Raw genomic sequence first — 72,089 nt, 5'->3', positions numbered from 1 at the left:
GAAATGTATTCAATGATGTTGCCATATATTTCACCTAAGGGTATATATCATTATCATATATATACATATCCTCTGGATATATGAAGCTGTAAGTTTATAACATATATGAAATACCCAAAGTAAAATACATATTTTAAAGATGATATATACATTATCAATATATATTTAATTTGTGATTTAATAATGTGTACATTTATTAAAACAATTTTATAAAAATACTTATGCTTGCACATGATTTCTTCATGATTTTCTTTTTCAATTCACTAAACTGTTACAACGTCCACCAACATAACTAAATATTCCTGCCACTCATTATGATCTCTGCTGTGTTCTCCCCTCAGTCCATGCTGCCACCTCAGCTACAGCTACCTGTGATCTCATCAACCTGCCAGCAGAAAACTGAAGTGCCACCATGGGAGCGGAGAGGTGGGAGGGTGGGGGGTGTGGCTGTCCATCCATATGGCTAACAGAGGGAAATGCAATAATGGTGCATGAGCATTATAGACCAACCAAAAGCCTCTAAGTCAGCGACTCCTAACTCCCAGGTCTGATGAGGACTTCACTATCAGCTCCCTGGCCTTTCCTGCACCTGCATTCCTCTCCCTGTCTCATTAAAGTCAAAGTGATGCAACCACACAGAAACAAAATCTTCCCATTCGATCGTCCCAGGCCAGCAACTGGAGGCTGGGGACACGAAAATCTGCACTTGATTGATACACAGTGTCAGAGCCATTCTGGGCAACTTTTGATCTCTCCTCATATCCAGGTACATGAGTGTGATGTGCCAGAGTGCAGTCCACTTTTCAAACTTTTGTTGCAGGAGTTTAACCTCGCAGAGGCCAATTTCTGTAAATGTAAGGACAGACATGCACAGTAGTGAAAGGAGGATGGCTGAAGGCTGAGAGAGTGCAGGAAGAATATGACTGTGACATTTGCTGACACGCCAGCGCAGAGTGAAAGCTCTGAGAGAATTTCTTAACCCTCTCCCCTGGCCTCCATATCCTCAAGGTCTCATCATGTTGCAGTGCTGACAGCATGTCTCCTTAATTGAAGGTCGAGTTGACTTTGACCTCATGACACTCAGCTTATTCTTAAAGTGAATTCAACAACACCACAGATATTGGAGAAATAAATAAGAGGTAAAATAAAATAAGAATTATATTAAACATTTGTCACACTGGGGGCTCATATCTACCACTACTGCAGATATTCAATCAACTGAACAATAACAAGGCTAAGGATATACTACAATGATAGCAGCTCTGTGAGGCTGTACTTCAGGCCGGTTGTGCTTTGAGCCCAGTGCTAACATCAGCACACTAACATGCCTACAAAGACAATACACCAAGGTTTAATGTTCAACATATTCAATACGCAGTATTAGTGTAGCATGTTAGCATGCTAACATTTTCCAAGTAACACTGAAGACAAACTGCAACTGAGGCTGATGGGAATGGCAGTTTCCAAGTAACTGACTTTTACTAATGGCTCAGTACCTAGACCTGCTATATAATCCAAAAAAACATATGGACATTTCACTTCATATAACATGGGACCTTTAAAACCCAATGGTTTAGTGAAGAGTTGTTAGTTGCTGTGGATTTAGAAGATTTTACTTTAATGTTTCCACCAAACAATGTGCAGCTTTGGAGGAAAATTAATTATCATTGATGAGACTGTGTTAAGATAATTAGATGTGACATTGACTTGATGTTATTGACAGAAATTTTTTGGAAGGGAAACATTCACAGCCTGTCAGTATTTTGAGAAGTTAATTTCATTAAAGACGTGTACTTCACCTGGTTGTGAATTTTTGGAGAAGTTGAGAAAACGACATTTAAGTCACAACAGAGAATAGAAAAGTGAACATGAAATGGAATTGACTTGTAATAGAAAAAATGCACAGCTTAAAGGTCCCATATTGTATAAAGTGAGATTTCCATGTCTGATTATCAAGAAGGTCAAGGTTCTATATTAATACTGTGAAAGTATCAAAGCCTCAGTCCACAGAGAAATGCACACAGCCTGTATTCAGAAACTGAGCCTTAAAACCAGCCGTCAGGACTTCTGGAACTTTGTGATGTCACAACAAAGCAGTCTCCTCTCTCAGCCATGCTCCAAGCACAGCCCACCAGGATCCACCATCCAGCCTTACATAATTTAGTTTCTCTGAGTGTTCACCTGAACTTTTTTCTATATTTTTATATGTATGTATATATATATATATATATATATATATATATATATATATATATATACATACACACACACACACACACACACACACACACACACACACACACACACACACACATATATATATATATACATATATATATATTTTTTTTTGATCAGCCAATCAGAAGAGAGCCTCAGAGCCTCTCTTCTGATTGGCTCTCCAACCTGTCATTACTAGAAACCCAGACAGAGGGCTGAGAGAGGAGATGTAAAACTACACTGAGATGGTTTTTGGTTTTTTAAACACAAATACATATTCTTATGAATATCAACACTTGAGAGTAAAACACAGTAGAAGAGCAAAAAATTCACCTGTGTGCCTTCTCTCTGCGTCCACACTTCAAATAGATTTGAAATTCTTTCCACACATTCAAACCACCAGTGACCCATTTCATAGGCATCCTGGAGTGTAACAGTACAGGGCAGGCAGTGCAGTGTATAACCTGGTTTCTCTGCCTGTTCTCTCCATTCAGCAGGTGTCAGCTGTCCTGTCCTTGCATGGCACACTGCTGTGTCCTAAAGCTGTTCACTACATGCTTAGATACTTTCCCTACCTCCCACACTGACAGAAACACAAGAGAAGATATGACATCATTCAAATGTGAGCTGGGAAGCGAATCCTGTGCAATAATACATTTGAACTGATATCAGTTTATTAGAAATAATAGATTCCAGGCACAGCAGCAGCTTTACGAGAACATTTCATTTAGAAAGGCCACAGTAGTTAGAAATTGTCTAGATGTTGTCCTGTCTGTCACACAAACTGCCCATGTTTTATGGCGAGATTGATGTGGAAAGTTTCTCGCTGACAGGAGATACAGGTTGTTGTTTTCTGGTCAAATTGCATTTGCCACAAAGATGTCATTGGTGAGAGATGAGGGGCAGCGACCTCCGGGATGATTAGAAAACATCATTATATCCCAGCTGTGGGACACTAACTATTTATGACTGCTGGTGATTCATTCCATCACCGTGGTGCGTAACCTTTTCCTGTATTATTTTCTCTGTAGCTGCAGAACAAGGTGTCATCCGTGTGGAAAAATCTGTTTTGCTCATTCGCTGTCCTCCGGTCCTCAACTTCAGCTTTGATCTAGCACTGGGGCGGCTGATGGGAGCAAAGTGCTGCAACCGGAGCCTCCGCCTGTGCAGATGCTGGAATATCTGTCAGATAGCAAAATGATTTGTTATGCAAACCATTATTCATATCTGACAACATGCGGAGTGGCTACTTTGGTATTAATGGCCCCTCACACTGCAAGGCCCTTATTGATGTTGACAGCCACACCTTCTGAATAGCACGCTCATCTCAAGGGCCTGTTGTGTGTCTAATAAATGGAAGAGTGATGGGAATTTAATGTATGTGTGTATGTTTTGTGCATGCTATGTGTCTGCATATGTGTAAAAAGGTTGAAAACCTTGATGTACTTAACAAACATCCTCAGAATTATTATTACTCATTGAATTCATTGGCTTCATTTTGTTGAATTAATAAAAAAAATACAGTTTAGTTTTTGATAAAGTTGCAAACATTTCTAGGATGTGTGGTGTAGATTGATGAAAATGGCAATTTTATTCATTTGAAGGTCCATATTTTACACTTTTCCAGTGTTTTATTTGAAGTGTTGATATCCAGAAGAAGATACATGAAGAGATACATAACAAAAACCATCTCAGTGTAGTTTTACATCTCCTCTCTCAGACTTCTCTCTGGAGCTCTAGTAACAACAGGCCAGTGAGGCTCTGAGCCTCTCTTCTGATTGGCTGACTGTTTTCCACATACTGAGTGCTACATTCACAGTATTAGTGTAGAACCTAGACCTGCTTTATAATCACAAAAGACATGGAAATCTCACTTTATACAATATAGGACCTTTAAAATTTTGTCTAAATACTTCCTGAAATCACTATAAACTGCATATAATCTGCATCTGTGCACTTAAGGCACAAGTGGGTCTTGGGTCTATGTGTCAATATGTCTAATCTAATGGATTAAACTTTCTAATTAATTGTTTGATCATTATTCAGTCCTGTCAATCTACAAACATCTACTTCCATTCCCTCCATGACCAACAGCTGTCTCCCCCTCACTCCCCTAATCAGCCACTCAGTATACACAGGCCTATGTTCTTTGCCACATTGTCTTACATACAGCATGTGCCTTTGCAGCCACAGACCTACAGCTTTCATCCTGTCTGCAAGCTTCACCTCTGCCTTTGCTGTTGGATTTCTGCTTACCCGACTTCACCCACTCTGCTTCTGTGTCCTGCTTTTCAGTGCACACAACACACAACTTTGATCAGAACAGGCTAATATCTAGGTGGATGCAATTGGCTCTGATTATGAGGTGCACTGTAATTGTCCCAGAAGAAACACTGCTATTTGAACCATCAGGAAAATGAGGCAAACCAGGCGAATGCTTGGGGCGCCCAGCGGCTCCTCATATTAGCACATTTTGCAATGAGAAATATAAACCACCTTCAATCTCTCATATAGACACTATAGAGTGTCCTGCTGCTCAATCTGGATATGTTCATCAACACCACAATTTTGATGGGCCCCCCTTTGGATAAGGTCTTAAAAATGTATCTATGCATGTTGGGTTTGGGTACGTTTTATGTATTATAAACATTACAGAGCAACATAGCTGTACTGATCTGCTGCTGAAAATAATCCCAAAGAAAAAGTTTTCTTGTATCTGGGTGAGGTTTACTGAAAGGTTCCAGTTGTTTTAAGAAATTACTGAGACAGCCTTTTTTTTAATTAACTAATATTTATGACCCTTTCATAAAGGTTTATGTCCTCTGCATTGGTTTTCGACTGATGCTACATTAACATTATATTGAAGTTATCATGAAAGTATGACGGGGAAGCTGTGATGTATCCAAACTTGATAATATTGAAGCGTCTCAAAAGCAAACAAATACGATCACCTCACATCAGCCATCATTGTTCAGTGGAATGATGTACTTAACATTATGATGTTATGTTGTCAATACACAATATTTCCGTCCTCATTAGTTTGAATTTCTGAGATAGTTTTGCCGCTTTGTTTAGATTTTTTTTCTGATTCCCACCTGCACATCTCCCATAACTGAAGAAATACAAGAACACACACACTCTTACATTTCCATGCACACACTCACATTTGGGCGTGTACACATCCTGATGCTGGTGGAGGTGGATACATCTCAAAACTGCATATAAGATCCCCTCTACGCAATACTGTCGTCTTTAGGAAACAAATTCAAGTGAGATATAAAGACTCTGACTCTGGCAGAGCTTTGCTGATGGTTAAATCACAAGGTTAGCATGCTAGTTATGAAAACAAGAAACAGCCCAGTGTCTTCTCACTTAGTGATTTCAGTTTCTGAAAGGAACAGATATAGCCTCCCTCTTTCTCTTAATCTTTTGCCTCTCCCTCCAGGCAAATGTGCAGTGCAGGAATAAGCGAGAAAAAGTCATTTCTATTTCCCTCTGCTCAACCAAGGTCAGTCAAAGCAGTCTGCAGAGCTTTAGAAAAAATTAATCCCTTACCTCTGGGGTTCGGGTACCATCTATCTGAGCTGTAATGTGATAAGGGGACAGGGTGGAGAACAGGGAACCAGCAGGTGCTCGGCACGGCTAACATGTGCTCATCTCATCACCTGACACTGTTCCTTTTCCTATTACCCCCCCCCCCCCCCCCCCCCCCCCCCCCCAAAAAGCCTCCAAGGTGACTACACTGCAGTTACAGGAAATGGGGAAAATAGCTTATTCTTCCCGCTTATCAAAATCACTCCAAAATAAGCAGATGTCTTGTAAATCCCTGTAGCTGATGCGAGCTAGAACTGCATTCAGACTGATACACCTATGGCAGCCTGGATCTCCCTCAGGGCGTGTGGATCTGAGGAGAAAGCACAGCCACGTCAGAGTGGAAATCCTTCACTTACATGCAGACCCAGGGCGGCGGTGCTTTTGTCGCGTGTGTAGATTATGGCAGTTTCATATCTGAAGATGTAGGAATTAATGGGGGTGGTTTGTTGTGTGCATCTGGGTAATGTGGTGGTTCTGAGCAGACAGTATAGGCTCACTCTGCATTGTGACAGGGTAAGGGATGGGGGGGGGGGGGATGGGGGGCAAGGAAAATGAAAGCTCAGCAGAAGGAGGGAGTGAATAGGGTGATGTATGGTCATTTCAATGCCCTTATGACATTTCCATCAACCTATGAAGACTTAATGGAGGATGCATTGTCACATGTGAAATGGAAGGAGAGAGGGGAGGCAGAAAAAGCCACACGAAAACGGCACCACGGAGGCTAAATGAAAGAAAAAAAAGGGGTCAGGAAGGGGAGGCATTTAATGGGAGCCGGCATATTGTCAGGTAAAGTGGAATAACATGTCATCTGTAAAACTCTGAGAGGATGATATCACTCCTCACGTCTGCTCACTTCCCTCCCTTCCTCCCCCATCTTCTCCATCCTCTCCCACCGTCCCAGAATTAACTGGCAAGTCTCACACAGAGACACAGACTGCCGTCCGCCGACTGGCGATGTCGTCTAGTGCCTTTCATGCTCGCTGCCGTGGCCACTCGTCAGCTGTGGGGAAAAACATCAAGCGGAGCAGGGTGCGAGGATGTCTCAGAGCCCGCTGATGAATGGCAGACAGCTTGAGGGAGCGTCACTCTTGCTCACTCGCGTCTGCTGAGTCTGCTACGCAGTCCCTCAGAGGGATTATTATTCTACTGCTTTTTTCCTTTGTTTGTCGTTGTTGTTTTTGTAAAGATCACAATGCAACATATGGGAAGAGGGGGCTGAGCTTGTATTGACAGTTTGCAGACTGAGGAGTTGCGAATTTGTGTTGTTTTGCGTGTGAAAATGAAAGCGTGGTGAGATGTGAAATGAAATTCACTTCTCTGCGCAGCAGATGGAACGATTCATCTTCCTGCGTTTGAAGTGACAAAATCAAACCTAATGAGGAAACTACATCTGCATGTACAAATTGACTCAAAAGAATTTGACGAGGAGAGCGAATGAAGGAGCAGTCATTGTGCGTTTAGTCACTTTAGTCAAACGCAGCTTAATGTGTGTGCATCAGCTTGTGAGTGTGCCTCGTGTACTCCCACACACGTGACGTGCATGCCCCTGTCTATACATGCAGACATGTGCTAACACATCGCTGCTCATCACACCGTCTTCTCCAGGAAGTGATAATGAGCACAGTGAGACTCTGAGGAATGGAGATGTTGTCTGTGTTGGAGCAGTGACATATTGAACATAAAGAGGTGTGGGATATTCAGGCCCTCAGAGTCATGTGGAAGCCATCATTGTCCTCTCCACAGTCACTGTAGACATAAATCTCTTGCCTCCGGGGTTTGGAAGAGATGTCACCTGGAAAAATGCAGTGTCAAAACAATGTAATTTCAGCCCTTACCCACAAAACTTTCCATCGACATACACTGGGGAGACGAGAGGAGATGTAAAGGGAGGAAAACAATGCTGAATGACAAGGTAAACACCATTTTATTTTATTTTTTTTGTAGTTTACATAGTCCTGTGTATTCATATTCTGCCAAGCAAACAGTTTCTCTTTCCACTGAAACATTAGGTTAAACTTTTCTTTTTTCTCTTTATCCTAAAATGCATATTTATATGCTTTTAATTTGCAATATTTTAAGAGAATCATGAAGCCACTTTGATTTCTAACTACTTACTATCACTACCTAGTTGGTGCTGTAGATCAGTTTATATTTATGCAACTCTGCATGCACTTCTTTGCAGAATAGACAGACACTTCACTGCCTGCTTATTGTACTTACTGAATTTTGAATTTTGTTTTCCTAAAATATGACACTTATGACAACAAAGGCATGACCAGCATGGTGGAGGTTGATGGTAGGCCTTTTAAAGCTGCACAAATGAATATTCTCATATTAACAATGGATCACATGATTATGTGTAATGTGGAAGTTGTGAAAAGCTATGTTGTACCCACAGAGAATTGTAATTTGAGTCTTGAGCTTGTGTTAACCACTGACCTTATTTCTGTCATTGCACCAAAAAAACATTCAAAAAACCAAAGCCTTGGATGGTGCTAAGATTGCTAAAATGCCAACAAATTTCTGGGTTTTAGGACTCATTCTTCTTTTCCTTCATGTTCTTTGTGCTTCCTGGACTGGAAAACATGTTGCTAGTGAACAAAAATAGTGTTGGGAAAGCAACTTTACTGTCCCTTCTTCTTCATTGGAAAAAATTGAACGACAGTAACACTGCACTATTTTGATATCTTTGGAAATATCCTGTTACACTAAATACGACATGAGAATGTAGTTAAAATGTTAGCCATCCTACATGTAGCACTGCCAATCCCAAAAAGAGAACATGTCCTTCAAAGGTTACTATGCAAAAACAATTGGTGGTACATAAAAGCAATTAGAAAAATCAAACAGGCTCCACCGATATAAAAGGAAAGAACTCAATTAATTCTCCTGATTGTGCCTCATCTCTAATTATCACTGCATCAGCAATAATAAAGTATACATGGCAGGCTTACTGTGCAGGTGTGACCTCTGTCTATACTGTCTCTGTTTAATTACCACCACCGTAGAAAGAGGTGTGACTTCTCATGTATTCTTGCACCTCTTCATCACTGCTCCTCTTCACTGGTTTTGGCAGGAGCTTGACTGCAAAGTGCCATGGGGTGAAGCAGGGCAGATGAGTGTTTCTACACAAATAGCATATGGACATGCTGACTACACACAAAGAAGGCATAATTACTCTGGTGTGAACTTCCTGCACATCTGTTGACGCACTGAGTGGAGGTAAAGCGATGCAACACTGATGCTGCCTCCTGATTAGATCCCTGCAGGAAACAAGTGTCTCTGAGATTCTCTCTGGCATGTGGTCTCATTATTTACCAGGAAAAAAACTTAAAAAATAATAGTTGTTTAGTTGAGAGTGGAACCTGCTGTATTGATGAAACAATCACATAAAAGACTGACAATCATCAGACGCCAAAGAGTTTAGAATCTGCAAAGATCAGAAACTACAAAAGCTCATTGAGTCCATTTGTGACAGGAAAAGTGGGGCGATCCTGTTTTTTTCAAGCTCTCCTCAGACTCTTAATCTCCACCTCTGAAACTTTGCAAAAGTACCTTAAGTAACTGTAATCACATCATTTGCATTTGTCCAGTTATCAGTAGTCAGTAGTTCAATCTCTGCAGAGATTGTGGCTACCAGAGGTGCAGCATCAGGAGAGAGAGGAAAATGGGGCCCCCGATGGCTATGAACTATGAACCTCCTTAAACCACCCAGTTTTTACCTGAATAGATATAAATCACACTCTGTTTATCATTTAACGAGTAGTGTCAACATCCTACTGGCACTTCTTAGGCAAATGTAGAAAGAAGCAGGGTGTTTAAATCACTTTGAAAGAACAAATTACAACTTGAGCAACAAAATAATCTCAATTGAAAGTCCACTTAATAGCTTTGAGGCGCTTGTGGCTAAGGTTTTATCATGTGACCCAAATTACAATCACCTCACCACCACATAAATGCAGCCATTAACTGAGAGAACAGTAACATGCATCTGACATTTTTTGAGAAGGTGGTGCGTGAACTTTCAGTCAAGAGTGTTTTGTCTCAGTCCTGAGTTCTTATTGTAGCTTCACCCTTCTTTTCAGGGTTACAATAACAGATGATTTCTGAGACCTGGAAACACAAACTTTGCAAACTAGAAGTCAGACAGGGCGAGAAACTGGCAGCTGGACAACCCCGCAGGCTGTAAACAAACTCTCAGGTTACCCCAGCTCCAGTTTTACCTTCACTCACTTTGATTCTTCTAACCAGCTAGATGAAAAGATAATCCTTTGTCTGTGCAAAAAGAAATAGATTTAAAACACAGATTTATCTCATTTCCTGTTACCATCTTTGTTTGGGTTAGCAAATTTTTTTTTTCTTTTTTATCTCTTTTTTTGTTTTTGTTTTTTTTTTTCATTCACGAGATAATTTTTCTTTTTTTTTCTTTTTTATGCAGATAGTTACAACACCTTAGCAGTTCAAAGTGTTGTTATACATGGTTGTTTAGCTGGTCATAAATGAGGGGAGGGAGGAAAACTTGGGCTGAGGTTTAAAGAGAAAACTAATGCAACCCTTGAAGTCATCACCCAAACACAATGATATCCATCCATCACCAAGTGATCACGCATCAGACCACCAGCATCTCAGGCCAAACAAAAGCTTCGGCCACCCTCTGGCCTCTGTTGCTGTGATATGCTCCACAGCACTGCTGACAGTTAGCCAGCTAGTGATAGCAACGTCCGCCGGACAAATCTGTACTATTTGTAGCAGAATAAAGATTTGTTTAGGATCTTTCTGTTAGACCACTCGGTAATTATTGGCCAATCACCATAACAGGACGCACTATAAAAGCAGGTGACTCTCGGGTGCTCTTCCGTTCCTGCTGAGAGCGCGTGCCTCGTTTCCAGTGCCCCTTGCTTCCGCTTTGCCGCAGGTAGGAGAGAATCTCTGTTATTGTTTGCAGTTTGGCATGTCTTTGTTGTGAGGCTGCTTATATTGGTTGCTTATGACTTTATAGATCTCCTGGCTGTTGCTTCCCGTGTTCTGAGCAGTGACCTTTCTGCTGATCACCGCTGGTAGGTTCCTCCCCAGTTTTGCTTTAGGTAATGGCTGCTGTATCAGACTAGCGCCTGCAGATTCCCTTGTCTTCCTGCGGGTGAGAGCTCACACTGCCCGATTGGTATGTAGCCTACTCTAACATTAGTTTTCTATTTTATTTATCATTTTGGTTTAATTTGATTGGTATGCATTGTAGGAACTGGCTGCTGTTGGCGTTCGCAGCCTTATTGGAGCGAAGGCTGGGGTCATGGCGCACACAGCAGGGATGCTGCTGCTTTACCTCTGGCTGTTTTCCCCTTAGTAGTTTGGCCTGTAATCGTTTAATGTTTTTTTGCGTTTACTTTAATCTGGGCCCGTTTTTAAGTGTGAATGGGAAGAAATGTGATCGTGCAGGATTCTATTTGCGGTGTTCTGATTTATTTGTAATTTTGTATCTACGTTTCCGCCTGGTTGTTTATTTTTCTTGTTTGTATTATTTGTGATTTATTATTTGTTCCAGTAATACAGCTGCCATCCAAGCAGCCTTATTCAGGTATGGTTTATGTTGTGTGAGTGCAGTCACACAGCTGTTTATTCACAAATAGTTTTGTGTAGTTTATTTTGTTATACATATGATTTGTAAGATGGGATTACTCTTCATTTCACTTTAATTTGTGTATCGTTAAATATGTGCTGATTTATTAATTGAGTTGACTATTTAGGACTAATTAGTTTCTTGTTTTCTTTAGTCTATTTTCTTGGTTTATTTTCCTTTTTCTCCCTTGGTTACATCACTGGCAGGAGGCCATTTTGAGAGCTGCTGATAACCAGTGTCAAGGTTTCAGCACTTGGCTACTGAATGGTTTATATTTTATGTTGGAAGTTGTAATCCCCTAATCTTGTTTGTTTTAGGAGCTGGGGACCTGTGGTGGTGGGTCTGGTGTCCTTCTTTGGTGGTGGTCTCCCAGTATTGACTTCACTTGTGTGGGTGTGTATGTACGTGTGCTTTGGGGTGACTTCTCCTGGGATCCTTCTTCCGTGGACCTACCCTGCCACTAGTAAGCCCCTAAGCTCCAGTTACTTTCAGTTACCCTGCTGCTGAGTGAATTGTGTTTTAATGAGCATCCTTATGTTACTAAATTGTTAATAAATATTATTGATGGATGGAACCATGTCTCTGGCTTCCTGAGTATAACGAACCTGTATGCCTTTTTAAAATATCTGGTACCAATTGAGGGTTCACAATTCCTTGGGTGAAATTCCCAGGGTGGCGTTGTCGGATTACCGTATTTGTTGTAATGTATAAAACCTAGAGGTGTGTGTATCCTCCTCCCCCTAGCACTCGCGTCACCACATATTGGTAACAGCAAGTTAGCTGATGTTATCATGCTAATGAAAACGGACATGTAACATTACTTAGCATCAAGGTACTTCCACATGGAGAAGAAAACCAGTTCTGAGTCAAGGTGGATCCTTCAGTAGCTTGTAGCCAGAAGAGTGCTGGCTCCACGGTCAGACTGGGAAAGAAATTCAGCCTTGGACTCCTGCAAGAATGACACTAACAGAGCTGGTAAAAACTTTAAAAACTTTATGGGTGTTTTGATGATCCTGGTCACCCAGGATTTGAGCCGGTATTCCCCATGGCCAGTCCACCTGAGCTCTGATCCCATCTCTGTCTTTGTTGGAGGCCTTTCAGCTGAAAAGTCGTTTCTTCAGTGGAGGAAAGTCTGGACGGTCACTATCACTGTGTCATTTCACCTGTGGGCGGTGCATATGTGTTTATGAATTTTGGGCAGACCAATAGTTTAACAAGGAGGAACTCACATGCACTAACATGCACGCGTTGCCAGACCGGCTACCAAAACAATGAACACAGAAAATCAGATTATAACACACACAGAGGGGGTGTGGCTTCGTTCTCTGCTCTGGACACCATTACTCCATTATATCTTTACATAGAAAATATTTGTTTGCTGCTGTATTATTGTTTAAAACCTCCTTCACAGAACCTTTAAATAAACAGCTAATCAACTATTTCTACACGTTATCACACACAAACGTGCTATGGGACTGCACTGAATCTGTGCTTTTCATCAGATTACCAGAAACCCATGAGACGTGCGGTGCTCCTACTTTACATTTACTGAGTAAGGTGATGACAGTGGTGCTGAGCACATGTTTTGCACCATGATACAGAAACAGTTGCACAGCAGAATGCTTTTCCTCCATCCACGACCCTTTGTCTGGCTCTTTTAGAGACATATACCAGTGAGCCTGCCCCATCACCTGCTGCCACTTCAGAGTCCATTTAGAGACACAGGCTGCTTACACTGAACATTTAGTCTGAGCTGTTTTGATATTTTTTTCTATTATTTTTGTCTGTTTTTTTCTCTATTAAGTAGCTGTTAGCAGTGGTTGCTATTGGAAACTGTATATTCAGGCTATTTCTGTGGAGGGATGAGAAGAAAGGGCAGTGTGTGTGTGTGTGTGTGTGTGTGTGTGTGTGTGTGTGTGTGTGTGTGCGCGTGCGTGCGTGTGTATGTATGTGTTTGTGATTTGATAGCTTTCTGCTCATGTAGGTCTGGATCTCCTATTTGATTCCGTGTCATTTAACAGAATGGAGGCAAGAGACATCAAATAATCAAATATAATGTATAATAGATCACTGGAAAATGTATATATATACATATATATATATATATATATATACACACTACAAAACAGCACAAGTTGCTGATACAAAGAAACCACACAGCAGAGTTATGTTTTGCATGCATGGCCAATTGTATGTGATATCCATGATGAACTGTACAGATGTCAGCCTTTTCAACTTCTGCACCCTGATAAACCAGCATGGCTTGAAATAAAATCAGCTCAGCACCCATGCCGTCTGACTGTCTCCCTGTGAAGGGATGAAAACAACAGCGAAAGACAAAGAGAGGAAAGAGGGAGAGGAGACAGAAAAACTGAATTCTAATCAGATTAGATTGGAGAGCAGAAGTGGTAATCAGCAACAAAGGCAGCGGAGTGAATGCGGCACAGCATGTTAACACACATGAACACACACACACGCACAGACACACCCACACACACGTGTGCACACACACACACACACACACACACACATACACACACACAAAAACATGCACAAGTTCAAATGAATGGGAAAGTTCAAAGTGGTCCCAGAGTTTTGGAGCATACATACATACAGTAACTGCAGTGTCTTCATGACATATTCAGAAATACTGTTAAATAAATAAAATTACCCCTGAACTGAAATTTCTTATTTATAAAAATATTCAGGCCCTTCGCTGTGGCTCCAAACTGTGGTTCAATTAGATTCAGTCATGTGCAGGATGGACATGTCAGAATCTAATTCTATGTGAAACACTGCTATGTTATAATAGCAGTCCACCTTGGTGCAAAGTGCGCGGCAATGGGAACTTGCACTCTGATTGGTTTAATGCATGTTACACCCAAAACACTCCCATATGTAATTAAGAGTAAGTACAACCCTTGTGTTTTTCCTGCCATTGAAATACATTGTAGCAAAAGTGATGTGAACATGTGCTAAATGCATTTGCGCTGCGTGCTTTAGATGGTGCCAGGTCGGCCTGTTAGAGCCCTCTGAGCATGCACCAGGAGCTCAGAGACCTCAATAACTGCCAGTCTTCAAGAGCCCAGCTAAGCTTAATAACTGGGCAAGAGGGGTTTGACCATCTCAGCAGCACGCCGTCAACCAGGCCACAAAGATCTCTCACATGTCAGTGGTCAAGTTGCATTGTGGGCAATGTAGATGGCAAGGTGGTTTTGGCAAGGAAGATGAATGTGTGGAATAAAAAGACAATGTCTCTGGTTCTCGGGCATCAAATTTGATCCCTTTTTTAAACTTTACATCATGAGTCTGACCGATGGATCACTCATTCATTATACAGGCATGAGGTTGATGTTGGTCCTATGGGCAGGGGCCTCAGAATTAAAGAGGACAATTGCATGTACAAATACAACCCTTACCATCACATTTCCACAGAACAGAAAACGAGTACTTTCATAAAAGTGTTTTTGTTTTACATTATTATCGCAGATCTAACGATAAAGATGTCCTAATAAACTGTCCAGTTTTTCTGTGGTTTCCTTTCATTTGTTGCCTCACCACAAGTTTTTCTCACTAATTAACTCTGTGTGTGTTTGTGCGTCACTGCGACACATCCAGACTTGGAGGATTATAACCAAATCCAAGCTAAACTGGCCTCAGCCAGTCAGCCCAGTGAGTGGGGAAGAACTCAGGTGTTTGAGTTGGCTGGTTAGTTGCTGTGGGACACTGAGGCATCTGCAGATCAAAGGGGGATCTGGGGTGGGGATCTGGGGAGGGAGGGGGGCAGCAGTGTCCTGTGGTCTGCTCTCACCAGGTGGGGAGAACAGGGAGCATCTGGTCCAGGGAGTCAGGAGTATCCTCCCTTGCTTGGTTGGGGTCATTGATATGGGAGGTCTTTGTATTCAGCGGTGACGTGATCAAACAGCTCTCTGTTCCCTCTCAGCTGTGTTGGTTATAAAGTTTAGAAACGTGCCACTGATCAGCTCATCAGTGACACGTTTCCTGCTTTCATTTCTAAACCTTCATGAAGAATGAATTACAGTTTTCTGCTGTTGATCTAACAACATTTATTAGCAATTATTTATTCAGGGATCAACAACAGCTTTGACAGCTATCAGTTAATATATAAATCCATGTCCTCATCACAAATTAAGATTATGAAATCAATAAAATAATGTAATTAATCTATAAAGTTTCCATTAGGCTGAACTGTATTTTGTTCAATTTAGAACTATTTTGAGAATGAATAAGTAAGTTAAATGCTTATTTGACTTGCATAAATACAGTATATTGAAGGAAAATGTCAGTCAAGCTGTCAAATGTGTGGCTCTGTGAGCATCATTCTTATCCAGTTTTGGTAGAGAATAAATCTAGCCTGAGGTTTGGTTGGTGTAAATACTTGCAGAAGGCACAAAACATGTTCATAGCACACATTTATCCTCTTCCATTAATAAGTGAATCCATGTTAAAGCTTTAATTCATGAATTCATGATTTGATGGTGTAAAGCTGCACTTTTGTATATTTGATATTATCATTGAATCCAATATCTGTGTAATGAATAAGGGGTCACCCACAGTGATGAACCCACAGATAGTTAGCACAAGCTATGGAGTTCTTTTCATCTCCACAGAGTGATTTAGCATCTTAAGCTCCTTTTTATTTCCTCTCCTTTTTTCTTTTTTTTTTTGGTTTTACTGTCTACAGCTTGATTGTTTTGGTTTAGATAAAACAAATCTTATCGACTTCATTTCCAGGAAGAGTGGGCAGCTCTTTACAGAGTTAGCAACGAGCCCAAACTAAAGAGCCAGATATTTTTCTCACGAGTTGGAGAACAAAGGAGAGCTAAAAGCAGAGTGGATATTAGACTACATTCCTATAGTTGTCAGAAATGTGACTCCACATGACGGTTAATGTTACTTTGCATCTGCTGGATGTGTAAAGAGGCAAATCAATTCAACCAAACATTATATATGACATACTGTTTATGCCCCTGTATCAGCAGTTGTTGCCTTATATGTCACCTATCAGGGGATGTTATCCTCACATATGTACATCCTCTGGATATATGAAGATGTAAGTTTATAACATATGAAATACCTATAGTAAAATTTGTATATGCAAATATTTTTTAAAAATCTATATGATGAATTTTCATAGGGTATAGCATGTTGCAACCATAAGTCTTAACAATATACATATGTAATTTATATCTGCAGCTTTATTATTATTATAAAATTCTACATCCTTATATGTTTTTTTGTTTGTTTGTTTTTGTTTTATTAAGTTCTTATACATTTCAAACATAACTATCTTCCCATTATGGCAAAACTGGTCTCTAGGTCTCTGGATTTTTGGACTCTACTGTTTATAAGATCAAAATACATGTATATTGAAAGGCTATATATTTCTGTTTACAATATAAGTACATACATAACATATATATTTGAATGTGCTAGACATATATGTCAATATATGAAACTGAATATTGTGTCATATGGTTTTTATTCTATGTGTACATATATTATTATTATGTTTGTGTCTGGGAGTACTACATGTCAGTTTGCTGCACACAGTTACTGCAGCTTTAAATGCCAAAAGTTTAACTCCAAAAAAAAAAAAAAAAAAACACTTAACATGCAACTCTAATTTACTTATTATGGAAGCATTAGTCATCCACTTTACCCACCCAGGCTACCAACAATGTGCCACTCACAAACAAATATCACACACAATGCCACCCTCAGGCTACCGCAAAGGCCTCAAGCTTGTTTTAGTCTTTGACTCTCATGTTAATCAAACACAAAAATGTAGTTAGTTAATGGTTTAAAGCTGTCTCATCATTACAACGATGTGTTTTCAGGAGTAGGAGGATATCCCATGAGCCTTTAGTACAACCACAGCACCATATGCTGAGATTTCATCTCACTTAGCTTGCTTCACACTCTTCAGGATCCAGGAGGAGGCTTTTAACTCTATAAAGTGTGTTATGACTCCAACTCTTCCTGCAATAACAGTGAAGCACTGCTATGAATTTATATGGTTCTGTGGAGGAACATTTTACCTTTGTCCTCCAAATCTGTTAACAGCTCCATGAGAATATCAATTAGACCCACAATCTGTAGCTATTAAAAGCTGACACTGCTGTTCATGGTGTTCTGATGAGAATCAGCCATTCCTTCAAAGGCATCAGTCACACATTCCTCCCAGTTTTAATTATTGTCTCCCTGTTAGTAGGTGAAAACAAGCTCATTTGATCGTGGTCCAGCCATTTCTCAAACTCAGCACCAGGAAACCGTTCACAGTCCTCATGCATAAATTGCCTCTGCCATGTTCACCATTGTTTGCAGGCATCATGACTTGCTATGCGGTTTCCATGGTAACAATTAATTATTTCTATCATTCTGGTGAACTTGGCAGCAGAAAAAGAATAATTCATCGCTGTCCAAAAATTGTGAAACATGCATATTTGTCCGTGTGTGAATAAAAGAGACTGATGATGAGCTGTTCTGATGAATATGTTTTTGAAGCACGGGCTTATTTGGTTTTGCATCCATCCGTCAGTACATATAACGGTCCGTGTTGATGAGAGTCGATCCATCACTCACACAGACAGCACTGAACGATGTTGCGTATTGACTGATGCTGTTGTTGAAGCCATATTGCCTGTGTTAACCACACATCGAGGGGAGGCTGTATCGGGTTTTCTCACCAGACTCCAACAGCACTTTGATGAGCACTTACTGTTGAGTCTATATGGAGTCAATAGAGCAGTGGATAAATCTCGGAGGCGTTGTTTTCTCTCCGATTAAAACATTTGCTCTGTGGTGACAGACAGACCTATTCCAGGCCCTCCTCAAACACAGCGCTGACGGGCCTGCTGTCTGCTGGGTTTGTTCAGTCTCTGCATGGATCTCCGCAGTGTCTTAACACGGCATAGATCTCGGGGGGGCTCTCCTGGGGGCATTCAAACAACAACAATAGCAGGGGGGATAAATCTCCCTATATAGACCTTGACTTTGACAGTAAGACCTGACAGGGCTTATTTAGCCAGCTGTTGCTTCAGGGACTTTGCTGACATTGGCCTCTTTAGTCAAACACAGGCAGTGTTTTCACGGCACAAATTGGTGTGACTTTGGATCATCTATTAAAATGGCCCCCTCCCACAAAGGAGTTGGACGTTGGAGGACCTTTTTATATTTTTCACCGGGATGCTGTTTACCTTCTACATTAATCTGTTAGTCTCTTTGGTTCACTGGTTATATACATCTTGCATCAGGGTGTAAATCAAAGTACACAGGACGAGACTTTTTGTTTAACTGCCAGAACCTTGAAAGAAATAGTGACTGAGCACAGAGAGGAAGGGAGGAGGGTGGAAAACAAGTGACTCTGACCTCTGCATCTCTTAGAGCATCTTACAGTTTGTTTTTCTTTTATTTACCGTCCCTTTTCCTCTGCTGCTAGTTCTTTTAAATTTCACTGCATGTTAAGTAAAACTTTCATGAACCACTACACTCCTGCATAATTATTTTTTTAAAACATATTTATTTTGTTTTGTTCAAAGGTTATATTATCTCACATTTTGTGTTTTGAAGGACAAACATGTATGCATGTATATAATGTTTTTTTTTTGTCTGCACAACTTTCAGTTTGTTTGTACATTTCATGTTCCTGTACATGTACAGACATTTTACATTATTTTCATGACAGAAATAATTTCATTTTAGTGGCTCCTGCATGTCTGCTCTACAATAATGGTTTCAAATCCAACAGAAAATATGTTTAGATAAGCTTTAGCTCACCATTGTTTCATTTAACACATTTTCCCAGCAGAGCCACCTTTATCTATCACAAAAAGCCCTCAGCTATGTACATACAGTCTGATTTTAGTTCTTTTGGCAGACTCAGGTTCTGAAGGTGTGAAGAAAACCATGGTGCATTACTATGACAACCAGCAACCATGAGCTGTGATGGCACTAATCTAAACAATGGCATGTTTCAGAGGGTTTTAATGTGGTTTTGATGTTTAATGTCTATTCTTATATTTTCTAGAATGTTGAAAATGTAAATGAAAATGTAGGTTAATAGGCTAATTTTTTTTTACATTAAATATTGTGATGTACTGTAAGGGGAAAAAAAAGACGTACTGCAATGGTTCTGTTTACATGAATTGCTTCTGACCAAAACTTACCATGGAGGTTTGGTAAACATCAAAAGTAAAAAAAAAAAAAACCAAACAAAAAAAACAAAACAATTCCAGAACCAATTTTTGGAATAAATTACAACCTACATAGTCTTCTTTTCCCTTCACTTTGTTGGCACTTCACTACATTTCTTATCCACTATTGTTTCTCCATAAGAGGAGCATTCCATTGGTTGTGTAAATGTGAGATGCATGCATACCTAACAGTTGGGTAAATAAACAGAATCTGATTTTGTTTTTTCTGCTGAGCTTTTCATTGATCTACTTTATGTTTGTGTTTATTTAATTTTTACTTAATTTAATTGTTACTCTCTCTTTGGTTCCCTTTTCCCTCGTCTTGAGTCCCTTTTTAAATTCTATTTTTATTCTATTTTCTTTTTCTTTTCTTGTTTGTTTTTCTTGAGGGTACGCTATATGATATGCTCCCATACAAAGATTGGTGACATTTATATTGATGATTTTATTGTTTACCTGAAGTTAAGTCTGACGTGCACACATGGGAACCGTTATTAATAAGTGCACGAAATGCTGCACTCTCTCATTTAAGCCCTTGGCTTATTGTATGTTTGCAATAGGCCAGATGAGGTGCTGATGGCAGTGTGTTACTCAAGAGTTATTAAAAGATTCTTGATCACATCTGTGAACTCAGTGTTAATATATTCCCTCTCTAGTGAATGGAACATACCCAGGTTTAATTACATGAATATGGAATCATTTGATAACAGGTCAAACATGTTAAGGTTCCTATATTTTACACTTTTCCAGTGTTTCATTTGAAGTGTTGATATCCATATGATGTATTTGTGGTTTTAAGAACTAAAAACCATCTTGGTGTAGTTTTACATCTCCTCTCTCAGTCTTCTCTCTGGAGCTCTAGTAAAGAACATGTCAGTGAGACAATCAGAAGAGAAGCTCTGAGCCACTCCCCTTATTGGCAGACTGTTTTCTGAGTGATCAAAAAAATATAGCAGATTTCAGGTGAACACTCAGAGAAACCAAATCCTGCAAGGTTGGATGGTGGGTTAAGGTGGGCGGGGCTTGGGGCGTGGTTGTGGGCAGTGACTGCTTTGTTGTGACATCACAAAGTTCCAGAAGTCCTGACGGCTGGTTTTAAGGCTCAGTTTCTGAATACAGGCTGTGTGCATTTCTCTGTGGACTGAGGCTTTGATACTTTCACAGTATTAATGTAGAACCTAGACCTGCTTTATAATCAAAAAAGACACGGACATCTCACTTTATACAATATGGGACCTTTAACAGATCATAGCCTGTCTCTGTTCAAGGATAGTCTTTAGCAGTGGAGACCTTCCTTGACAGCTGAGCAAGTCCTATTTGCTGGAGGCAGTGTGATACTGTCTAAAGCCCCAGAAAAGTGATGTTTAAGCTTCTTTATCTGACTGTTATCTTTTCTTTGTGACCCAGTCACACCCCATTCAAGTCAAAAAGTTAACTTCTTTTTGCCAAGTTTTCTCCTGTACAGCCTTCTGGGTAATATATTAGGATAGGTTATTATTCTGCTTTTCAAAACACATTCTGTTTTCAATGATCACCCAGGCCCTCATCTCCAGTGCATCAACCTTGGATGAAATCATCTCACTGATGGAATATAAAACACACGAACTGGAAGATACACTATCTTCGCTCCCACCTACTGGGAAGCAGCAAAGCACCTATCCCCCTGCTTCTCCCAGGCTCTCATCCAGAAGCGACTTCTTCAGCCTATACACCATTGTTCTTTCCCTACCCATAAGCCTAATTAGATGCCTTTGATACAGTATGAACAGAGAGAGGGACCCAGTTGTTGTGAATCCTCTAATGCACCCTCCAGTAGCTCTCACATTGATCCCTTTTTCTGTGAAGCTGCCATGAAGACTGTTCGTTGGCTCAGCATGGGCTATTATAAAAGACAACGGAGAACAAGTGGAAAACAAGCTCAAAAAGAAATGGGGTGGATTTATTTTAGTATAGGCTGCAAAGGTTGCCCAAGTCTTTTGGACCCCACTGTACATGGCTGGCATGCTAATGTGATGCTAATTGTAACTCAAACAGATCAGCGCAGTTAAACAGGAGCCCTCCTGGGAGATGTTTATATAATATACAATATTTATATGCTTACGACATTGTTAACCTGCTACAGTGACATGTACAACTGTTTGAGATGGGGCTTGGGAGGTACATGCATCAGAAGTTTGAATTCCCTGAGTCATTCGCAGCCTGTGCAGTGGTGAGGCTGACAGCACTGTATTTGTTTTTCATCAGTGAGTGTTTGGCTTGGCAGCAGCTTTCTATGGGCTGACCTGGGTGGGAGAGGCAGGCAGGCAGGAGGGGAGATTGTGGATTTCGTCGAATGAGCCAACAGGCTCCAGTGGCTCAGCAGACAGTGATTGGGCTGTGGCCGTTGTAGCCTCTCCAGGGGAGAAGGTGCCAAGTGCTTGTCCATTATAACAGGTTCTGTACTCTCTCAAGACACCCCCCACCCCCACCAAACCCCCTCACAGAGAACTCCTGCTTGAGTGCAGTAGGGGTACAAGCATGGTGCAGAGAGTGTTGTTGACATTTTCTGAAATTGCCTGAAAGCATTCTTGGTCAGCAGGAGCTGGCAGAAGGAAGACTTCAACTGTTGGATAGCCTGAAATGAGACATGCACAGAAAAACACTTGAACTCTTACGACTCGTGCAGAACTTTGGCTGATTATCATATTCAATTTCTTACAGAGAGAGAGATGAAAAAAAACTGACACCAAGCTCTAGGTAAGGGTGTGATTAGTGCCAGGATGTAGTTAGCCAAGCTTAGCATAAAAAGCAGGGAGAAATAGCTAGCTTAGCTCTGTCTAAAGTTCAAGAATGTGCTTACCAGCACCTTTACAGTTCAATAAATACCTTGTATCCGATTCATTTGAAATTTGCTCATAAATGTAAAAATGACTATTTGTGGAGGACGGTATAGTGCTGGAACTACAAAGGGGGATTAGCATATTTCTAAAATGTTGAACTATCACTAGCTAACTGACATTAGCAGTGGTGTTGCTTATTAATCAAACTGCGGTGCAGGTGTGTACATATGGAGATACTTGCTACAAAACTATTGTTAGCTGTGGTTTAAACTCTGGCTTTTTTTGTGTTGTCTCACTGTTGGTGAGTATCAGCTACAGCCAATGCAACAGCAATAGAGTGGCTACTTTATGCAAATACACCCTAAAAATGAGCAAGTTGCATTTTACTCAATGAAATAGTAATGCCCTGCTAATTACGCATTAGAGTAATTAGCTAGTTACATCATTCAACAACTGCAAATCCTCCACATCCACACGTCACAGCTTCTGTATTTAATATGAATAGACATAAAAAATAGACACTGTGGTTTAACAAGCAGTCAGTCTAAGCCTTGGGGGTACAGCCAGCTTAATGTTAGCCCTATCAAAGCCAACTATGTACTGCTACCGAGTTTCCTGCATAGTAGGCACTAGCTGGCAAGTTAGTGGGAGACACATTTCTCCTCTTTTGATGGACGCTTGTTGTCTCTTGCGGCAAGCTAATATGTCTTGGTCAGTTCTTCAAAGGTGCGCGCTGTATAAAATTTGCTCCAATTAATGGACAGACAAGGATCAATGTAATTACTGACTTTAACATTTTAAATGTCATACTATTAGTTCCTGGGAAAAGTAAGCACATTGCTAAGTAGCGCATGCTACCCAACATTACATGTCGACGTTTTCCATGAACAGAATGTACACTGAGAGTCAACCAGATTCTGACTGATTCAAGTGACAATAGATGGTACTGATGTCAGAACCGAAAAGTTGAACAACTGTCACAGGGAGGCACAGGACACGTTAAACACAGGGCTGATCTTTATGTTGATGCAGAAAAACATTTGGACTTTAAGTTTGGCCCGCACACAAATCAAGTATAGCCTACCTTTATAGATGATGTATTAAGTATACTGTATTTCTCAAAACTGCAAAAACACAAACACTACACAAATCTCATTGGCAAAATGAAAATCGTGTCACTTTAATCAACCCCACACAGTCCTTTTGGGGACATCATCCTCAGGTTATTAAATATCAAATGCACACACAGTGTGTATGTAATCCTCTCCTTAATTAGTACCAACAAGTCATCAGCAGTATAATGTATATCTCCCCAACACACACACACACGCACAATGTCCAAACCTAGCCGTATAGGTTGGCAGGCAAGTACAGAAGAACATCAGGCCATCATTTGTCAACCTGTCAAGGTGAATAACATCACATCCATCCCTCATCCAAGCTCCTGAGCACAGTGCTCACTGATGATACTGGTTAACAGTGGTGTCAAACTGAGCTCCACTGACCCTCAGGAGAAACTGTGTTTAGTAGTTAAAATATAAAATATCAGTAGAAAGAGTTAGTAGTACCATATTTTATCTTTTTCTCTACCTCCTGGAGCTCATATTTTTTTTTCTCTCTGTCTATAGAGAGCTGGTCCCACTGAGGTGCTTCAGGTTCACTCCAGCTGAAAAGGAAAATATCTATGCACCTTTTAAGGGTGGTGGATATAGTTTGGTTTGCACTATATGTCATATTCCACAGAAAGAAGTGGTTTAGATTACTAATTACGCACTACTTTTATTTGTTTGACAATAACTTTTTTTACATTCTGCTATTTTAGTAATTTAAGAAAAAAAATTTTTTTTTATTGATTTTGTCAACGAGAAAGACAAACTCAAACATCAATCTCTCCTGACTTTGATATACACTGAATCACTGTCTGTCATTAACCTACATAACGTCCACTGAGCCCTGGTAACAAGTCCTCTTCATCGGTGATGGGGTGGATCCAGGTGTGGCACAGAAGGACCTGACTGACTGCTGCAGTGATGCAGAACAAAAAAACCCCAAACATCTACAGCCTGTTTTAACAGGAGACAGGTAAGAGGACAACAGTGTCACATCTGCACAGAGGTATAACACATGGAGATGCTGTGGTAGAGCCAGAGACACAACACATTCAGAAATCCACCAACACTTTATTTAATATTAGTGTGTTTCTGTTCTCAGCCCTAGATGGTGGGACCCTCCTGAAGGACTCAGGTTAGAAACTCATCACCAGAAGCAGGGAGCAAATTATGTCAGGCTGTGACATGAGTCCACAGAGGGCTCTTTACAATGAATTAGGCTTGGACCAATATTTGATAATATTGAATATCACCGTATTTCCTGCCATATAACATCATAATATCCAGTTTTTGAGTTTTTGCTATTTTGAATTGGTTAGTGGCAGCACTTTTTCTTTCCTTACAATCTCAGGCTTTGGGTTCAGTCATAATTAAACAGTAGTTCATTATTTTACTTGTGTCTGTCTGTCTTTATGTGAATGTCACTCCATGCTATCTAACAGCAGACATCTGTCATTATCATTCTGTGCAGTCCAAAGGTAGACCATACTCTCCATAGTGTTTATGAACTTTATCTTTCATTATACAGAACACACACACGCACACACACACACCCTCTACCCACCCTCGACTATCATTGCTCCAGTTTCCTCCCTCGCATTTCTCCCTGTTGCATTTCAGATCCTGTGTCTCTTTCTCTTATGAATGTGTCAGAAACAGCTTTATTACCTGGGTCAAGCCAGAGGGTGCAGCTTAAGTGATAAGCAAACAAATGAATTCACGTTAATTCTGTTTTGTGTAGCACACGGGGCAACCACAGCCTAACCTCAATTACCATCACAGGATTCAGACAACAAAGCACAGACGGGAGGCAACGGATGATGTGTGAAGTAGATGATTAGTGTAAAGACGTGATTACTTGAGCTTTTATGTGTGAGGAATGTTACAGATATTTGGACACAAAGAAAGAGAAAAGCCTGTGAGGGCAGCAGAAGACACATTTAGAAGGCTAGTGGCATAACATAGTTCCCTCTGGCCCTGGACCTGGTCTGAGCTGTGATAAGACCTGGCTAAGAGGAGAGCCTCTCTGGCTGAACCCAGGCCAGCTATGATGAACACCAAGGTCCATCTGGACAGCCGTTGACCACAGCTCTCCACTGAGGCTCTGGCTGAGGACAGAGCTCGCTAGCCAGATGTGCCCCTCAGTCCCCAGAGCTGAGCTGGGTAACATGTACAGTGCAGTCTATGCATTAAAAAAAAAAAGAAAACAGAAAAAAAAAGTACATGAACAGATTGAGAACCAGGTCACATGTGCAGACAAATATGCACAGTCTGGAACACACACTAAGTATCTACATGTGCATCCCCACACACACAGTTACACAACCACACAATGTGTCATGGGGCTACTTTCGGCCTCCAGCGAAGGTTTATTAGACACACCACAGATGGACTATCTGTATTCTGTCCAACTGAAATCACTGTCACTGTCAGTCAAAGCTAAAAGCAGAATGAATCAGTAGGAGGCAGATTGCAGATCGGCACACACAGTCCTCGCCTGGAATGTCTAATTTTCTAGTGATGCTAATAGCCTCACTTAATTCATTTTAGCATTACAAAGTAATTATTACCATTTCACAGCCTGCTGACAGTGGAGGCAGCCAAATTCAGAAAGTGACATTGACTACTATTGTGGCATGGGGACAAAAACACCAGTGACACTTCAGGGAAAAAAGAGAACTGGTGAATGTTTCCACAGCTACACTGTTGTGTTATGGTTTGTTCAGTGTATTAAGAGGGTGGGAATAGACAGACAACATTGGTTTTGTAACCTGATTGCAGGGATTTGATCCTACTCACCCACAAGAGCGTTAGTTAAGACCAACACTGCTGTTGGGTAATAAGGTCAGTCAGTCAGTGTTTCAGTTCATCCCAGAGGTGTTGATGTTAAGGCTCTGCAGGTCAGTCAGGTTCTTCTCAAACAAACAAACAAAAAAAAAAACAGTGAAAACTATTTTTGTTTTCTTCTTTGTGCACAGGTAAAAAACACAAACTGGTGATACAAAGTTAGAAACAGACAGTTGTCAAAGTAGCATTTTAGGCTGTAGTATTCAGAATCTGTGTCATTGGCCTAGCCTCTTTTTCACTGACTCTTATTAACCAATGAAACATTAGATAGATGTAGTAGCAGCTGCTGAGCTTTGTAAACAAAATGATCAGTTCTTGAAGATGTAGATGTAAAGGTGTTTTCCAACTTGATAACATGCTTATCAAAAAAAACAACACAAAGATATTTTAAATCCACCCACTGCTCATTTAATTAACTTGTCTCTTAAAGACAATATATTCTCTAATAATTGGAAGCACACCATTGTCGCCATCACCTGCTTTTAAATCTGGAGACTGCCACCAAGCCATATGCGTATTGGCAGGTAGGGTTGTCACGATACCAGAATTTCAGTAGTCGATACCAATACCTGTGATTTTCCACGATTCTCGATACTAATTCGATACCACAATTAAAAAATAAAAAACAAATAAACACAGGGCGGCCCGATGGCAGAGTGGTTAGGGCACTTACCACATGAGCGGATGCTCTCAGCAGCTGACCGCCGGTTCGACTCCCGACTGGCCCGACCTGTCCTGCGTGTCATTCCCCCTCTCTCTCTGCCACTGTCCTGTCACTCACTACTGTCCTGTCAATAAAGGCAAAAAAATGCCCAAAGAAAATCTTTAAAAAAAAAAAAAAAAAAAAAAAAAGCAGAACCCATCTACTTTTAAATTCACTAATTTATTGAAAACTGCTTTAAACTGTCAAGTATTTAACACCACTATAAGAACAAGCAATACTGTGCTTTATGGTAATAAATAACAATATTCAGCTATTTACACTCAAAAAAGAACAGCAGTGGCATGGAGCCTTCAAATATATAAAACAAACAATATTCTTCTTCTTATAAATATGCAGATAAATAACTAAACAACAGTGGTGTGGAGCCTGATGTCACATAACTAAAACCTCTAACACCAGGCACTGTTTGCATGTCGGCTTGTTTGTGTCTAGAATTGCTCCGTATTCATCCGCCTCCAATGCAAAATATTTCCACTCGTGACTCTTCGTACCTGTTTTGTCAACGAGCCGACGTGTTGTGCTTCCACTCCCACCTGCTGAAGCCATTGTTATTATCTCAGGTATTTCTTCTTCAGCGCCGCTGACTGCTCTGTGCTGCTCACACGCGGACACTGCCCCCGTCACTTCCGCCAAGAATCGACACGGCTCGCAGAGGGAAAAGTTGAATATTCGGTTCTGACGGTACCAGAAAAAGCAGGTATCGATGTATTTTTTGCGTGTTGGTATCGAATTGGTACCGAAAGTATTGGTTCTTGTGACAACCCTATTGGCAGGACTTTCAAAGGTTGCTGAGAGAGTTGTCACTGAACAACTGACAACTTATCATATGGACTCCCTCTGATAAAAATCATGTTTTTAACCTTGTCTCTAATGTTGACACTGTCATCAAGGTGAAAAACACTGATAAAGTTATTGGCCCTGGGTCAGGAAGTGACATCATTATTTAAGCTGTGTCGCCAGTGCACACACATGCATCCTTGTGCATGTGCGAGCATCATTTTTTTCTCCCCTGAACAGACTAACTGTGAGCAGGAACACCTCTAAGTGCCTTTTCAGTCCAGCTTTGCTGCTTTTTCATCTGTCACTCTTTCTCATCTCTTCCTCTCTTCATCCCACTGTGGGGAAGATGAAAGGAGACACTAGCACTGGCTATGAACCTCACCAGCCATCTTTTGTGTGTGTATGTGCGCGCGCGTGTGTGTGTATGTGTGTGTCTCTATTGATTCTTACAAATACTGCTCGAATCATTTTTGTTGGTACCTCTTAAAAAGTACTGAAAGTACATTTTGTGGAGGACAATCATTGCTACTTCTGTAAGGTTCACAATCAGTGACCGACAAGGACACACAGCTGCTATTATGTTTTAAATTATTTTGTATCTGAGGATTTTCAGTGAACATGAGAGTGTTCAATAGCGTTTACTTTCCATTTGTCACAGCACTCAGCAGGACGTGCCAAAGTCCACAAGTTTGCAACAGCAAATCCATTTTGGGAGAAGCATTAAGGCAGCTGGATTACATTTTTCCATCAACCTAATGATAAGTAATACTGAATATATCTACAGCACATTTCACTGCCAAAATATTTCATTTGTTTTCCTACAACATTTACTCATAGTAGCAAGGGTATGATTAAAATATTCTGGTCCTGTTTAGGCAAGTTAAAGCAGTTTGTTTAGAGGAGTAGTTGGACATTGTGGGATATGCTCTCATTTCTCAGGCAAAGAGTTACACGAGAAGATTTATATTTGTGCGTTACAGATGCAACCAGCAGCCCGTAAGCTTAGCGCCACATAACGACTGGAAGCAAGGGGAAACAGCTAGCCTAGCACTGTCTAAGGGTAACGGACCAATCTCTCTTCAACTCATTATATTTAAGTTCATTTAATCAATGCCATCTGCTTTTTTTAGTGATTTATTTGTTTATTATTTCCCACAAAAAAAGAGTTAAAAAAAAAACACGATTTGCTGGTTCATGGGAGGTGGGCTTCCTGGAGTATCCACTTGTTGCTGGTTGAGTACTGGCTGAAATGATTTTTATTCAGAAGTTATCTACAGAAAATATTTGTGGATATACTCCTGGTTACACAGTAACATGACCTTTGACCATTGGGCCTCTAGGATTCTCAATGTCTTGTCGTCTTTTAAAAAAAAAAAAAAAAAAAAAATACATTATGCAGCATTGTAGGCTGTATTTGTATGTTACACACAAAGTCTTTTTTATATTTTTCTTCTGTCTCTGGCTCAGTGGCATCAGGGGATGTTCAGGTTTCTGATTGTCTGTAGAGACATGTCTTTGACCACTCAATGTCCCAGTCTCTATTATTTCTGAAAGAACTTTTCAGGAGTTATTACCAGACTTTAACTTGGGGATGGTTTCACCAAGCTTTACAACTCATCAGGATTTAGACAGTTATTCTGCTTCTTGCATTAACAAAATAAATTCAATTCAGTTGCCGTTTTTCTACTGGATCTTGGGTTAAATGCATAAAACTCTGTATAAATTCATGACCAAAACTATGTGTACACACAAAACCAGAAACATGTAGATGCATTCTTTGGGTCAGAATTATAAATTTGTACGCATGATCTCATTTAAAAAATCTCAATCATTGAGAAATTGGGCGCACGTGCACAAGCCTCATTTCTCCTCCCACCATCAGCCATAAAGGGATGAAGAAACTTCTTTTAATCCATCAGTTTGCAGACAAAAACACTGTATGTGCCACAAGTTGTCAGGCATGGCACAGAAAAGAACGACTAAAAAGAAACACAACTTTAAAGATTGTTGGTCAGATCACAAACGGGAGCTCATCAGTAAACTTCAGGACAGTAACTCCAACTGTAAAGTTCTGTTTGACTCTGAACTTGAACTGTCAGGACCAGAGACGTCTTCATCAGGCTCCGGACAGGCATCAAACTGTGATTAGTAAATTACAATAGCCTGGTAACAGTTGACAGAATGACTCATGACAAATGATGAGGATATAATATAAAACAATGCTAAAGGAAAGAGCACACAAACACAGTTGTTTTGTGTATGAATTGTCAGATTACTTTTGAATGAAAGGTCAGTAAAGTCGTCTGTTTTGTTTTATGTTAAACTCTGTGTCTCCTCTTTAATTTGCATTTTCACTTCCTTGTATCTAACTTGGCTCGCTCTAAAAAAGTCAGCTCCAGCCAGTCTGACCAACCTCCCCTGACCTCTGTGATCAACAAAGTGTTTCCACCACAAAGCTGCCGCTCACTGGATGTTTAGTTTTAGTTTTTAACACCATTTGGACTAAAATCTAGAGACTGTTGTGTGTGAAAATCCCAGGAGATCAGCGGTTTCAGAAACACACAAACCAGCCGGTCTGACACCAACAATCATGTCATGGTCAAAGTCACTGAGATCACATTTCTTTGTCCCACATTCTGATGTTTGATGTGAACATTACCTGGAGCTCCTGACCTGCATCCACATGTTTGTATGCATTGCACTGTTGCCACATGATTTGCTGACTGGATAACTGCATGAATAAGCAGGTTTTTGGCTTCAGAGTGGACCATAACGCCACATCTAGCCAAAAGTGCTACCTCAGAAACTCAGGAATAGGTAAATGCTGACTTTGCATGCCAGCATCTGTGTATGAGACACTGATGTTGTCATTCATTTTCACAGCATAAGTTACACAGAGACCTTAAGTACACTACAAGGCCCATAATACTATTTCCACATGAATAGGACTATCGTAATGAATTATTAGACACAGAGTAAGTCTTTTCTTCAGATGTCAGCCCTTCAGGGTCAGTGTTTTTCCACACCAAAAAGTGCAGAGGCCCTAAGATTATCCCTTGTTGCATGGGTCTTTGCCAATCAAAATCGTTTTACTGATTATTTTCCAGGGATTAGGGGTATTTTTCCAGTAGAATGTAATAACCACCGTATATTTCAACCTCCTTTTAATCAGTGGGGAAAAGGAACAATCAGTTACATCACTGAGAGGGAGAGAGTCGGTTTTCCCCCCAAAGCTAAAGTGTACTGCTTATTTATCCAGCATCTAAGGCTTCCCTGGTTTATTTTATCTGAGTGAAATTCCAGCATCAGCCCAAATTTCTATGGGGTGGTGGGCCTCGTCAGGGCCTTCTCTGTCTTAGCAGATGTGGAGGAGTGGATCGGAGGTAGTGCTGCTGGTGTGAGGGTGTAGTGAGGGGGGAGAAAACCAACCTACTTTTGTCTTAATAGTGGAAATGTTTCAGACTCCCAGTAATTGGATCATTTAAAGGCCTGGTGAGAGACATGTGCCCGCACAGCCAAACATTTTGGAGAGAGACGCGGCTGAGAATGAACGGAACTATGTAATAAGTGTATGTAATATTATTGAGAAAAGCCTCTTTAATACCTCTTTATACTATGACAGAGTTATTTAGTTTCATGCGTTTGTCTTCATGCATTTCATCAGCGTCATTAGCTGATGAAATGATTGGCTGAAAGGAATAAAACTGCTCAAAGGGAAATGTGTTGCAATAAGGGTTTTATATTTATGTTAAAATGTACACATAGGCTTTCACACAAACAGGCAGTGAATGCACAGTGAGACATGTGCGTGTGTCTTACTTCAGTCCGTACACTCACATGTAGTACACTGTGTTCACAGTATACTCACTGAACATGGGAATTCCACCCCCATCAGTGCTGGGTCCTCCTTCTTTGGTTGAAGTCTGAAAATATGTTGTTGGTCCTTCCCCTTCTGCTATGTAGCCAAGATGGCTACCGCTGAGGGTGAGAAGTGTCCATCATTTAACACTCATTTTTTTTTGACTATTCTGAGTGCACCATCCAGGTGCTCACAGTGCACTGCATGTTGCCCTACTTGTCGATGTGAATGCACTTATTCACTCAAAACAGCAAGTAAAAGTATGCTGTGTCTGAGAGGAGCGGATGCCACTGTTAACGTCATGTCACACAAGGAAAAGTAGCTTCAATAAGTTTTTCCAAGAAGTGCCAATAAACAGTGTTTGGTCTTTTCTCAAAGAAAAATGTCGCTTTAAACAACTGCAACTGTCATGGAAATGAAAAACTAGTGAAATGCTCAGCTCAGTTTTCCTCAATAGAAAAACTGCTATAATACTGTCAAGTCCCTGTTGTGACCTGGTTTCTGGAGAACCCCAGTTACATGTTCTGCATGTAAACATCATATTCTGGTTTCAGAAACCTGGATAAGTGATTATTCCTGATTTGAGCACCACAGATTTTCTATCTGGAGTAATGTGATGGAAACTGGGACACTGTGGTGTGGAAACAGTCAAGGTTTCAGATCACTTTCTGTTGGTGCAGACATTAGTGGTTGACATGTTAAGGATTCAAGACACAACTGCAAGCACATGATCACAAACCTGTATAGTGTTGTGTTCGTGTAGACAGGGATGTGATAAACCAGGTTCCTCATGTTCCATGTAAACATCATACTATGAATAAGATAAAGACTTATTTGGAATAATAATGTGCATGTAAATGTACTCACTGCTTCCTTGGAAAGTAAGGTTCTGTTATTTCACAAACCCAAAAAAACAAACTAATACGTCTAGGTGCTACTAACAGGAAGGCAAAAGTCAGAAAATCCACTAACAGGCAAAACTCAGGAAAAATCACAGGAGCACAAGGAAACATCAAAGGAAACTGAAGAGAGAAAGACAGAGGCTGAAATACACGAGGGAGGCTGGGTAATTAGGAACAGGCGAAACACATTGAGGGGAAGACGATCACAAGAAAAAATGGATACAGACAGAAAGTAAATATACACAATATAAGTAATTTCAAAAGTAAAACAACCAAGGCATTTCAGGGGCAGATCGAGACAGAAAACTCAGAATCAGAATCAGAATCAGAATTGGTTTTATTGCCAAGTATGTTTCCACATACAAGGAATTTGTGCTGGTGATTGGTGCAATTGGGGATCAGGGGGATCAGTGACAGTGGGGCTCTCTAGCCTCGTTGATAAGGCTGATAGCAGACAGGAAGAAGCTGTTTTTGTGGCGAGAGGTTTTGGTCCTGAAGGACCGCAGCCTCCTGCCAGAGGGGAGTGACTCAAAGAGTTTGTGTCCAGGGTGGGAGGAGTCAGCTACAATCTTCCCTGCACGCCTCAGAGTCCTTGAGGCGTGCAGGTCCTGGAGGGATGGAAGATTGCAGCCAATCACCTTCTCCGCAGAGTGGATGATACGCTGCAGTCTGTTATTGTCCCTCTCCGTGGCAGCAGCGTACCAGATGGTGATGGAGGAGGTGAGGATGGACTCAATGATGGAGGTGTAGAAGTTCACCATCATAGTCCTTGGCAGGTTGAACTTCTTCAACTGCCTCAGGAAATACATCCTCTGCTGAGCTTTCTTGATGAGGGAGCTGATGTTCAGCTCCCACTTAATGTCCTGTGTAATGGTGGTTCCCAAGAAGTGGAAATGCTCCACGGTGGCCACGGGGGAGTCACACAGGGTGATGGGGGTGGGTGGGGCTGGGTTTTTCCTGAAGTCCACTATCATCTCCACTGTCTTCAGAGCGTGAAGCTCTAGGTTGTTCTTCCTCCACCAAGTCACCAGACGGTCAGTCTCCCACCTGTAGGCAGACTCATCACCATCAGAGATGAGTCCAATGAGAGTGGTGTCGTCTGCAAACTTCAGGAGCTTGACAGACTGATGGCTGGAGGTGCAGGTGTTGGTGTACAGGGAGAAGAGCAGAGGAGAAAGAACGCAGCCTTGCGGGGATCCAGTGCTGATGGTCTGGGAGTCAGACACATGCTTTCCTAGCTTCACGTGCTGCCTCCTGTCAGACAGGAAGTCGGTGATCCACCTGCAGGTGGAGTCAGGCACGCTCAGCTGGGAGAGCTTGTCCTGCAGCAGAGCCGGGATGATGGTGTTGAAGGCAGAGCTGAAGTCCACAAACAGGATCCTGGCATAGGTCCCTGAGGAGTCCGGGTGCTGGAGGATGAAATGGAGAGCCATGTTGACGGCGTCATCTACAGACCTGTTGGCTCTGTAGGCGAACTGCAGGTCTCCAGTGAGGTGTTGAAGATGTCCGTGAACACCAGAGTCAGCTGATCAGCACAGTGCTTCAGGGATGATGGAGAGACAGAGTCAGGACCGGCTGCTTTGCGGGGGTTCTGCTTCTTAAAAAGCCTGTTGACATCTCTCTCCAGGATAGAGAGAGACGTTCCTTTGGTAGGGGAGGAGGGTGTTCTGATGTGGCTAGTTGTTGAGTGCCAGGGTCCCTGCTAAAGTGGGGGAGGAGAAGCTGGTGGTCTGGAGGTGGTGGCTGGACTCGTGGGGGTTGGTGACAGGCCTGTCCCATTGTCTTTCAAAGCGGCAGTAGAACTCATTCAGATCGTTGGCCAGGCGGAAGTCGTTAATGGAGTGGGGGGGGGGGTTTAGGTTTGTAGTTAGTGATCTGTCTGAGCCCTTTCCAGAAGCAGAGTCATTGGCTGAGAACTGGAGCTGAAGTTTCTCAGAGTACAGTCGTTTAGCTTCTCTCACCGCCTTGCTAAACCTGTACTTGGACTCTTTAAACTTGTCCCTGTCCCCACTCCTGAAAGCTTCCTCCTTTTGCCTCCTGAGCTGACTGAGCTTAGCTGTGAACCAGGGTTTGTCATTGTTATAACTCACCCTGGTGCGTGATGGGATACAGCAGTCCTCACAGAAGCTGATGTATGATGTCACAGCCTCTGTGAACTCATCCAGACTGTTGGAAGCAGTCCTGAACACTTCCCAGTTAGTGCAGTCCAAACATGCCGCAGATCCTCTATGGCTTCACTGCTCCACTGCTTCGATGTCTTCACAACAGGTTTACACAGTTTTAGTTTCTGCCTGTATGTGGGAATCAGGTGGACCATGACATGGTCAGAGTGGCCCAGTGCAGCCCGGGGGACGGCGGGATAAGCACCACTGATTGTGGTGTAACAGTGGTCCAGAGTGTTCCCCTCTCTGGTCGGGCAATTAACAAACTGTCTGTATTTGGGCGGTTCGTGGCTGAGGTTACCTTTGTTAAAGTCACCAAGGACAATAACTACGGAGTACGGGTTGGTCCGCTCCACACACAGTATCTGCTGTGGCCTGTGGTGGGATGTAAACACCGACCAGGATGAATGAAGTGAACTCACGGGGGGAGTAGAAGGGCCTGCAGTTTATGATGAAAGTTTCCAGGTCAGGAGAACAGTGCTGCAGGATCACTGTCACGTCTCTGCACCAGCCACTGTTAGCAGAAAAACTGATTCCTCCACCTTTCGTTTTGCCGGACAGCTCTGTGTCGCGATCCGCTCTGAAGAGCTGGAAGCCGGCCAGCTCCAGCGCAGAGTCCGTAATCGATCCACACAGCCACGTATCCATGAAGCACAGGACGGAAGATGAAGAAAAGTCTCTGTTCTTCCTCACCAGCAGCTGAAGTTCATCCAGTTTGTTGGGCAGTGAATGCACCTTGGAGAGAAAGATACCTGGGAGCGGTGTGCGGAGTCCGCACACGCGCCGGCGTTTCACTGCGAGAGCAACGGTCAGTGCACCTCTGACCAAAATGTCCAATAATTCCACAGGTGAGTCGAGAAAGGTGGAAAAAAATCCACTGGAGTTGTTTCTCTGATGTTAATGAGCTCTTCTCTGGTGAAAGAGCTCCGGAAACCAAGGCAGAAAACTGAATTTACAAAGAAAATAAGGCAAAAGAGTGCGCACCAAAACACCAAGGCAGCCAGAATTTCATTGTCATATATTCAAAAAGCTTTGCTTTGAATAATTAATTATATGTAGACTTATTTGGTCAAAACTGCAATTACTTAAGATAAGAAATGTACATTTTACTTATTTTTTCTGCAGTGGCAGTGCAGCTTATATTAATGCTCTCCAGGTGACATGGCAGAGACACTACAGTTTCAGCAGCATAGGTCTGAAACAGCCACATTGGGATCCATTGTTCAACCACAGTGATGACCTCAACTCCATATCTTACTCTCTTAATCTGGACATTACTCTCTGTGTGGACTGCTGGCTGTTGTGAGTTTTCACTGTCTGGTTATTTGCATTACTGCATCTGCTAACTAGACCCTCTCCTTACTAAAATGTGATACGAACACAAGCGCACAAATTTGTGCTGTAGTTTGTACTGAGTTTGCGACTCCAGTGAATGTATTCAGCATCTGATTTACTAAAACTGCAGCTTGTTTCATGATCAGCTGGACTGAACCTCTAAGAGAAGGCCACTTCAGATGTGGGATTTCTATATGATCACTTCACTCGGGATGTAAGTAATGACGACCTGAGGCAAACTGTTACCATCCCTCTAAATATTATAAGTTATTATGATTACAATATTTAGAATACTTCTAATTCTTACTAGATTAGAATGAAAGAAAGACACAGATAATTTACACAAGGTGCACACAGAGGAGAGAGAGAGAGAGAGAGAGACTGATGGTGCAGGTCCAGCACCATCAGGGTGGAGGTGGTCTTGACATGGATCCTGAGGCAAATGCAGCCAAAGTCTTATGTAAATGTTTTAACACAACAAAGAAAAGTTTAGCTGCAGTCTGTAGTGATCAAGTTTGATGAACACAAACCACAGTTCCTCCACCGCTACTCTTTTGAGTTCCAGTGATCACACATTGTGTTCATTAATAACTTCATTTTTGTTTCTAATGTTTCATGACAAGCTTACTTGTGGCTCTTGTGAATCCTGTCTGTGCTGTGTTTATGCTTCATTTTCAGAGGCACCAAGTTTTCCTCGTAACCAGTGTGACCTTGCATAATCATGCTCTGTTAGCGTGTCTCCTCCTGTCACTTGCATAATCCTGCTTCAAATGCATATGCACTGAGGAGTGAGCTGTACGGTGCCCCAGATGGGTCAACACAATGCAAAAACCACAACACAAATACAAAAGCCACAACACGAATGCAAAAGCAACAACATAAACATGAAAGCAGCAACATGAGTGCAAATTAAGCCACCACGTAAAAAAAGGCACAACAAATATGCAACAACACTGTTGTAGCTTAATTCACATTCATGTGTGGCTTTTGTCTTTGTGTTGTGGCTTTTGAATTGTGTTGACTTGTCTGGTCCACCGTAGAGATACATGTTGAAGACACAAATGACATGCAAACTGCGACTCCAGTCTTCTGTGACTGTTTGATACATGGTATAATACTTGATAACGTTAGCAAGCTAAGCTAAGTAGCTCCCAGTTTCTAATAGCTTCAAGATTAATACAAATATTATATGTTTTGCACTGCACCAGTTTTACTCACTGAGTTCAATTTGTTCTCAGATGAACTCAGACTGTGAAAGCAGTTATATAATGTAACCATGGTTGTGGAGGGAGATTTCTAAAGTAAAAAATAAATAAATAAATAAATGAAAATAATAACTCTGACTCAAAAAGGTTGCCTCAGCTTGGCTTGACTTCATTTTTTTATCAGAAAGAATTACAAAATGGAAGTGTGGAGTTTGAAAGAAATTGTTATTTAGGAAGCACCAAGCATCTTATTAAAAGATCAAGTTGCAATATGGGACATGTAGAAACCAGTGTTTTCAATCCCTGAGCATAAAAATTAGGATGTGTCAGATTCTGCTGCTTCGATTTTTACAACTGTTGTTTTAATCTGTCAAACTTTATGGAGATGCTAAAAAAAACCAAACAAAAACAAAGTAGCTTTCAGTGTTCATAGTCTACACAGCCAGCTCTCATGGGGAAATGCCCACCTGGAGACTCAAGGCTTAGATGCTCCATCCATAAATATGGCCAAAAGATTTTATCCTTTTTTGGTGAAAAAAAAAAAAAAAAGGAAAAGTATACACTTTATCTGCAGGATCATTATAGTTCGTATTTCCTCACACAGAAACTGAGGGGAATTCAGATCTCACTTGGACTGGTTTGATTGGGTGTAGTTCTTTTTACATTCAAGTCTGCTTTACCTGTTGATTGCAGGAGCAGTAAAGGTTGATGAAGGGTTCAGGCTCCAACATCGTGATTGGTATCGAAGCCATGGGGACCAAACACAAACACACACACACACACACACACACACACACACACATACAAACACCACTGCTGGGGGGGGGGTGGAGGCAAACAGTGTTGGATGAACGGTTCAAATATATTGGCATGATAACTAATTCAGCACCTCTTCCACTGCCATTCAGAAATATCAAAGCAGTTCCCTGAATAGACCAAAAACAAATGATAAATAATGACTGCTTTCCCATCGCTCTGTCACATTTCATTTTCTTTTTATTTCTTCACATGGATGCATCAAACTATAATCAGCTCATTGTTCCTGTGCCTGTTCACACTGGGTTCCCAATTAATTTCTCTATACTCCCCATGCCTAATATGGGCTGGTAAGTCTTTGATCTGTGTTAGCAAAGTGTTAAATCTGTTTGATCTCTTCGATTAGCCCCCAACGTGGTGTCTAGACACCAAGGCCAGCGGGTGAGGAGCTCCCCTTCTCTTTGTTTTCCTATGCTCTGTAGGTCTTGGCTCTGGTAACTCCTGAGGGATGCACTGCATACAAAACACTTTCAGCAAAGGTACACAGATTAATTGCACTGGTAATTATTCTGAATGATATTATCACTTGACCTTCTAATATCTGCTTGGGGAAAAAAATAAAAGGAAGAGTCACTCAGTAAATACAGACATCCTTGAGCATGAAGATATCAAATTCAGCCATTTAATAATGAGCTTTTACTTTTCTCTATAACACATTTTGCACCAGTGCAGCCAAAATGCCTGTGAGCAAGACATTTCACCTGGAATTACTTATTTTATGTTTCCCCCAATTTTCACATTTTCAACAGCTCAAAATTAGCACAGTGAAATAATGTTGCCAAAACAGACTTAAGCATTCAGTGTTGTATGGATTATGTGGTTCTGAGAGTATAAAGAACATGTCTTTGTGTTTCCAGATGTTCAGCCGTTGTGTGGCAGGATTCATGTGGAAAACAGGGGTTGTTGTTGGTGATCTGAGAACACATGTGCATATACTGTTTAATAGTGCTGCAATAAGAACAAATCTGAATTAGTTTGGCTTCATTTAACAATGACTGCACTGTTGAAGAAGTTGCAGGTTGTGAACATAGACTGTTTTACCCACAGGTTTCCGAAGAGTGGTTTGAAGCTCAGAGTGGGCTGCTTCGCCATCACCATCTTGGCACTGTGTGACTCCGCTTAACTCCCAGCTAATCAAAAAGTGGGCAAAGAGGTGGGGCATGTGTGGAGCTGAGACTTTGGTGCATGCTGGTATGTGACAAGCATACTGCTGTCCCTCAAAGCAGCACGCCCTAAATTACATGTAACTTTAAGTCTTAATCAAATTTAAACAGGTGAGTTATATAAACATTTTCCTGCGTACAGTTTTCATGACAGGGTAAATTAGTCATAGGGACTGAAACGGTTTGTTGTACCAGCTGTACAAGCTGTGCAACATGTTCATTTCTGCTGTCGAGTCTACTGGGATTGACTCACTTTTGGAGCCAGCATCAACTGGTCATTCGAGGAATTGCAGTTTTTGGCATTTTTCAGGTTGCCATTTGTGACACACTCACAGAGAATTATAACCGGTGGGCAGCTGTTTTTTTAAGGAAAACACTGGATACTACAATGCCAGCACAGAACAGGAGACATATAAAGTTAGCGACTATTTGGTGAACAAAATGAAGCATTTAGCAGCCAGATATTTTTTCTCTACAGTCAGTGGACACTAAAACATAGCCAAAAGGGCAGTGAACATTGAACTTAAATTTATTAACTGCCCTTAAACAAAATTCCAAATAATTGGTAGCATTGCACGGTGTGTCTCAGATATGAAAATAGGCAACTGTTTGCTAACACAGCCAAAACAACTTCACAAGCTGATAAAATGTCATTGTTTGTTTTCCAGCTTGTTGCACAAAATTCAAATAGCACTGGTTTAATCATGGATAAAATGATAGGAGGTAATATTAAAGGTGTTGCTTGTAAGTCCTTTTAAAATTTGCACCAATTCTACAATAGTCCCCCATCTCAGTGGAACCTTTTAGGTTCTTTCAACTAATTGTTTTGGCCCACACAAGTCCAGGCTCAGCACCCTCAATCACAGCTGTAGCAAAGAGCTGTTCTGGGGAAAAAATCTTCTGAGAAACCAACGGTATGCTGCCTGCCCAGCATCAGAGAGCAGGCAGAAAGTTAGCAGCTAGTTGGTTCACATAAAGGAGCATTTAGCTGCGAAAGAATCAGATGTTTGCTTCAGGAGTTGGTGGAGACCAAAACCAGAGGAACAAGCAGGTGAATATCAGACTTACTCTCAACTTGTGGACACACACACACAGCAATGACACATTCAGCTTAACATATGTCAGATACTGTGTTTTCTATGCTTGTCTTATCTTAGCTTCCCCAAATGGAAATAAATAAATGAATACAGCACTAAGTGTCTTAATTTAATTCAATTGCTTCTTTGCCTCTTTTCTGATTACGAAAGCATGAGTCATCCACTTCACCCACCAAGGAACCAACAATGCCACTCACAAACAAAATAACACCTTCAGGCTTCCACCAAAGCCTGGATCTTTTCATATTAATTATACAGAAAAATAAGTCACGTAATGGGTTTAAAACATCAGGGAGAAACGAGTGTTCTCAGTCAAGAGTGAAAGGATGGCCCATGAGCTATTAGCAGTTTGGCCACAGCTCCATATGTTGAGATCTTGTCTCTAGTGAGCTCTGTGAAGCATTTTACTCACACTCTTCCTTCATGGTGATCATGTGTTAGTGTTGTGTTTTGAGCTGTTTACGTTGTCTTTTTACCGAGCAGTGAACCTTAATCACTTTACTTAATCATAATGGTGGTAGGTCAGTGAATGAAAGCAATGGCAAACAGCTTTGGTTGTTTAATGCTTGAGCCTTTGTTGACTCCACTGACAGAAAATGTCATTTTGACTCTGTGGCATGATAATACTGAACCCTACATTTTTGAGAGTGAGCGCTGGCAGCGATGGTTGGACGTTGGACAGGGGATAGCATGTCACAGCTGGAGGTCTTTGCTGTATTCAGTCAGGGCTAAAAGTACACAGGGGGAGAAGAAACAAAGTGTCAAACACTAGACGACCGTCGACTCAATACTTTATGAGTCGCAGAAAGAGGAGCAGCAGGTGCCCACCGCCATAGTAACAACTGTGAAAAATTCAATTCCTCCTGCCTTTCCCACTCAGACTGTGGAGGATTAAGACCCTGAGAGGCACACCCGGCTACCTGCTGGTCCCGTTCAGCTCTCTCACAGGACCCAACATACAGGAGCCATTCAGAGGGTGGCCATTCTTAATGCCTGACTTATACCCATGCTGCCATTTTAGTGACATCTGCACAGCATCCAGCAATCCTCTTTAAAGTGCCTTTCCATCACTTTCCTGCGCTGTTGTTTTCATCCCTGTCTCTTTTATTAAATCTAATCGGGATGACATGGCTCACCTTTTTCATCCCCCTTTTGTGCTACACTTTCTTCTCTGGCGTCAGCCGTGGGAAGCAAAACGAGGTCGACCTGTGTGTTTACATTAGTGTGGTGCCTCCTCCCTACTGCGGTATTGATGTGGTATTATCGGGACTGGGGCTGAAGAGGCACAGGGAGGTGGACAGAGGAGGGAGAGGCTAAAAAGATGAGTTTTTCAGAGTGCTTAACAGAGCCCAGGGTCCACGGGGGCGCAGTTTGTCCCCCTCTGAGCTTTTTTTCTGCCTTATACCTAATGGGACAGAACTGGATAAGAGTAAAAAAAAAACAAAAAGAGATTAAAGAGGGGTGTGTGTGTGAGTGTGTGTCTTTGTACTCTGATACAGTGTGTGTGTGTGTGTGTCTGCTGGATTTCGCAGACAACAGCATCCCTACTGGTCATTCCCAGAGCTGAGCTTTGCAGCAGCTGATCAAAGATGCATTTTTTTTCTGATACAGTTTCCACTCTCGTTCCCATGATGCAAATACTATTGGGTAAAAGTGATGTGTCCCAGTTACTCCAGTTAGACTGCCCTAGTGTTTATTCACAGACTGATTGACAACTTCCAGACTCGACAGGACCCATGAGGCCACTGAGACACTTTGATAATTTTCCATCACACTGTTATTTGTTGGAGTCATGTCTGATTTGGGTTATAGATTTTTTTTTTTTTTTTTTGCTATTTTGGTGACTTTTCTATTCATCTGTGGTTTATGTACAAATGCTATTTCTTTGATTTGCACTCATCAGTTTTCACGCCTGAATATAACAGAAAAAAACAAAAAAAACAAAAACACTAGAAGGCAGCTCAGCAGAGAATGTGTGAAAAAAATAAAAAAATAAATAGAAGGTCGCTCAGTAGAGCATGTGTAAAGGGCAGAGAGGGCATCTCTTTGCACATGTACAGGAATATTCTATTCATGGCCTGACTGGGTTCAAAGTACTAACAAAATGAAATCATCCCATTTTAGTGTCTTTTGAACCATTTAAAAGGATGCATGAGCGATGTTTCATGGTATTAAGTATTAACACAGAGTCTGAGTGCAGCCAGTCAGAGAGCAGATGGAGGCATCACAACAAAGATCTGAAATAAATGATAGAAACAGATGGAAAAATACACAACATTGGCAGGAGAAAGCCTTCTGCCTGTGGTGAGGAGCACGTGTGTTACAAATGGAAGGGATATAGATGTGATCTCAAAGCATTTTGTGCTATATAAGTTCCTCTAATAGCTGCCGACAGGGCCGGATTCCCATGCAGTAAATAATGTGTGGAAATAAAAGCTGGCTAAAAATACAGTCGTAGAAATGCCCTAAAAGAATCATTCCATTTGTCTGATTGCACTGATTTATTATTGATATCAAGGACAACTGTAAGCAGAGAGAGTAGTAGTGGATGCAGCAGGGACATATTTGGACTGTTAATCTCACTTCAGGGCACTTATATATATATATTTTTTTTTTCTTTTAGTCTTGAAAACATCTTTACATTTGCACAGATGTCAGAGCCTCTTAACTGGGACAATAATACAAGTTCTATTAAAGGTCCCATATTGTATAAACTGAGATTTCCATGTCTTCGTATGCCTCTGCACTGGCCACAGCCAGGACCAGATCATTATTTATTTTATTTTTATTTTCAGGTTATGGATTCGTCCTTCCGTACGTCCCAGTCATGTGAAAGCGATATCTCAGTAACGCATGAAGAGAACTTCCTCAAATTTTACACAAAGATGAATTTGATCTCAAGGATGAGCTGATTAGTTTGGTGATGATTGTCAAAGGTCAAAGTTCAAGGTCACTGTGACCTCAAAAAACAAGTTTTTGGCCATAACTCATGAATTCATATGCCATTTATGACACAATTTAACTAAAATCTCTATAAGGATAAAATAAAGTGATGACGTTTTATGTTTTTTTTTATGTCACAACAAAGCAGTCACCACTTTCAGCCATGAGCCACCATCCAGTCTTGTAGGATTTGGTTTCCCTGAATGTTTACCTGAAATCTGCTATATATTTTGTGTAAAATATGGGGCCTTTAAGAGTTTGTGGATCACAAAGAGAAAAAAAAATAAATGTATTGCTAGCTTTTAAACTTCTAAGATTTACCCAGTTAATTCAAATAAATATTCTTCTTTTTTAAGCTTGCAGTCAGATCTGTATATCGTCCAAAATGACAAGTGAAATTAACTATGTTAAGTTTAAAAAAAATTCTGAACTACTATAAAAAGTTCAACAGTTTCTAAAACCTTTCTGTTCATGGCAACCTCTTAACATTTTCAAAAACAACAATATTTTCATCGTTTTATAGTTTTAATTTACTTATAGTTTTACAGTAGCAGTTTTGCATTTTGATTTGTGCCCCAAACTTATTATTTTCCTTTTCCTAACTTACCAACACTTTAAGGTTCACACCTCTCCTAATTACAGCCCCTGTACAGCTCTGTAAGTAATAAAGCCCGCAGCCACATGTGCCCGACTCTTGAATGTTTTTGTAGGTTTACACACATGCAGTCTACTGTTCTCTCATGTTTCATGCGTCGAGTCCACAGTTTCCCACCCAGCAACAGTACTGAATTCCAGTGAAATTTGGCTCTGGCAGATAACAAAAGAAGAGCCATTTACCAATCTGACACAGTTATATTATTTTAAAATTTGAAATCCTGATGAAATATAAACTTGATCCATTTTATCCAAATAAATGAGGAACATTCTATAGCAATGAAAAAAGCTACAGGTGACATATTGTATATACATATATTATGCATTAATTATTAGTCAAACTTATTCTTTGAAGGTAATTTTAGTTATATAAGTCATATTAGATGCTCACTGCACAAGTTCATACTGTGCTTATTTTATATCAGTATATTCTTGCTTGGGACTGTGTGGCAATTAATTATGAAATGGCAAAATGATAAATCATAATAATAATAATCATAATAATAGATAATGATAGAAGTAATTAAAAACTGAAACAAAATTGGAGAGAATTTTATAACACAATTATGTTTATTAAGTTTAATCATTGCAATATATGATATTTACTGTACATACAATTATATAACAATGGCGTTTTATATTGTTTTACATATAAGTACTTACGGGTGTAATTATGGTGTCACAAAGTTCAGTTTAATTACTTTAATAATTAACATAGGGATTCAATGATTCACAAACTGAAAAAGAAAACTGTACATATGTCACAAGTGCAAACAGATTTGTGCAGAACATATTTATTGAAAGTGTAAACTCAGAATCCATGGAAGGAAAAGAAAAAGATACACAGAAATGGTTGAGTTTTTTAAGGGAAAACTTCCAGGACCAAACACAAAGATTGTTGTAGCCAAGTGACAAGTTGTGGAAGCTTTAGGCAGCTTTATCCCACAACGCTGCTGTAATTTCTTGTGCTCAATCCCCGCTGTCGACCACAACTGTGCCTGGAGGCTTCATTCAATGGTCAGGGTGTTGGGATTATCTGAGGAAGAAAAAAAAAAAGAAGGGGGAAAAACTGACCCCCACCCTCCTTTCCCTTCTAACCAACGGCCTCCATCCACAAACTTGTGCCAGCTGTTGCCTTGTGCTAAACCCAGCTTAAGAGAAACAGACCTAAAAGGCCCAATCAAGAGCACAGCTCCATTGTGAGGTTATTGCGCCACCACTGACTCTGGCTGAGGCCGACAGTGCAGCGGCTCAACACTAACTAAACTGTACACAAGGGCCACAAGTTTAATTTCAAATGTAAGCAGGGAGGAAGGGTCACTGTGGATCCGGCTCTGGGCACCAAATCGCTCTGACATACAGTGAATAGTCTACACACAACTCAATTTTCTCTGACAAGATCCACAAAAAGAGAGTATGAGAGACAGTGCTTGTGAAATGGAGGATTATATTTATGAAATATTTATTATATATCTATTTTTTCATTACAGAAGTATAAGATTGTCTGATCAATAGCAGTGCAATTCTATATTTATAATACTACTACTAATAATAATACAATATAATAGTAAATAATGATAAATCATAAAATGTTAGAGAAATGTATGCTGTAACCCACTATTAACATTCCTTTATTCTCAACTTGTCACTCCAAGGGAAATGAACTAATAGTGAGGAAAGAAAAGGTGAAAGGACAAAAAGAAAGGGAATCACTACATCCATTGTAAATGCAAACACAGTGGTGGGGAGGGTGGACAGCTGCGGGGGCCGAAAGCTTGGTGGGACTGACGATCAAAAAGCATGTGACAGTTTGGGGATGAGGAAAAGGCCCATGGGACAGAGACATCACAAGTTCAGGCAGGGGTTAGTGTGGCATGAGGAGGGAGCTGCTGCTTCCACCCCGACTGTTCCGCCTCCACCACATCATCATCACCACCATCATCATCATCATCATCATCATCATCGCCAGCGCAGTCGCCAATTCTATCACGGAAATCTGCATCAGCATCGTTCAACTCCCAGTGAACCCTGACGAGTCTGTTAATTTGGACACGAGGTCACGAGGTTTTTAGGATAAGTTGTTTGTATTTTAATCCATAAAACACGGGGTGAATCAGAGGCCATGGTGACCTGGGATAACTTCAGCATGTGGTTTGTAGAGAGAGAGAGTTGGAGCGCTCGGTAGACTATGATTTGGATAAAGCTACACTATCTATTAGAGTACCCAATCAATATATATATTATATATATGTGATAATATATATATATATATATATATATATATATATATATATATATATATATATATTACCACATATTTGTTAGATTTTAAAATTTAAATATATATTTATGTTAATTTGTGTCTATGTAATTTATTGCCATCTACTATGACTGCATTAACTTTATATCATATTGTAATAAAGTATTTTTACACAGTATGCATATATCATAATATATTATTATTATTATTATTATTATTATTAGTAATAGTAGTAGTAGTAGTAGTATATAATAATAATAATAATAATAATAATAATAATAATAATGATAATAACATCTGTGTGTTTTATTTATAGTTTATAAATCTGAATATACTTTATATGCAATTATAATTTAATAATAATAATTCAATTGTAAAATATGACAAATGTTTGATTAATTATATTTTACATTATTAAATGAAATTTATAAATCAGTCATTTGAATACTATAAATAATAAATAAATGTATAAACTTAAACTTTATTTGAATTAAATTAATATTTTTAAAATGATGTATAAACTGACTAAAAGAATCTAAAAGTAATAAAGTGTGAAAGTACCTATTATGTTTCTTAAATACAATTAAATAAATCAGCAGGAACATTTTTTTTTTTATTAATTTGATTATTTATTAGTTCCTGTGAAACTGATTGAGTCATTTATTAAACACTGTTGTTACCTTTATCACAATTGTATTTATAATTATAATTTAATTATAATGGAGTTATATTGCTCAACAGTTCCCAGCCTGAGTACATATGAATAGTCAGATAATATACTAATACTCATGTCCAAACAATTTTATTGCATACACTTGATTATTGTTATCTATTTATCACACATGGATTTTTTTTGGTTTGGAATTTTGAGAATTTGAGAATTAGCTTGGACGCAGAAGAACAACCAGTGATACACAATTTTTGAATCATATTTCATATCTCATTTATTGTCCCAGGTTAGATTCTCACATGATTCCTTTGCCCAACATGACTCAAATAGCATAATTAAACACAATTTACAGTAATATTAAAGAAAAATAAAAAAAATACAGTCCAGTAAGAAGCCCCCTGGTTTCTGGGCCTTTCATCTCCCAGACCCTGGCAGTGAGACACAACAGATATTATGAGATAATTAAAAAGCCTGTGGAGCGATTAGGTTATTCTCACAGGTGGGGGGCAGTGATGGCAACTCAAACATGGCTTCAGTAACCTCCCAAATATGGAGTACTGGCGTCGTCCAATCACATAGCCTGATCTGCCCAGCTCCCACAGATACAAGTGGGTTCGTCTGGAGTTCATAATGGCGGCCACGGCGGAGGATCTACCGAATGTGACGGCACAATGTCAGCTGCACCGAAGTTGGTTTCGCTCCTGAACTCATCCTGCTGCCATGGAGAGCCAGTCGAGAGGAAGGCTGTCATGAGGCTTTCAAATCAATTCTTATCTGATTCACTGATTTCTTCATGTTGTATACTTATTTCATTACCATGATGTTTAAGCCTCTTCAAACATAAGCAGGCAGTACTTGTGCTGTACATTCCTCCAATCCTGATCTCATAAAAATACTTGTCCATGCCATGAGCCACCGCAAACACAAACCTAGTTACTGAAATCCCCAATGGAGTAATCTGTGTTTGCCCTGCTTTTGCTTGCGGTGTTTGACTGGGACACTGCTGCCATCAGCAGGGTTGTGAGTCCCACGCTTCAAATCAGGCCCATCAGTCGGGACACACAGTCCTACATTAGATGCCACTGATTACCCACCAAGGGACTATTTCCTTTCCACAATAATTCCCCCTCCCCATGATGTAGGAATATGTGAAGTGGCAGCAGAACAGAGGACGTGTGCCCGTCTGCCTCGTGTGAAAACTGTCCTGGTTCCCTTGCACGTTCTTCATCTCCCCTGAGAGCATTAAAAGCGTAATACCTCGGAGGCCACAGCCCCGGCTTTGAAACAGGCTGTGAACCTTTTACCCTCTCCATGTTGTCAAGCAAGGGCTGCAGAAAAGTAACTAAACCAGGCCACAACGTGTTGTCATGAAATCATTATGGGCAGATTTCCTCTCACTTAAAGCTGTCTGATTGAATTTAGAAGAAATATTTCTAACTGATTGTCTTCAGCGCTTTTATGCTGTTAACACATTCTGTTATACATAGTTCAATGAGCAACATGTATATACAGTATGTGTGTATGTGTCTCTGAATACATCTGTGCATTTGTGTATGTAAAAGTAGTATCGCCACACTTAATAGAAATACTCCATGACAAGTGAAAAACCATGTATTCAGCAGCATAATCAGTCATATTCAGATGAAAGTAGTTACACCATAATTTGAAAATACTCCAATAAACATATTGCATGAAGGTGAAGGTACAAAAAATATTATTGGCAAAATGTGCTCAGAATATTAAAAGTATGATCAACAGCCTGTGTATTAGCATATAGCACAGTGTAGAATTAACATCACTGATGACTTCATGTGGAAGCAACTTTGTGATGTATGTTGTAGATGGCTGAGGTGGAGGTCATTTTCACATTATACTCTATAGGAGTGTGTGGTTTCATTTATAGCAATGCAACATATTTTATCATCTGATGATATGTTTTTGTGTCCATTTTGCAAACTCATCTTTCATAATGTAGCTCTCATATAGTCTGCACCCAGGGGGACGAAGGTGGCCAGGACTGCGACTGCCCCAGCCGTTTCCGATTAATGGCAAAGTGACCCTCAGACATACTGATATATAGACATGTATAGGCATATCTTGTATCTTGTATCTATCTTGTATTATATAATATTGTATATAAAATACAAGAAATATTATCGGCAAAATGTACTCTTGTATTATATAAATATATACATAATACAAGAGTACATTTTGCCAAGTTTAAACAAATCTTTTAAAAGATAATACAATCTTGCTTGAGCAGGAGTCTAGGATATGCATACACAGGATACAAATTATAAATAAAAGGAAAATGAATACACATTTCTGAAATATTTGAAGAAGATGATGAAAAAAGGTTTTGGGAACATTAGGAGCAACTTAGGTGCTACACACCTTATGCAAAAAAAAAAAAAAACACCTGAAATTATTGCATTTATTTACTTTATTTACTACACGCACGTACACATACACATACTGCGTATTACACCATTACAGATTAACACAACTGCTGATTCTATAAAAACCAAAAGAGAATGACAAGATGTTTCAGCAGCATTTAGAACAATTCTATATGATGAAGCTGTACTTTATTAAGGTCAAATTTTATTTTTTTTATTTTACAAAATTACAAAATCATATTTTATCATTTTACTTTTGTTTTATCGTGATTCTAGAGGAAATTTCTACAGACGTTGACTTGACAATCAATCAAAACTAATTTCAGGCACAGATATAAGAACATCAGATTAATTTTCACCGGCAACTAACTGGCACTGCATCTGACTACAATTGTAAATTTGTGAATAATGTCATTTCTACAGACCTGTAGAAGTGTACCTTCATTTAAATCCACAGGACTGTAAATGTATATTAAGTCCTTACATGTGTCAAAAATACATCTACAAGCAGACATTATTACCCCATGAATTACATATATTAATATATAAGTGCAAGAGTACCTCAAGTTCAGTTCACACTAGTTCATGTTCATAGTTTACAATTTTGAATTTTGAACTAAGTTCACAGTCCCAAAAAATGAACTAGTTTACGTTGAATTCTTCCATTTTTTTTGTAATAAGCAGATCTGTGCTATTCCTTTTCAGTGGAGCCTCCTCCAGCCCATCCGTCGCCAGTCCCCAGTCTCTGTCGCTTCCCAGTCTAAATGAATTACAGTGCACTACTATAGAATCACAGACAGCTTTGTTTTACTCAAACAGTCAGATTCCCCTGTTCAGCAGTTCTAAGTCAGCTGCTGGGTGCCAGCAAAGGCCACCCGCCAGGGGCCCACACGACCCAACGAGCACCGTAGCTAGGGGCCCGGCGCGCATCCAGAGTGGCTGCCACCAACAGCGGTACCCCATCCCATCACCGGACCTCCTTTCCACACAGGATACATGCCAGGTTTTTTTGATGGTTGACAAACAGCTTCGTTGGTGCTTTACCACTACCCTCTGGTGAGCATCCTCATATTGTTCTTTCTTTAGAAACAGATATGTTTAATTCACCGTGTCGTCAACGAACACGCGTTTTTTAGCACATTCCTGCACAACGTCCACATGCGCCAAAGAAAGGGTTGAGGTGTAATCAACATATGACAACCTGACTGACCGCTTAATATAAACTAACCAGCAGAATGAAGAATCCTGTCTCTGGCAGTCCAAGCTTATAATATGGAAATGATTTCGTTTTGATTAAGCCACCAAGTTATTCAATATAGCATGATGTGCTTCAGTGGCTAAACTCAATACAGCTCAATCAAGGGTCTGTGTGATATTTCAGTAATGATCTGGGCCAATGGGACTGATTGAGCATCTATTGTCTTCATTTTCTAAGCACCCTCATCATATCTGTATCAAGGAGCCTGAGCTTGCCACTGCACCAAGCTGTTATGTAGGTTAGCTCCACAAAAGCGCTTTAATCCAAGCACGGAAATAAATAAATAAAGTGTTTAGAGAGAGGTGAGTGCTCGGTCAGCGCGTCTGCAGAGCCCACACACTGCCACAGTTGTGTCACATCCAAGAGCAGCCATTAGGTCTCTGCTGATCTAATGTGGAACGAGTGTGCCGTCTACCGTACAAACTGGGCACCGATGGAAGACCGCTAGCTGAACCCACACACTGCAGCATATACCTCCAGCAAGGCCACACATCCAGTCATTCTATCAGTCAGACTAATTGACCCCGTCATCATTAATCCATGACATGGGGTGTCTGCACTGCATGGTTTACGTGAAATCCCTGATATTTTGACATATTTGCTTTGATAAAACAGCCGTAAAAAAAATAAAAACAAACAAGCTTGAATGCGGGCCATGATTTCATGTACAGGAACAAGTTATCCACTTATCTGTTGTCAAACAGCCCACTAACGTTGATAACACAAGCCATTTATCACTTATCTAATATACTTAAAACTTAAACTAAAATAGAATTACATACATTTGTCAAAATTTTTGTTGCAATAAAACTTAATTTTGAAAGTATCCAAATATGAAATTTAAACTGTTTTGTGTGATATGGAGTTTGATAAAGGTTGTGTCAACACATTATTTTAACGCTACTGAAACATTAAACTTTATATGATTTTTCTTTTTTTAAAACTTAATTTTGACAGAATGTAAATGTATACAGTTCCACTCTGAAGTTACATTTAGTTAATTCCATTTTACAGATGGTAAAGTTTTTCTTTCTTTATTTTCACCATAAAACAAAAACAAATTATAAACATATTTAACAATTCACGTTTTTTTTTAAACTCAGTTCTTATATTGTGTTTTCACAATAAAGAAAATAAATGATTATATTTAATCATTTAAATTAATACGCAGTTGAAATTTTTAATTGATCTGATTAAATTGACAGATTTATTCATTTGAAATGTTTGTATAATAGACAGAATAAACAATCAGTTTTACATTTCAGTGTCACTTTCTTTTGTTTCCCTTTTTTTGTAGTTTCAACAAACTTAGATTATCTCTCATGTGGAATATTATATAATATAAACTGAGCTGAATTGACTGGCTTTACTAAACATGAACAAGTATTGTATTTTTTAAAGTTATCTTCCTAAAGTGACAAACCACTGAATGTATATGTAGATCCACTGGATGGAAAATGTAACTGTTCCATTCCTTTCCACACGACATTCCACACAAGTTCAGGTCAGTACTAATCTGAAACTTCACTTCTTCCTCACTGGGGAAAAAATGAATACCAAAAGCAAATTAAAGGAGTCCAAGGTGTTCACCTGTTGAATCTCTGCTCTGAACAAGGCTAAGAGCCTGGGGCTGTCATTGGTATAAAGTGTGAACTTTTCTGCGCAAGAGGCCAGGACATGGAAAAGCACCGGGGGGCACCGTGTCAGAGAAAATACTACTGCAGCCCTGTGATTGAAGTGTGGACTTAAAGCTGTGATGGAAATAGGCAGACCGGCTCTCTGGCAATTGCCGGTTGAAATGCCATATACACATGGCACTGTGAAAGTGCATTACCTCTTTCCACACAGCTCTTTCAACTCTTTCCAAAGCCTCACCGCTGCAGTGTTACAAAAATACATCAAGAGGTGAGGTTGATTTGTGTGCATTTGAGTGTGATTTCAAATGCCCCCTCCATTTCTCAGTACTTCTGCTGAACACAACTTCTCTCTTTCTCTGAGTCTCTCTCTCTGTCTTTATGAGTGACCTCTCAGTGACCAGCTGCTCTCACTCACTCAAACGTTGAATGACAAGACACACTGAGAACACTTCACTCAGAGCGAAAAAGCAGAAATGTGTTTTTTTACTGTTATCATGACGATAAATGTTTAAGGCATTGAAGTACAAAGCATGTACATGAATTACATTTATACAGGAAAAGAAGTTCACTGTCAATTCTGTGTCTTGAATGCTATATATCCAATGCCTTGTGCCGTAGAAGAGTAAAAATACAAATAAATAAATAGATACATAAATAACTATATATATAGTTATATACATATATAGTTATAGTTAAGAAAAATGTATACCTAAGAAAATAGTGTGAAATTAATAGTCATATTAAATAAATATAACTGTACAAAGAATTGTACGATTTTGATATTGACCTGATCCAAAGCTGATTCTACTTTGTATTCTAGTTTAGGGAAGCAATATGAAACTGCAATATATTTAAAAAAATATATATATTATTAGTATTATTATATTTCCCATAACAACAACAAACAAATAATAATATATATATATAATACAGACAGTATATATATAATACAGATGTCATAATGGATAATGGATGCACAATGGATGTACAAATAGTTAAAAAGTTAAAGACTGTCTTTGTGTCGGAATGTAATCACAGACTATAAATATGTTCCTAATCATTGAAAGTAATTTGAAATGAATGCCGCGATATGATACATTTCTTGCCTATAATTCAATAATAATTACAATAATAACAAAAGACAAAAGTAGAGAAAAAACAATAATCAAAACCAAATTAATATTTGGTTTATTTATTTGTATCTTTTGTCTAAATAATTTTTGATCTAATTATTTAATTAATTATTATTTGTTATAGTTAAAATGTTGTTTTATGTAAAAAGACAGCTAATATAGAATTCACTTCATTTACAACTTAACCTAAATATCCCATTTATTTAAATTAGTGAAGCTGTGGAACATTTGAAAACTTCACATTTTAGATGTAGATAAACAGAAACAGTCATTCTTAGTTTACATGGTCTCATTTGAAACAAACATATTTTTTATTTTTTATTACGTGTTTTTCATCAGTCTATTTTCCCACAATTCACTGTCATATTATGCAATTTGTCTCAATTATGTTACATAGTTTAGTGAACCTCTTAATAGGAGCTGTTAACATGAGCTGAGCAATGAACGAGTGAGATGTCTGTGCTTGTCTGAGACATGAAAAAAACACAAACACATACGCAACTTTACCTGGTTATAGAGAAAATATCAGAGCGAGAGGGAGAGAGCGGGAGAGAGACAGAGAGAGAGAGAGAGAGAGAGAGAGAGAGAGAGAGAGAGGGAGAGAGAGGCATGCACATAGTAATATGGCTTATAACTGAAGGGCCACTGCACTTTCTGGCACATGCTGGCCTACATACACCCTGACTGAACTTGGTAAAATAGTGCTGCCTTTTAGATCCTCATGTCCTCTGTGTATCATATGCACTGTTGAGTGTGTGTAAGTCGAATATAATACACTTTGTATAATAAAGAAAGGCTCCAGACCAAGGGCGAGTTGGATTTTTCCAGCCTGTATGAACCCGGCCCTGCTGAAACGCGATAGTGTGCAATCATATAGGTATGGCTGTAATTTCTGCTCCTGCCTGATGATAATTGCCAGCTTGGCTCTTCAGGATGCCTCACCGGCTCACCCTGCACACAGATCCTGGTCTGCTGCAGAAAAACAACCGCTGTGCTTCCATGACTTTTGACCCTATCTTTTATCAACCTCTCATCCTCTGAACAAATGATTTAGACAAAGTACTGTGGTTGCAGCTGATGATGGTGACTAATGATGAATCATCATGATAGCCTGATATAATGGTGAAAATCAGACAACCATGCATGCTTCTCCCACGATCCGCTCCATGTTGGTGAGTCAACGTCTGTGCTCCGGGCAAAGGGTTTGGTAATGTTAAAGGATTCTATAATATGTAAAGCACTGCCAGAGTTGAACAATGAAACATTAAAATACTAGGCCAACAGGGAAGTACTCACATCCTTTACTTTAGTCAAAGTAATAATAATGCAATTTATTACCAGTTCCCTTACACTAACAAGAATTTGCTGGATGCAGTACACAACTACGAAAACATCCTCTCATCTGTCAAAATGTATTATCAAAGCTTAAGACGTTCACTTCACTAGTAATATAAGTACAATCAGCAAACTGTACTTAAAGTATCGGAAGTAGAGGTATTAATACTGTGGGAAAATGGCCCCCATCAGTTTTACAATATTATACTGTATATGATACGGTTTTGTTATTATTACTGATGCATTAACATGTAAAATATTTTAATGTTGAAGCTTATTCAGAATTGCAGGCTGCTTTGTACAATGTGTACAATGCACTATATTTTGTAAACTTATGTACATTTTGGATGTAAAATCATTTTGTGTGCAGTGAAAAGTACTACTTTCCTGCTAAAATTACAAGAAAGCAGTAGAAAATGGTAATACTCAAAAGAAGAACAAGTGGTGGAATAAATGTACTTTCCACCACTAAAAGCTGGTGTTACCAGCACGAGTAGTGGTCAGAGGAGTACGTGTGGCACAAATATACAAATATTTCAGTATTAATGCAAATAAAATATGAACAAAAACAAAAGAACATAATGGCAAATTATCAGGTATTGATTTAAACATGCAACAGAAAATGATACAATACCCAGAGTGAGCAACACATACATGAAAAAAAGGACATCACTGAAGAGAAGGACGAAATGAAAGAGACGCATGGAGGTATATTCAATTAAAACGGGGATAATAGTAATAGTGCAGGTTTGATAGTAGTATTAGCATCAGTTGTATTAACAGTATAAAGTATTAGTAGTCAAGGATGTAGAGGCAGCAGTGGCAGTATGAGAAAGTGAGAGTGGTAATGCAAAAGAATAGTGGTTAGTAGAGTTATATAGGTATACTAATATTACTGCACTATTGTATTATATTATTGTTGTTATAGCTTATACGTTAGTGTCAATAACAAGAGTCCTAGTCATAATTTTAGAATTAATAATGTGTATTAAACAAGTCTATTAGGTTATTTACACAAGTGAAATGAGATGAGTATTTATTCACTGGAAAAAAAAAGAAGAAGAAAAAAAAACATCTGTGATTAATGTGAATGGACAGAGGCTAGAGGACAAACTGAAGAAAGCTGGATTCCCAAGTTTCAGTGGAGAAAATAGGTCAACCAGTCTTAATGTGACTGAACTTTTGACCTGGATGAAGTGGAACTACTGTTTCAACAAAAGACCCACGCTCTCTGCCAATAACTTACCCCACTGTTATTTCACCGGAGTTGTTTTCGGTGCTTTATTTCACTTTTATTTCACCACTAAAAACTATTGGGCAGCAGAGTGTGGAGACGATAACAGATGAATCTAGGACGAGCACGCCACATAATTTATGTTTACTGTGGGAGGGGCTGTGAGATCTAATTAGATTTCTTTTATTTTTGAATTCTACTGAAATCTCTCCAGCTACGGTGCTGTCTGTACAGAAAGAGGCTTAACCCCCCCCCCCCCCCCCCCCCCTTCTTTCTTTTTTTTTCCATGGCTGTTTGCGTCACGTCTTTACGCCAACTTTGACCTCATTTCTGTCCACAGCAAACCTCCATTTAATAAGGGCAAGCGGCTGCTCCGTCTACACAAGAAACAAGATGGCGGCGTACAGTACCTTGTGTCTCACTCATCTCTTGCGTCTCTTCTCTCTTTTAAGCAAAGACTGAGCCGTGACGTTGATGAGGTTTCTGTCAGGACTGAGCTGCCTTGGTTTGACAGGAACTCCACATCGCTACAGGATGGCAGACATTTCTCCGTGAGTCTTTTAACTATTCCACCATTAAGGTCGAATACGAATAAACAAAATCTGGTCCTGCTGTCGATGGCATAAACTCATATAACAAAAACACACTTTGCCTGTGTGTCTCTCTCTCCTGTGTTTGCCTTGCTTTTCCCCTTTTTTCAGTGCTATTTCAAGCCCTCGCTCTCTCTCTGTGGCGAGGCTCATAATATCAGATTGCACAGCCGGTCTTGGCCAAATGTGAATTTTATACTCTAGTGAACACAGGCTTTACACTTTCATTAGCTCACATTCTCCTCAGCAGTGCAAATGCCATGTCGCTGGTTCAGGAGAAGGAGGGGAAGGGATGGGTGGGCAGCGGGCAAGGGGGCAGGGGGGTGGGAGGGCTTGCTGACTGAGATGGAGGGACAGGATGAGGAAAAGGAGCTTCCGGAAAGTAGAGTTCGCCTGGAGGCGTGGGCCACATCCCTGAACGCGCACATATTGCTGATGTTCGAGTCCAGAACAAACAAAATCCAGACTTTTCCCGTCATTATTTTTACATAATATGACAATAATCACCTGTTTGGAACAATCTCTCCCTTAGTCACGCTGCAGCTTTGCTCACTAAATCAGTCTTTTGATAAATATTATGTCTCCAATTACACATTGAAACTAAACAGTAAGTTTAGCATTAATGAGCGGCCTTATTAAGAAGCGCTGCGCCCTCTCGAACATCATTTATCACTGAGCCCGAGATGAGCTGTGACATAAAACCCACCTCCTGACAGCATTCATTTTTTTAGTTTTTTTTTTTATTAGTCTTGCTGCATTTATCTTTTTCTCACTTGCTTTCTGGCGTCAGTGGATTCTCCAGGAGAGAAATGAATCAAAAAAAGCGGAGTGTACATGTGTGGATCGGCGAATGGAGGGGGGCCAGAAAGGAACGAAAATTGTTTGTGTCAGTGCTCCCCCTGAGAGATGAAAGCAAATGCTGGCTGTGTCTTAAGCTATTAGGGTAAGGAGGGGTGTTTGGCCTAACCCCTCCTCTCTGTGCCAGACATGGACGGACAGAAAACACTGCCTCGCACAAAGCTGCCCTTCTCACTTGAGAGAATTAACTTTCGCTCAGGCTCTGTGAAACTGCAATGTTAGGTATTTTGGTGACTTTTGCCCCACTGTGTTTCCAATGACGTGCTCGCTGGACTGTGGTGGCAGGGGCAGATCTAACAAGATGGTGGCATCTCCAAAGGCTCCGCTGGGCTGGTAGGTGACAGTGTGGAGTTGTCACGCTCTTGTCAGCACTTGTCTCCTGCATGCACTTCTTCTGAAACGAACCCTGGAGTCGGGCAGAGCAGGTCTCAGGCAGCGCAGAGGATGACATGTAGGAGGAGGTTTGCAGTCCACCGGGAGAGAGGCAAATACAAGCCTCTTCCTTCTATAAGGTTTGTATCTTTGAGTTTTTTTTGTCCATGTGGTAAAGGGGGGGGGGGGGGTCATGTAAAGGGCACTGATTACAGTTTTGAATGGAGCTAAAATGGAAACATCTTCAGGGCACACTCTGACCTGTCAGCCTCATTTTCCTCCAGTGGATCCGACGAGAGCGGCTGTGCCATCCTTACAGCGTCTATCCCTCTTTCTCTGTTTCCACATCTCCGTCCTGCTCCTCCTCTTCCTCTCTCTATCCTAGCCTTGCCAGGTCAGGTTTGGCATACAGAGACCCCCCCCCACTTCTCTCCTGCAGCACACACACACACATGCATACACACATTGTCCATTGTCAGCAGCGCCCAAAGCAGATTTGCTCTTTAAACTAATGGCCCGTTATGTGAAACAGACCTGATTACTGCCTGACAGAAGGAATTAAGGCCGTCCAGAGCCAGAGTGCGCCGGCATTCATGACCTGGCACAACCACTTAGGGTGAATTTTATTTATACTGCATACAGTAAACATGCATTTGATAAATTCAGGAGCAGAGGGGAAAAAAAGAAAACAGAAAAATGTACTGCTCACAATGTACTTGACTTTTGTGGTGCGTCATATTGATTTGACTTTTTCTAAGGCTTAGCTAGTAATTTATCAAATGAGATATGTGAAAGAGGGGAATGGATTTTTTAATAAAACTGAGGCCATGAAACATAGACGGCTGTTTTTATAGTTAAGTAATAGCTGAAGAGAGTGTGTTTGTATTTGTTTATTCCAAAGCCAATCTTTTTTTTTAATTTTCAAATACAAGCAAAAAGGACGTTTTAGAGCTTGTTTAAGTGCAAATCAAGAAATGGATTTGTGATCCGCGCTTTCTGAGTTCTCAAAGTCAACTCTTCAAGTTTACTTACTGTGCTTCAAATAGCATCAAAGACTTTTGAATGACAGGATTTTGTTGTGAAAAATGTAAGGATCCCTCCTGAGTTGTCAGATATTTATTAACAGATTTGAACAATTTGCCCAAAGCAGCAAACTAATGACCAAAGGTCCACACAGAGCCTAGAGTGGACTGTCAGCAATAGTTTGAATATCCATCTGACACTTATATGTTGCTGTTCTGTGGTTAGCTTATGATCCCTCTTGGAAGAGGAGCGGGCAAACCGTGATATTCAAATGTTTGTCTCATTTCCAAACTAGCTGATTTTATACAGTGATTACTTGCAGCATCTTACAACTTTTGTCTTATGCAAAACCTGTGCTTCACTTTACATTTTTAGACGCTTTTATCAAAAGCGACCTAAAACATTTTGACCAAATAACACCTGTGTAATATCAAATAGATTTATAGATTAAATGAATTAAATGAAAAATATATTTTTTGTCAGGATTTGAAAAGATGTTACAACCTAAGAATTGTCCCTAGCAAAAACAACAAAAAAAAAAAGTATAATGTTAATGTCAGTAAATGATACTTGCTTCCATAAATATTACAGGCTACATATTTTGAACCCATTGCAAGTAGCAGTTTAGCAAAAAAAAAAAAAAAGAAGTTTACATTATAAACGTTAATATCTACCACGCAGGATAACTTGTTAATGTGTTATTTAAATGTGTATCAATGTAAGAAGTAATTTATTGCATTTGAAATGACATGAAATTAATATATTGATCACAACTGATTTTATTAAATATTCATTATTATTATTATTATTATTATTATACAGTTATGCAGTTCCAATGACGTGGCTGACACTTTGTTGACAATCTGTGGAAAAACATGTAGACACTGGGGAAGAATCTGCTGAAATGCTAATACACCTAAGCTATTGGAAGTTAAGTCATGGACGGAAATTACAGCTGAGACTGGGAGGTCCAAACCCCCTCCCTGGGAAACACTGAGAGTTTTCCCTCCAGTATATCATTGTAAACGTTACAATATAATTATAAATAATATCATAATATACATTGAAAGCATGTGTGCTGATTATAGATGCAAAACAATGTGTTTTTAAGTTTTAAAAGATTGTGCCCCAACCCCCACCCCTCACAGTGGTTTAGTCCACTGTCTGTCATCCCCAAACCCCCACATACATCAGCCCTCGGGTCAGTGGGGGCTGACCCACAGTAAGTAGCTACTTTGCAAAGGTTATCTCAAAACCAAGGCTGTGTCAGATATTTCCTTTACTTCTGCCACGGAGTGAAACACATTTAGAAATGTAACCAGACTGTGTTTACTTTGCTGCAGCTCCATCTTCTAATGCATGTGTGTCTATGGAGGCAGGAAATCTATCCACATTTAAAATCACCATTATAGTTTCAAGCGGTTTGGTTTGTTACAAATGAGATGTGTATTTATGATACAGGATACTTGGTTTTCATACCAAAATTATATTTTATATTTAATATATTATATTATTATATTTTGTAGATGGTAACAGTAATATTTCTATAATGTAATATTTAAGATAAACTCACTCTTCATAATTATATCCACGGTACTTTTTTTTTCTTAGTGCATGTAAAATGGCTGCCATGATGTAATTTAATTTGTTATTTTGGAAATACATAGTGAGTTAATTCATAAAAATGGAATATTAAATACGTTTCTGGCAGGCTTCATAGCATCCTGCACTTTTACGCTCTGACAGCAAAACATTAGAGATTTGCTTCTTAAGGAAAATTAAATCTTACCAGGCATATATTAGCTTTAGTTCAGTAAATGGGTTTTGCTTCTCTCCTTCTATACTGTAAATAACCTGAACGCTGTGTGGCTGTTTGTCAACCAGCCAGGTCTGCTGAAAGGGCAGCGAAAGGTAAAGCAGACATCTGATTATTTATCAGAGCTTCATAAAAAAGGAATGAAGTGTTTATGGAAATGTTTCATAAACGTGTCATTAGGCTCAGAGGGCCAGGGACAGTCAGACAGACAGGCTAAGGGAAGTTTGTTGAGCTATGAAATAATGAGCAATATCTTATTTAAACTTGTAGAACAACTGTTGCTGTTGTGACCAACATCGAAATGAAATATCCACCCCTTGAGTGCCGTATTAGTGCACAAAGCTGAAAGATAAACCTGAATGTGACCACTTTGTTGTGATTACTTTGTCTCAGTGCATTTCTACGTTCTAGTTGCTTTTTTGTGAACAAAGCCAGGTGACACCCTCTGTTTAAAGCATGAAACCTTGTTTTTTATTGTTATTCTTATTATGAATTCATTTTATTTAATGCAGATTGAAATGATGTGAATTTACAAAAGTAAAAAGTTACAATATGAAAACCCCATTGTGGTGTTTATTAGCTTTTTTCTCCCAGTTACTACTAATGCCATATGTCAAAAATGTTTTTTGTTTGTTTGTTTTTACATATCTTGCAACACAGCCGTATTTGATGTTTATATAGATGTTATGATGTATAGCACAAAAGTCACTGTACCTGCCAGGTACTGGCAGTAGACAAACACAAATACGTCAGCAAAGTGATCACCGTCTGTATGATTATTGTAACACGTGCTCAACATGGTCTGTTGCTTCCTGTTTGGTGCTGGAGATGCCGACGGTGTTCACATCACTGAACGTCACTATTTGCGCCAAGACTAAAAACTTAAACATGTTTGATTTTGTCGGAACATCAAGGCAAAAAAGGAAAAAAAGAAAGAAAGAAGCTCAGGCGATCACCTTACACCAAGTGATCACTGTTTTACAGAACACTGTAATTACAGAACTATACAGTTACAAAAAGGAAGTCAAGGTGGAAGTCTGCTGCTTTTTCTTTATAGAATGTGTCATTTATTTGAAAGCATGATTGGGCTCCATATTCAGATTGACAGTGTTCCTTGAACAGCAGCACATAGTTGCCATGTCACATGAACAGGCTGGTGTGATTGTGTGTGTGTGTGTGTGTGTGCACACATGAAGTTTCGGCTCACTGTGGGGCTGATGGGAAGCCCCCTTGGGTGAATTTGCCACACATTATAGAGTTGAGTTGTGGGTCACATGCTGTCGCTCCCCATCCATCAGCGCACTTCCACCCAGCCATAAGAGCAGGCGGGAGGAGAGCTTTGCAGAGAAGGCCGAGGAGACGGAAGGTGGGACAGAGAAGGCCGAGGAGAGTGGTCATGTGACCCTGCATGTCCAACCACTGCCCGCTGACCTCACAGATCTGCAGGTGTTGAAATGGAAGCGATGTGTCTCTGTGGTGACCTGCACAAAGTCACAGCACAGTGGGCTGGACTCTCTGGCATACACATGAGCACCCAGGTACTGTACTTCGAGTCAAAGCATGGAGCAAATATACAGGACATGCATGTATACACAATACACATACAAAAAAACAATGGGTCCTTTGAAATGAGTGAGTTTGTACGTTGAACAGAAAGCAGCAGGCGGTCATAAAGGAACAGTGCTATCTGTGCAAGATGGCAATACACTGAAAGTGTTGACCTCATGTTACAGTAGATACCAACTCACAAACCCAAATTTATGGAGATTTTTCCAAGCTGCTCACTTTATAGACCAGACCAGACTTTTGAGAAAAAGGCTGAAAGTCTTCTCTTTTTCTTTTTTAAACTTTTCCCTTTTCATTTAGAAGTGGCAGCTTCTGTTGCTTGTATCTCGTGGATGGCTGCTGGAAAGCCTGAGGCAATGTAAGCTACCTCAGAGAAATTGTTCTGGTATAAAAATATTCCAGCTTCGCTCTCAGGTTTGATTTGCTTACATACATACATGATTATTCTGGTTCCACTGGAAGATTTTATTATGTCTTTTTGAAGCAGGCATATTACTTAGTTAGATAGATAGATAACACAGTAAAAAATGGGGTGAAACTAAATTATTACCACAGGCATCTTGACTTACCAAATTTAGTGTAACTAACTGTACCAATTGCCATGTGACAGTAATTGCTGAAATGGAGCCATCATCAATGTTATTAGCTACATCTGTGCTTTTCCTGCACTGACAAGTCAAATGCATATGTTGTTTTTTTTTTCTTTTCTTTTTTTGGAAAAACCCTGACATTTTTGGGGTAATTTGGAAAGCATCTGGAAAGCAGAAACTACTGAAGGACTAAAATCACAAAGATACATTCATGTTCTTGTTGTTCACTGTACACTACAATAACCACTATTTAACCTGTGACTGCCAAACATAACCATAAAAAGTGGATATTGTATATATATGTACATAATATTCAATTCAATTCAATTCAATTTTATTTGTATAGCGCCAAACCATAATATACATTATCTCAAGGCACTTTACAGGGTCAGGTCAAGACCTTACTTTGTTACAGAATAAACCCAACAGTTCCCACAAAGAGCAAGCGCTTGGCGACAGGGGGGAGGAAAAACTCCCTTTTAACAGGAAGAAACCTCCAACAGAACTGGGCTCAGGGTGGGCGGCCGTCTGCCTCGACCGGTTGGGTTTAGGAGAAGATAGAAAGAGGGGGAGGGGGAGGAGAGGGGAGAGAAGAGAGAGAGATGTATAATAATAATATATGGATATGTATAATATCCATATATTGTACAGGGTTAGATATTTTGCCACCTAGGAGGTGAAAGATAAAGTGGAGCTTGGTGCGATTTGCCAGGGGGACAAATGCCTGACCCAAAATGGCCAGTCCAATCCCCCTCCAAACACCCCACCCCTCCCTCTCAGATTTATGTTCGATCATGTAGTTCAGGTACAAAGAGGTTTTGTATGTGAGGCATGAATAGCAGCAACAGATGCTGTGAACTGTAAACTTGGATGAGGAGAAGGGATCTGGTCTGGTTCCACAGAGGAGATGGAATCAGAAGTGGGACAGTGGGTCCGATCAACACAAAACGCTCATTATCCTTGTGACAGTAATTTAAAGGTTAATTGCTGTGTGAGCCATGATGTCACTGGTGTGTTTCTGCAGCATGAACATGGGAATGACGTGACTTGAATTTTGTGGGCGATTCCACTGACCCTCTCACCCCTTTCTTTTGCCACATCTTCTCAGCGACACCTTGGCCTCATCTCTCTCATCCCATCTGTTACCATCACTGGACTCCAAGCCCCCACCAACACTGCATTCTCCTGCTGCTGGCTGAGCAACCGGTTTCATCTACATCTTAAGTTCTCTGTATGAGTATGTGCTAAACTTCTGAATAGTTTACATTTGTATTAAAATAAATATGAGCCTACTTGTGTTTATAGTATTCAGTCTTGCACCAGCTTAATATAGTTAAGATTATCATTATTTACTATTATCCTGACAATCAGGATAGAGTACAGAGCAGGTCAGATCCACCCCTCACTCCTCCTCAGCTCCACTTTCTTGTCCAAATATAGTTTCTTCCAGTTTCAAAAAACCAATATGGCAACGGCAAAACCAATGGGTGACGTCATGGTGGGTGTGCCTCAGGGGTCAGTTTTAGGACCATTTTATTTTGCTTGTAGGTGCCTCCCTGTGGGCTCATTATTCAAAGACTCAACTGTACCTTCCAGTTAGATAGAATTCTCTGAATGAATGTCTGTGTGATGTTAACAACTGGATGTCAAATTATTTTCTTCAGTTGAACTCAAACAAAACTGAGATACTTGTTATTGGGTCCCAGCTCTTGTTAAAACAAATTCTGCCATTTGCTGGTTCGCTGTCAGATAATATTAAACCTGTTGCAAAAAATCTTGGCATATGGTTTGATTATACATATATATATATATATATATATATAGATAGATAGATAGATAGATAGATAGATAGACAGATAGATAGTCCCAGTTTTGAGCAGCACACCACGAAAAGCCTGTACAATCATATTTTTACCATCTTAGAAATATTTCTAAAATTCGATCTTTTTTTAACATTTAAAGACACAGAGACTATTTTACACACTTTCATTTCAACACGCCCGGATTACTGCAAAAGTCTTTTTGCTTGTCACAACACAAATCTATTGATCGTCTCCAGATTGCACAGAACTCTGGTGCCAGGCTTTTAACCCCAACCAGGAGACATGACATGATCACTCTTGTTGTAGCCTCCTTGCACTGGCTCCCTGAACGTTTTAGAATAGATTTAAAGATTTGATTGATTACTTTTAAAGCTCTCTGTGGCCTCTCTACCAGTTACCCTGACCTTTTAGTTCCACACTCACCAGTACGCACTTTGAGATCCATGGGCAAAGGTCCTCTGTCTGTTCCAGAGGTGCAGGTAAAGACTAAAGGACAGAGCATTTTCAACCAGGGCCCTGAGGCTCTGGAATGTTCTGCCTGAGGATATCAGGTCGGCTGAGTCCGTAACCTTTTTTTAAGATTCTTCCTAAAACATACCTTTATCTGAGAGCTTTTCCTGGTTTTACTTCCCCTTGAATTGTTTTATTTCTCTCATAATTACTCTGAATTGGTTTTTATACACCTGATTGTGTTAATTGTTTTATCTGTTTTTCTTTTCTTTGAAATCTATTGATTTTTTTGATTTTTTTTTTTGCTTGCTTTATCAAGCAATTGGTAACATAGCTTTTGAAAAGTGCTCTATAAATAAAGATTATGATTATAATTATTAGTATTATTATTACATAACATATAACTTGATTAAAGTACACAGTACATTAAAACACAAACTTAATACACTTTTTTTCATATTGAAATGTAATACAAAATTTGACACAAAAAGTTATAATGTATTTAAATATACATATTTAATGTTTTAATAAGTTAAGTTTTTGTATTTTTAAAAAGTGTCAAACCAGCAGGTGGCTGGGTAAGTGCAGGATACGAGGATCAACACAAATTTTTATTATTCCTTTTTTTTTTATTATTGCTGTGGACACCATGTGACTAATGTGGCCCAAATTTGTCAAGTTTAACTCTAAGGTGTCATGCACCAGGGACCGGACAAATCCCACTGTCTGTGAACACACATCAACACCATTACAGTGTGATTGTTGAAGGGGATTTATTGCTGGCCTGAGCATTTGTTGGTTGCTCAGAGGATGTCAGTTTGTTGAAGGTGTAGGTGTCCTGCAAATTCAAGGGTAAGGACATTGAGCTCATGTTGCAGTATATTAGAAAATATAGTGGTCATATGGTAAATGTTCTAAATTAAGATTCAGTTTCCCTGAAAAAAGCAAAAAGTCATGGTTACAGCAAAGTGTAGTTAAAAACAGGCTTCAGGCTGATGACTTTGTTTTCCATGTTTGGCCTGCTCAGTTAATAATATGCACACTTTTTACATCCTGTTGTAGATGCTAGGTGGACTCTTGTTTTATTATGAATGAATTTCACCACTGTTGGTAAATGCACCTCATATTTGTGGATTTCTTCTACAGCAAATAAATGGGAGAGAAATTGCAAGAATTACAAACTGACAGGAAGTGACCAACGAATGTGTAAAACCTGTTTCTTGTGTGCAAATGGATTTCATACTGATTCGTAAAAATACACCATTTACAGCAATATGTAAATTCTACTGTGGGTTACAAATGATTAAGTCCAATAGTAGCTAGTGCATATAATAATAGCTTCAGAATCAGCATTTTCGTGATTGATTTGACAGATACATCAATTAGCAGTATTTTCCTCATTATGTTAAAAATACAGCATTATGCCCCCTCCTCCAACATGTAGTTGCTGTTCGCAAATCATTTGTCATATTATTGTAATTTTATGTTTAAAAATGTAGTTAAGTGGTTGCATTGAGTAAAAAGGTAGGTAGGTAAAAGGTATCAGAGTGAATACATGTCCAATGAAACATTTCCAAAACTTCAAAAATTCCATCTTTATCCTTGTTCCACTAACAGGACTCATGATATAATACAAATATTTAGGAAAATAAATAATAACAATATAATAATATAGAAAATATATAGATACAGAAAAATGACATATTTACAACAACAGTACCAGCGTTTGTGGGATACTGACAGATGCGTGAGGGTGTTACGGTGGTGAGTTGTCCGTTTCTGGTGTGTGTGTGTGTGTGGTTACTGAGCGCAGTGTTTGTTGTAAAGTCTGGCAGCAGCTGGAAGGAAAGACTTGCGGTATCTCTCCTTCACTCACCGTGGGTGCAGCAGCCTGTCACTGAAGGAGCTGCTCAGTGCTGTCAGAGTGTCCTGCATGGGGTGGGAGGTGTTCTCCAACAGGGATGATAGCTTCACCACCATTCTCCTGTCGTCCACTACCTCCACTGAGTCCAAGGGGCATCCCAGGACAGAGCTGGCCTTCCTGATCAGCCTGTTCAGTCTCCTCCTGTCAGCAGTGGAGATGCTGCTGCCCCAGCAGACCACACCGTAAAAGATGGCTGATGCCACCACAGAGTCGTAAAAGGTCTTCAGGAGTGCCCCCTGCACCCCAAAAGACCTCAGTCTCCGTAGCAGGTACAGCCTGCATGAGCATGTGTGTTGTCAGTCCAGTCCAGTTTATTGTTCAGGTGAACACCCAGGTACTTATACGAGTCCACAATCTCAATGTCCCTTCCCTGGATGTTCACTGGGGTGGTTTGAGAGTGTTGTATTGTGTGGATGATTTCACTTCATTATGGAACTGCAAAAAATTCATTTTTAAATGAATGAAACTAAACCTTAAATGCCCTCAAGGTACCAAGGCCTTGGTTATTTATTGCAATTTCCTGCCATTGTCTGCCAGTGGGCTTAAGAGTTTGTAATAAATGGAGCTGGTACATCAATAAATTAGTTCTCTGAGCCAAGGTACATATTCTGTGGTGAGCCCCACGTCATCTGATACAGTCAGGTATTATCACAGTGAATGTGCAGGAAAGGTTTTGTTAGTGTCCTCTGAAAAGAAGCACACAGAGAGGCACATTTAGAAAAGAATTCAACCTACCGTATTTTCCGCACTATAGGGCGCATTGGATTTAAGGCGCACTGTCAATGAAAGGTCTATTTTCGAACTTTTTTCATATATAAAGCGCACCGGACTATAAGGCGCATTAAGCAAAACAAAACAGTCAGATAAGTCAGTCAAACTTTATTAAACACGCTCACAATAACTCTCAACCTTGTTCAAACGTTAATGAGCGTATTCACAATAACTCCCAACCTTGTTCAGTTGTGACACGTAAAAAAAACACAGTCTGATACCGTTAAATCAAACGTTAGCGTGTTCACAATAACTCTCAAAATTGTTCAGCTATAACACGTAAAATACAACACAATACACTCACTTTTTCAGCTCATTCCTCGTCCACACAGCCGTAACACGATAGCCGTAATGCTGCAAGTGGTGCAGCTTTGCAGTTTACCAAAGTCGTACTAAAACATTTTGACAGAGCGCTGTGAGCGCCGTGTACCACACAAAATCGCTTCGAGGTCAGTCAGCACAACCAGAATTAATCCATATATAAGGCGCTCCGGATTATAAAGCGCACTGTCGTTTTTTGAGAAAATTAAAGGCTTTTAAGTGCGCCTTATAGTCCGGAAAATACGGTACATGGAAATAACAGGCCAAAAATGCCCCCCCCCCCCCCCCCCCCCACTGAGCAGCTGATTGTTACAATAATACAATTTGCAAAGTAATCATGACAATAATTGAAGACATTCCATGTGAAACAAACCTCAGTTGATGACACTTTTGCTTAATGTTCAAATAAATATAATTGAACTGACAAAACATTCTCACATCAGGGTCCATGTTGTAGCTGTACCGGAGCTTCCGATCACATTGTGTGATATTCATCAGTACATGCTGTTTGCTCACTTGTCAACAGCACTTCAAGTTTCTGTTCAGATTTCATTCTCGACCCTGACAACAGATCATGCAACCTTTAAGTGAGATTGTTTGGTTAACTGTCAGGAATGAACACTGAAGCTCACGTATAATCACATGATTACCCTAATGATGTCACCATGATGTCATCAGGGTTATCTCTGTTTTCCAACATGGAGGTTTGGGATCTGAAAGAAGAGGGAACTAAAGGGGCTGTGAAGTTGTAGGATGAGTTGTAGGATCATGTGCTTTTCCAGCTTGAACAATACCAAACCAAAAATCTGGCTACCTTCGTCTCTGTTGCTGTGAGTCCCCCAACTTCATGAATTGCTGGAGCGAACCCTTTAATTGGATCCAGTGAGGAGGAGTGTTACAGTTTGCAGCTTCAAATGTGTTGGAGTGATTCGCTTCCAGTTGTTACCAGTTGCCAATCTGAATGGTGGGGAGCAGAGTTAAGGGACTGGTGTCGCAGGCGTCCCAATCAGACACTAAACAGTCCTAAAGTCCCGTTGTTGGAAGTGATACACCACAGCCTCTGAATTTCCAGCCACAAACATCACAGTTTCCAGACTCCACTGGTGAGAGTGATCCAGGAAAATGCCCCATATTTCGAGTAGAGCTCTGTTTATGGTTTATGGACACTTTCACAGTTCAGCCTGAAATTCCCCACTGCTCTCAAACAGTGATATTACAGACGCCTCAGTGACGCACTGTGTTATTACTCCAAACTTTTCATTAGTGTAAATGTGTTTCATTTCAGGGTGTTTTTCATTCATATAATATCCTTATATACTCTAATCTGAGCAGGCTACACTGAAATATGTAATAAGATTAAATGGGAACATTGTACAAACAAAACTGGGTTGTTGAACTTGACCTACCAGCTTTACCAAAAGCCCCCCCTGTGGCTCCCTCTTTTATTGATTCTTCTATATTAAGATGATTAAATCTGAAATACAAAAAAAATATATATATATATTCTTTAAATTGCAAAGTTATTACAAATTAGAGTAACAGTTCTCTCTTTGTCAGTCTGGAGCGCACACTCTGTGGTTTGAAGTTTATGTGAACTTTGTGTGACAGCCGACCTGACAGTGACGCATAGTGCTTCTGGGTGGGGAGAGGGGGAGACTTACAGAACACAGACTTAGGGAAGTGTTGCGGAAAATAAAGGAAACTTTTGTCCCTAAATGGAAGCTATTCAGCACCAAGTACACAGCAAGGCCCACAACGACAGCTGGGAAGTAACAGAAAGCAGATGTGATGGTAATCCAAATGTATTTAGTAGTGAGGAGATAAGTAAAGATACGATGATTGAGATTAACTGTAAGGGGGGAGCAGGGCAGGTGCTGCTAAATCAAAGAACTAGAGACTGACTTTCTGAAGCAAAAATAAAATGGAAAGAAAACCTTTCTATCTACTCTGCACTAAAAAAAAAAAAAACAAACGCAACAGGCCAACTGAACCCCTGATCCCTGTGACGCTGACAAAGAATTCCCTATGTGGTGGTAAATCAGTTTGGGTTTTAACTAAGCCTTGTCCAGTCCCCGACAGACACAAACTAGTACCACTAGTAACATCTTAACTAAGTTACGAAGGCAACAAGAGGTACACAGGCGAGCTGTCAACCTTAGCCGCAGCAGGCAAGCAACAACTTGCACAATATGCAATGTATTATAGCACTATATGTCCTAAATCCTCCGTACTGCCAGCATTTCAACTGCAGCTTTAAAAACTAATGCATGGGACACCTCAGCATGTATTTCATAAAAGTTAACAATGTCTGGTGAGGAGTGAAAGCAAAGAGGCAGAGAGTCTAATCTGTCATGGCGTAGTGCTGCGTCAGTGACAATGAGTAACAGATCGGCTGTCAAGTAGTTTTTTGTGCAATTTAAAGCATACAACAAATACAAGTGTTCAAACTAATATCTCAGTGGCCTGAAGGCTTTATCTCAAGGCTGTCATAAAAACATCTGCAGCTTCCCTGGTTTTCATGGAGGATAGGACTAAAGGCAGATTGTAGTCCAATCCTGTTCATTTCCTCTGAGACTTTTACTGCAGCTCATTTGTGTGAACAAATAGTATGACTATGATGATATTATTATTATGTTATGATTATTTATAATGTGAATTATTATGGTACACTCAGATACACATGTTAACTTATACTGTCAGCCTTACTATGAGAAAAGATGTCTTTCTTTAATTATTATATATATATATATATATATATATATATATATATACATATATATTCGAAATTGTATATTATTATTATTATTATTATTATTATTATTTATTAAACATCCACCCTTCCAAATCCAGTCTTCACCTGTCTATTATATTTTTTACGTTTTCTCAGTCACCATGTCTTCCATGTCACTCCTCATTTTATTATTTCACAAAAAAAAACAAAAAAAAAAAAACAACTTCCATGGTGACCCCACCTACCAAACCCCCTCAAACCAAGAATCTGTATGGGAGGGAAATCTGAAAAATTCAATGGATCAAAGTACAATGAAATAATGAAATAATAAAAATGCAGCTGAGATAATAATTTACGCTTAATATAGATCAGGTTAGATGTGTTTTAGGTAACCAATTAGCAGCACTAATAGAATTATTATTATATATTAAATATTTTCATATGTGTGTGTGTGTATGTGTGTAATGTTGCAGGTTGCTTGCAGTGTTGAAACAGAAAAATCATTGAACTTCCCAGTGAGGAGCACACTCTTTAACTTTCGCAGAACCTTTAGACTGTGCTGGTCAGACCCTCACACCATCCAGCACTCTGAAGAACTCTGCCCTGTGGTGATCCACTGCTTTGCCAGCAAGGTGTCTTGAATGCCTCATCTCAACAGAGTCAATTGATTCAGTGGAGTAAACCAATGTTGTAGCTTTCTCATACAGTGCAAGGTGGCTCTTGTCATTTTTCTTGACCAGATATAATTGACTGCAGCCTGCAAACCACAGACAGTCTGGGTTTGCATTGACATGTCCAGACATTCAAGCTCTCCAACAACAGCAGGGCCAGGTGTCAGGCCCAACACAGACTTACCTTTGCTGAAGCGTTCAAATAAGCCACTTGAAGTCTTGGATGTGCCCTTTGTCATCTCCTCTGGGCTGCTGAGTACCCACTCACACTGCCCTAGCACAGCTATTATAGCTGAATTCTGCACAGTCCACCCTGTTGGACACAGTGGCTTTAGTGTGCTGAGAGGTGTATTTTTGGACATAGCTATGGTTTCAAACATACTCTTACACTTTCCTGACTGGCCAAAGAGGATGTCTAACTGGTGAACCCAAGAAAGGCAGTCCCGGATCATTGGGAAGGCCGAGCAGCCAGCCAGTGTAATCAGACTGACACAGTGTCCACCACAGTGCACACAGAGGGCTGATGGCTGCTGCCTCCTCTTTACTGCCTGTGCACCCAGGTGCTGTCTGCCAGGTGTGAGGCACCATGCTATGTGGGACA

At 40.0% G+C, this 72,089-nt stretch overlaps 3 long non-coding RNA genes across 4 annotated transcripts; 2 read left to right on the top strand and 1 right to left on the bottom strand.

The window, feature by feature from the left end:
• Positions 1-20,753: 20,753 nt before the first annotated feature.
• Positions 20,754-27,269, bottom strand: LOC139625002 (uncharacterized). The gene is made up of 3 exons (XR_011691808.1): positions 27,090-27,269; positions 26,369-26,481; positions 20,754-22,255 (listed from the first exon to the last, which is right to left on the bottom strand). It is a non-coding gene; the product is annotated as an uncharacterized lncRNA (long non-coding RNA).
• LOC139625003 (uncharacterized) lies at positions 22,250-29,248 on the top strand. Its single transcript, XR_011691809.1, has 2 exons — positions 22,250-24,542; positions 24,672-29,248. It is a non-coding gene; the product is annotated as an uncharacterized lncRNA (long non-coding RNA).
• A 27,025-nt stretch (positions 29,249-56,273) lies between these two features.
• On the top strand, positions 56,274-64,370 carry LOC139624995 (uncharacterized). Of its 2 annotated transcripts, XR_011691804.1 has the most exons (3): positions 56,280-56,533; positions 57,750-57,942; positions 63,906-64,370. It is a non-coding gene; the product is annotated as an uncharacterized lncRNA (long non-coding RNA). The 2 variants fall into 2 exon arrangements; XR_011691805.1 differs by lacking the exon at positions 63,906-64,370 and having other exon boundaries at positions 56,274-56,533; positions 57,750-61,020.
• The last annotated feature ends 7,719 nt before the right edge of the window (positions 64,371-72,089 follow it).

Source organism: Trachinotus anak, unplaced genomic scaffold (genome assembly GCF_046630095.1).
Source record: "Trachinotus anak isolate AG129_WGS33_773 ecotype Australia unplaced genomic scaffold, CSIRO_AGI_Tana_v1 ptg000001l, whole genome shotgun sequence".
Lineage (NCBI taxonomy): Eukaryota > Metazoa > Chordata > Actinopteri > Carangiformes > Carangidae > Trachinotus > Trachinotus anak.
The sequence above is the reverse complement of the archived record's forward strand: the minus strand, read 5'-3'. Positions and strand labels throughout refer to the sequence as shown.